The sequence below is a fragment of the Cibotium barometz genome, unplaced genomic scaffold (assembly GCF_041138505.1).
Source record: "Cibotium barometz isolate CiBa-2024 unplaced genomic scaffold, ASM4113850v1 ctg368, whole genome shotgun sequence".
Classification (NCBI taxonomy): domain Eukaryota; kingdom Viridiplantae; phylum Streptophyta; class Polypodiopsida; order Cyatheales; family Cibotiaceae; genus Cibotium; species Cibotium barometz.
In genome coordinates, this window is record NW_028229435.1 from 963435 (window position 1) to 1035523 (window position 72089).

Below are 72089 nucleotides of genomic sequence, written 5' to 3' on the forward strand. Positions count from 1 at the left end.
TGGAGCAGAATGTGAAGTTGTGGGCTGATTTTGGTGGAGTTGGATGATCCATCTATGTATAGAAAGATGGTTGGAAGTCTTATTTACATGACTATCACACGCTTGGATCTCAGTTATGCTGTGGGACTAGTAAGCCAATATATGCAGAGCCCCAGAAAACCTCATTTGGATGCAGTGAGATGCATTATGCGATATGTAAAGACCACTGCACATTATGGTCTTCTTTATGAGCATGGTAAAGGCTTGGATGTACATGGCTACACAGACGCAGATTGGGCAGGTAGCTCGTATGACAGGAGGTCTACTAGTGGTTATGCCTTTACATTTGGAAGTGCAGTGGTGAGTTGGAGTAGCAAGAAGCAACCTACTATTGCTTTATCTAGTACTACAGAGGCTGAATACAGGGGTGCAGCCATTGCTACATGTAAACGAGTATGGTTAAAGAGTCTCTTGGCTGATTTGGGTGAGCCTATTGATGGCAAGGTTTTCATTCATTGTAACAACATGAGCAGCATACAGTTGGCCAAGAATCCAATTTTTCATGCGCGGACCAAACACATAGAGGTCCACTATCACTTTGTCAGAGAGAAAGTGCTGGATGGTACAGTGAATTTACACTATGTGAAGATTGAAGAGCAGGTGGCCGACATCTTTACAAAGCCACTTATAGCAGGGAGAAGTTTGAGTACTTCCATACTATGTTGGGAGTACGTGGGGGATGAGCTTGAGGGGGAGTGTTGAGAGCTTTGATAGCCCAAGCTCATCTACATCTTCATCTATTGGCAGTACATCATGAGCTTGAGAGGGGTTGTTGAGATTCAAGCTCGATGTCAGTGTGTGCCAGCTGTGCTATGTGCTGGCATGTTAGGTAGCAGCATGTGTGAGACATAAATGACCGCATCCAGCTGGTCATAGCGTGTGGACATTAGCTAGGGTTAGCTGAGTGTGGACACAACACAGAGTGTGAGTTGTGTATTATGGATTATGGCTTTATGCAGTGTGTGAGAAGGGAGATGGCTTCTCTCTATGGTTAGGGTTTATAATATACATTAGGGTTTGCTCCTGTGTGTGTGTCTCCTCTCCCTTTACTTGTTTTTCATCATGGTGGACATTGATACCAAGGATGATTTCATCCCCTTGCTTCTTTCTCTAAGTGCTTGGCCATTTGATTATATCTTCTTATGAGGCATGGCATAATTGGGTCTCTTTTTTTGCATTCGAATGCACGGATTGTGCAAATCTTATCTGTGACAACGTATTGTTGATACATGTCATAAACAAGGAAAAGTTTTAGGGTTGTTAACAACACAAGTACACTTTTGGAATAATAAAGGAAATACTAGGGGTTTACAATTGTACCTGTTAAGTCTTGATACCACCAATATTAGCTCCACTTTGCAAACATGTCAAGGAGAGAGGATGCATGGGTGGTGTCCCACATCATGAGAAAAAGTTACAAGAAGTAAACTCTCTTTAAAGCTCGCAAGCTAGCCAAGAATATTATTATATATTTCCAATCTCTTTGAAGGTATACCTCATTTTATCTCCTCAATCTAGGCTCGTACATGGTGGTTGCTATCATACATGTAAAAGACCTTACTACTAAGGTACTCCCATTCTATGTTGAGTATCGCTTGCTCAAATTTCTTATTCTTTTGTACCCATATATCAACCATAAGAGCTTATTTGCACCATTAAGAAATTATAATGCCAAGGAAGATGTGGTCAAGGAGAAAACAAAGCGGCCCTTGTCTCATACATAACCGTGGTTAAAGAACTCCATGCATAGCTTCTTGTATCATTCATTAACCCTTTAAATAGAAGGATTGGAGACAAGGTGACAAAATGGAATAAAGGGAAATGGAGTTACCTGGCTCACCTTTAAATATAACTCAATTTGGTTTTACACATGTCTTTAGAGTTTCTTTACAAAAAATAGATTGGTGTCATATTTTTAACCATGAGTCAATCTAAGACCTTCCATATCACATCCATGTGAAGCTGGTTTGCCATAGTTTATGATAAATACATCTTGTTTATCGGTCTTGTCATTGCTTTCATGGGTAGCCTCATGTGTGGAGTCCTCTTTAACACCTTTCTTCTTTGTTTGGATCTTCCTCTTTCCCCTTCTTCTTTCTTTTTCAATCTCTACCCCATTAATCTTCATCACTTTTTCTTTGAATGATGATATTTCTTATCTTCCTTGGAGCTAGGGGGGTTTGAGGACATCTTCTTTAGTATGGAGGAGCTCTTTTTTTAAGGAGTGGGTAGAACTGCATCTCCCTTTGCCTTTTGACATTTGCCACCCAAACATTTGACAACCAAATTTCAAATATACTAAACATGTATGAAATTGTTGGAATAACCTACCAAACTTGACTTGACATTCTAAATGATTTCAAAATATCTTCAACCATGATGTTCATATTAGCATGTGAAATTGGATGAGATAGAGGAATAGTTTTTAAAAACATGCCTTAGCCGTAGCCCTAGCATGTCCACGCCACACTATGCATGGTTTGGGTGGTGGAAGTCTGCACAACTTTTGCCTCACCAACTTTGTGACTCTCATGAAAGATACACCATTCCCATGTACAAACATACGTACAAGTCTTTATTCACATGATCCCCTCTAGCCCACAACTACCATAATTGAAAGGCATTGTCTTCACCTCTATAGCCCATCGTCTTGCATCTATCCTTGGTGATGACTAGAAGAGATTCACATGATTAACAACTCTTGTTGGGCAGTGTAAAATTTCAACTAAATTAACAAGTTTCCTCCCAAATTAGATAGCACCTCAGTAGAACTGACTTAATTATCCCATGTTGGTGGCGAGTTATGGTGGCCCTTTACCTTCCTTAATAGAAGGTGTGTTCAAGTCAAGAGATTACCTTAGCCTTATCGAATCATGGGTCATTTTTGGATCTTACCTTATAGCCATAATTGTAACTTCCCATGTGGTTATTCTAACTCATCCATTGCATCCTCACTCTGTTGTCACACTAGAATGCTCCTTGCTAAAAAGTTGTGAAGGGAGAGGTCTCAATTCCTAGATAGCGGCGAGAAGAGAGGAACCTTTGCAATGGTTCTCTCACACAAAAAGCAAGGGAAGAAGAAGCCAATCAAAGAGAGAAGCTTACAACAATCAAACCTATTCAAGCATGGATCCTTCAAGCAAGCATGAATTCAAAAGCATACAAGAAAGAAAGAAGAGGGAAAAAGGAGAGCTCACACGTAAACTATTGCAAGGGAATGATTGTGTATTGCTTATTGTCAAAAATGACTTATATACAAGTGACTAATTTTCACGCCAAGTCAAAAAATGGTTCAATCTCTTTTACTCTCTTAAGCAAGTAGGTACACTAAGCCCGTAGACTTTCCCTATTTAACATTAAGCTTAGAGTAAGCCCACTTTATATGTTTCACTGCCATCAATAACATGGCAAAGTGCCTTATGGTAGGTAAGGTAGGCAAAACCATGTTAACCTATGGAGTGGTTAGCATACCCCTCTTCTTAATGGTGACTGCATCCTTGCATCACCCAAGTTAGTGGTGAAGCCACTACCAAGAAGTCGATGGTGTGGATGATGGTATAGGATATGCAATGGAGTTGGTAGTCGAGGTTAAGTGGTGGGTAATTTGAGATCGATCCACAACCAAATGCAGGGCATTGATGGTGGCAGGCAGCTTGTCGAGGTGGCATGAAAAGTGATAGGCGATGTAGAGGTTCTTTATGTCGGGCCTCCATTGGTTGTGGAAGTGGTGTGGACCATTCAACATAAGGTAGTTGGTAAAAGCAATCCACACCCTATGTTTGGTAGAATGAGCACCATGACCCCGTGGAATGATGAGCATGGATAGATGGAGGTCTAAGACATCTTGGCATGATAGGGTATTATGCTTAAATCTCATAACGTGATGCCTAGAGATCGAGTGTTTGCTTGATAAATACATCCGGCTAGGGCGAGGTTGTGGTGGTATGGAATTGGAGATGAAGCAAAGATCATATGTATTGAAGCACTTAGAGGTACCTACTATGCAAGGTCTAGGGTTCTCTAGGCGATGGTTCATACCATGGGCCAAGCTTGTAACCACCATGCTCCCTCGAGGGTTGGCTTTAGTAAGGTTAGTTGCAGATGCATGTGTTTTGTGTGTGCCATGAGATGCCAAGAAGTGAAAAAAATTTATGATGCCCATCATGAAATATATAGGTGAGGTGCATGGGCAATGGGAGAAAGTGATGCCCATGTGGGTGCACTTTTCTACTAACACAAGGAATTCTCTAACATAATTGCTTTCTTTAACTCTTTTTGCTACTTTCTTTGACATTTACTTGACATCCCTTTTCTTGGGGAGTCAAGATCAATAGCTTATCAGAGGCATGGCGGGCAGCAGCAGTTGATTTACACATGGTGGTGCCCATGAAGGAGCTATGCAGTCTCTGTGGCTCGATGGACTTGGCACTATCAAGCATGTGGGTTGGAGGCATGGTGGATTGAATGGGAGGTCTGGTCAAAGACAAGGCACGAAAGGGTATTATTATGATTATAGGAAGGTCTAAGTGATGGGTTATACGATGGGCAGGCTTGCGCTCGCCATGGTCCCCCCACTCGAAAATATACCTGGAGGTCCGAGAAGTAAGAGTGGCTATGTGTCTATTGCATGCAAAGTCCATGGATATATTGCAAGTGGCATGCATGGGCATTAGGCAAAAGGTGGGACCATGCAAAAGCTTTATCCGATGAAAACTCCAACACCTTACTTTCTTCAACTCTTTTTTGTTTGCTTTCTTTGACTCTTACACATGGTTTGAGATAGGAAATTGATAGTTGATCTGTAAAACAATGTTGACTGATAAGGTGGGTGTGGCTGAGGTTGTAGTGTCCATGAGAATGGAAGAATTGAGAATGTCTAGTCTAGTAGGGATAGTGGTAAGCTATGAACAATGGGTGTTTTTCACCTTTGGTTGACTTGTGGTGGGTAAAAGATTTATTGTCCAATGAGTAATAGCAAGCTTTCTTTTGAACCTTTAAATTTCCTTATGATTTGTAAATGAAAAAACACCTTCTTTTGAATTTCAAAGGTTCTTTGTCTTATGGTTTTTTGCTGCCTTCAAACTTTGCAATCAATGCACATGCCACAAGATTGGGTCCAATTTACGCCCACACAAGATTGATTCCACACTTCCTCTTGGTGTATTTAAATCATATTACTTGAAATAACTTGTGGGGCTTAAAATAGTGTCCACTTTTACAAATATATCAATTTCTTTAGAAATAGCTTGCTCTATATTGGATGTGCAACCCGGTCTATTTAAAAATAGGTGTGAACCTTGAACCTTATAAATGTGTACATCTCTTGTAAAATAAAATATGCACAAGGGAGCTTTCACATGTCCCAATAAATATGGACGACGCCCAAAATAAAATAATGGTGTGCATTCTATTGACACAATCGAGTGTCTCAAAATCTTCCGGACCACCACCAGCTTGCCTCCACTAATATCAAGATGGTGTAACCAATACTCTCACGCATGTACAAAATCACCCGTATACGCGTAAAGTAAGCTACGATCACCCGTATTTAGAAAGGCATCCCAATCTAAACCTATCTAGGAGAATTCATAAATAATAGAAAATGTGGGAATATAAAATTCCATGAATTAACTCCTCATAACAAGCTTAGTCTCCACCTTTTTCTCCTTAATAATCAAGCTTCACACTCTTAAAGAATGTTATAACATTTTCATTAGTTTGATTGTCTTCATCGTCATTAGGGTACACCACATGGATCATGTTAAACAAGAAAAACTGGTCAGCTGGTTGGCTTAATGTTAATTTTATAGTTTTTAGAAAGGTAGTACAAACCCCCTTAGATAGTGATTTGTACTTTGAATAGTTATAGATGTTTATGAGTTACTTGGGCATTCTTCCATTCTTCTTCTTGGAATCACTTGAAGCTTTCTTCTTTATGCTGGTTTGGGCAGCATCAGGTCCTCATGGCACTCTAGCTTGATTTTATACTCTTTGGAAAGGTAGTACAACCCCCCTTGGATAGTGATTAGTACTTTGGTTAGCTATAGATGTCTATGTACTGCTTGTGCACTCTTCCATCCTTCTTCTTGGAACCACTTGAAGCTTTCTTCTTTAGTAGCTAGTTTGGGCATTAGGTCCTCATGGCACTCTAGCTTGATCATGGTTTCCTCCTCATCATTTAGGATTGTAGCATACTAGAGGATTTAACACCAAGATTGGAAATTGTCTTTAGGTTTCATCAGGGTTACAACTTCATGGAAAAATGGTAGCATCTTGGAGGATTCAACACCAAGATTGGAAATTATCTTTAGGTTTCGTCAGGGTTATTCCTTCATGGAAAAATATTGATTATGGTCTAGAGGATGTGTATTTTTGGTAGTGTGATCTTTGATGCATTGGTAGTGAGTGGTTTTGTGTAGCCAATATGATGTTACAAAAAAGAGAGGGTTAGTTAAATAAGCAAGAGTATAAGATTAATGAGGAGGAGTCCTTAGATAGGATACCGATTTTTATAGCTTGGGTGAGTGCTCTAGTCTTTTCTCGATCTCCCTTGCCTTGGATGGCACCTTGCCTGGAGTTGTAGTGCATGTTTATTCCTCGAGTCCCTAGTCTTATCCTTAAGTGTAAATTGGGTTGCTTCATCTCTTTGAGAACATTCCTTAAGGTAGATGGCATCTTGCTCTTTCTACTATTGTAGATTCTTTGCACTCTTGGCAGCAATTACTTTAACTTATCTACTTCTTGGTGATGTTGACCAACTCCCTTTCCTTCTCAATCAGCTTTTGTAGAGATGCATTTTTTGATTCATTTCTACTTTACTTCTTAGATCACTTCAACTTTACACTTTATTATGTTCTTCCAACATCTTCAACAATTTTGCTTCCAAACAAGCTTCTCTTTATCTAGTTGATGTGTGAGCATCTTCTCCTGTTGCTTTGAGAGTATCCTTCCAATTTGTAGCTCTAGAGTGATCATGAGTGACTGGTGTTGTAGCATCTGCCCTTAAAGTAATCTTTCGTACTTTCTAGATATTCTCTGGGATATCAACTTTATAAGTTCTTACATGTTATGCATGTGTGTTCATTGGTACGTAAACTTTTGCAAAGGATTCACCTGGTAACTTCATGATCCCTTCTTCTCATGTCGGCCTTGTCACTCCCTTTACTCCCTTGGCTCCATAATAACTCCCTTCACACCATGGTAACTTCTTGCATCCCTTCTTTGTTGGTACGTTAATTTTTGCAAAGGATTCACATGGTAACTTCATGACCCCTTCTTCTCATGTCGGCCTTGTCACTCCCTTGGCTCCATAATAACTTACTCAACACCATGGTAACTTCTTGCATCCCTTCTTTGTTGATATCCACAAGATCTATAGCTCAAGCTATGGAGGGTAGAAGATTTCCATAATGTGTGTAGGAGAGATGAGGGTTAAAGGAGAGAGAGGAAGCTTAATCCATTACAATGGTGAAGAGAGAGAGAGAGAGAGAGAGAGAGAGAGAGAGAGAGAGAGAGAGAGAGAGAAAGAGAGAGAGATGTTATAGATCACAAGAAAGAGATATCACACAACTAATTGATATTCTTATTGTTGTAATAAGAATCTCCCAAATACATGCTTTTATAGGCATCAAGCCTCATCTTTTGACCTAGACCTTAATAAGGGTTGTTCACACCTCTAGAGGGTGTTCACACCGACTAACTCCAAAATCCCATTACCCCCTTTGGAGAGACAAAGGTGATGCTTGGATAGCCTTCAATAGTCTAAATACTCAAACACTATCAAAGAAACAAGATGTGTTCCCCCATGAATGACTCAAAGGCTCATGAGCATGGCTTAGAGGAATAAAATCATGGCCTAGAGACTTATGTAACATGGCTCAGTGCAAAGGATTGAGAGGTCAAGTTCTACATCGAGAGATAATGACAACCTATATCAGCATAGCAACCCCCCCCCCCCCGCGCTCCAAGGAAGGTAAAGAGGGAAAGATGGAGTATTACAAAAACAAACACAAAATATTCAGATTTTGGGGGACTTCTTGGGAAGAGAACCCATGATTACCAAATATTCAGATTTTGGGGGACATCCTAGGTAGAGAACCCTTGACTCATACTTGGAAATAGAATAACTTTTGGAAGTTTAGAAAAGGGTGAAAGCAAGGGATGGTGGTACAAAATTGGTTGTCCTTGACACCACCTAGGCTTGGTAGAACAAGAGTAAAGAAAAAGAGGGCAAAAAGGAAATAAAGGAGAAATATTAAGCTGTGAAATTTCCCTGAGGTGTTATACTTTAGTCTTTTTTTTGAAACGTCCCATAACAGATAGACGTGGGTGGAGACGTGGGTGCAGACGCGGGTGGAATGCAAGGAAGCAGATTTCTCTCTCTCCCTCTCTCTCTCTCTCTCTCTCAGACCTCCCCTCTCTGTCTCTCTCTCTCAGACCTCTCTCTTGCACATCCTCTATCCCCTGCGGAACACCATAGCCCTCTCTCTCTCTCTGTATAAACATGGCAGCTCAGGCCGTCACCATATTTACAGAGACGATGCTGGAGGTTGAGTGTGATTCCTTCACTAACCTTGAGTCAGGGATACCTGCATTTACAGAGGATACTATCAATGAAACCCAAGCTGCTCACAAACCTGTCGGCAACCAAGAATTTCTCCGGGGCTATTGGGCGCAAAAGAAGCATGAGCAACGATGCAAGGAGCGCAACCCTGCTAGGGAAGGTAGCCTTTCAAGAACCAGGTCAAGGAACAATATATGCAAAGCCATGGCTAGATGTTGGCGTCGACAGACCCAAGGACTAACAACAATAGAACAACAGGAAATTCTAGAGCAGCTCATGCATCATCAGCCGTTTTCCAAGTTGAGGAGTTCGGATGTGCAATCGAGTCTTCTTTCCAACGTTCGCAACACATTGACTCAATTGAAAGTACCTCACTCTGCAAGTGAGCTGTTTGTAAAGAGAGCCTCTTTGATGATGATACTGAACAATGGTGATCAGAGAACAATGTCAATGAACCAGTCCAAAATTGCTGCTGTCTTGGGTGTTCATCGACGGAATATAGCGGCAGCAAGCAGTCGACTGGAAACGAAAGATGAGAATGAAGTGTTGCCACTTAGTGCTTGTCACAGACAATTGCCTTTGTATACAAGTATCACAAGTGAAACTAGAGATTTGGTGACCGCTTTTTGGAAATCTGAGACGAGAGTTTCACCAAACAAAAAGGATATTTGTAAGCAGAGGATCGAGGCAAAATGTGTCATCAAACATCCAATTCATCTTCTAGATGACTCTCAGGTAATATGTTTTTGCTACAATGCAATCCATGGTGGCCTTGATTTCTGTTGGAATAGTTTAAAATTTGTAGTCTTTGGGTAGCACTGAAAGCTTGGCTGTTCAGTACCAAATTGGTAGTTTTTTACCAGCAATCACTCTAGGCCATAAGTACCAATTTGGTACTGCAATCATTGTAGGTACCAATTCCCATATTCAAGTACTTACCATTGTTTGAATTCCCAGCTCCATAATAGTATCATTGTAGGTACCAATTCCACCTCCATAGGATTAAATTTGGCACTTCTCTGAATTTTGCATTGTACCCAACAGGATTCACGGTACAACTTTTGGTTGCAATGTCCAAGAGTAAGGAAGCACAGTCTCAATTTGGCACTTTTGAGAAGCACTCACACTTGGTAGTGTAATACCAAATTAGGTTTTGGAGACAGATTTGGTGCTTTCAATGTATCTTGCAAAGTACCAAATGGATGCATAGTACCAATTTTGGAGCGTTTTATATCCAAAAAAGTATCCAATTTTGTACTAAGCATCCAATTATGGTACTGTAAAGTATACAGAGAAATAGCCAATTTGGTACTATGGATCAAGTTCGGTACTATGCAGGGTGCTTTAAGTGTGCCTGGTTAGTACCTAAGGTGTTCCACAGCTCCAATTTGGTTCTTTTGGGCACCACTTACACTTGGTAGTATAATACCAAAATAGGTTTTGGAAACAGATTTGGTGCTTTTAGAGGATACTGAAAAGTACCAGACTACCAATTATGGCACTCTTTGTATCCAAAAAAGTATCCAATTTTGTACTAAGCTTCCAATTATGGTACTGTGAAGTATACAGAGCCAATTTGGTACTATGGATCAATTTTGGTACTATGCAGGGTGCTTTAAGTGTGCCAGCATAGTACCTAAGGGGTTCCACAAATCCAATTTGGTGTTTTTGGGCACCACTCACACTTGGTAGTATTATACCAAATTGTGTTTTGGAAACAGATTGGGTGCTTTTAGTGAATACAGAAAAGTACCAAATTGGATGCATAGTTCCAATTTTAAAGCTTTTCTGTATCCAAAAAAGTATCCAATTTGCCACTATGGATCCATTTTGGTAATATGCAGTATGTAAAACAGTACCAAATTGGGTACTATGGTTCCAGCTTGGTACATAGAACTAAATTTGGTGCTTTTTTGTATTCACAAAAGCACCCAATTTGTTACTATGATCCAATTTGGTACCATGCTTAATGTAGAAAAGTATCCAATTGGGTACTACGGTCCGCCTGGTAATAAATAGAGCCTAATATGGTGCTTTTCTGCATCAAATTTGGCACTATAGTCTGTTATCCGGCACTACAGTTCCAAATTTGGTACTTTAGAATGAGTTGGTGGTTTACAGTACCAAATTTTGTACTATAAATAGCTTTGGTGCTTTACTCTTGTTTGATAGTATTCTGAGCTCTAACGTGGTTCATTTTTTGTTTAAAGGTGGAGCTCTACAAAAGATTCAAGAGCATGTATCCTGTGGTGAAGTTGTCACTTAGGTCCTTTGAGACACTCAAGCCTTTTTTTGTCCGAAGATTGAAAGAGCGCTATACTTGCTGCTGTATTTACCATATCCAGATGGTATACTTCAAGGATGCTTTCAATCAAATGCGCCAGAACAAGTTTGGGCATCACGGCAAAGAACATCCATGTACATGCTCCATTTGTGGTACACGTAGTGAGGCAGGCCAATGTTCTGCAAACCAGGCTGTTTTTCAACACATAAGTAACTTGCTGGATTTTATATTGTGCCCTCGCCCTAAGGAGGGTGAATATCATGCAAAGAGATGCTGCGGTGTACGAAAGTTGTCATTCTGCCCAGCCGAGATTGCAACAGATAGCAAGGAGGTGACTGTTAAGATATTCCAGGATGTGGGCACTGGACATGTTAATGGTGATGGAAAAGAGAAGAAGCGAAAGGACTTGGTCGTGGAAAGGATGAAAAGTGCAACTTTCATTCATCTCTTTTCAGATCATCTAAAAAGCTTCGTTAAGCACAACTTTATGTTTAGGTGGCAGGCCCAACAATTCAAAGACTGCTTGCTTAAGTTTCCCAGAGATGTTGTGGTATCTGTTGTTGATTTTGCAGAGAATTACAGCTTTAAAGTGCAAAATGAGATCCAGTCCATGCATTGGTGGTCAACACAGGTAACAATACTGGTACACATCTCTTATATCAGAAATTCAGTAGGAGCTATTGAGAAGACTGTGCATTTTTACATATCAGATGATAAGCTCCACGACACGCTCTTTGTTCAGCATTGTTTTATGCTGCATGACAATTGGATGAAACAGTAAGGACACTGTTTGCGTTATCATTGGGTATGGTCAGATGGTGCCGCTTCACAGTTCAAGGCACGAAGACCACACTATTTCGTAGCCAGGTATTATCAGTTGACAGGATTGCTTATGATGCATAACTTCTTTGCTTTAGGGCATGGAAAAGGAGAGCATGATGGTGTAGGTGCTATTATCAAGAGAACCCTGACGCACGAAGAGCTAAAACCCGATGGCTGGCCCATTAAGTGTGCGGCTGATGTGGTCAATTTTTTAAATGCGAGGTTTCAGCCGACAAAACGGAAGGTGGAAGTGCCAGCACAAGGAGGGTGTTCTAGTTGGTTTCACCGAATGATGTGCTATGTTTTCCATTGTGGGACTGTAAACCAATTGTAGGCTCTCGCTCATTCCATTGTGTTGACGGCTACTCAACGCACAATCCATGTGATGTGCGTTTTCGTACGCTGTCATGCTTCTGTGATCCATGTGTGAATGGGCAGTGGAGGAGATGCAATAATAAACAACACATTGAAGAATGGAAATATGTCTTCATTGAGCCATTGACAGAGTCAGTACAACCTACAAATAGTGATGAGGACGACGATGATGAGGAGAACTACAATGATTTGTTTTCCTCCCATGTGAGTGAGGATTTAAGCATGCCTATGTATGAAGGAGACCCTGAGGTGTTGAGCCAATTATTGTCCATTTTGGGGATAACTTTGCAGTGAACGCAGCCGAGGAGAAGGAGGACTTCTACCTTCTTAAGTGCACAAAAACCGTTTATGTAGCACCAAGAGTACTGAAGGACCTTTGGCATAACAAGATCGTAAGAGGTGGATTGCTAGTTGAGGGCTTGTACTATGCCCAGGTTGAGCGCAAAGTTGATACCTATACCCTATTAGATAAGACACCACCGGTGATGATCTACTCGCATCTTGTTAGAGCCATACGGTTCCCCGACGGAAGTGACCAGGACGGGAGCCATACAGTGTTTACCCCAACTACAATTCTAACCACTGGCAATAGTTGTAATTCTCTTGAATAGAATCTTGCTTGTGATCAGTACTGTCTAATTCTCTTGATTAAAATCTTACTTGTGATCAGTACTGTCTAATGCTATTACTGTGTTATCAATTTGGTACTGTGCTTTATTGTTTTTAGCTCTGCTGTGTTTTTGCAGTACCAAATTTTGGTACTGTTCCTTTTTGTTTTCACCAAATAGTAACAGAAAAGTACAAAGCAGTAGCCAAAAAAAGTACATGTACAAAAAGATAATTATCATTAAATGCCAAAGGCAATGTACAAGCATACAGAATCTTTTACACATCAGGGGGTCAAAGCGGTACGAATACCCCTCCATAGATACAAAGTAGTTGACAACGAATGAGGAAATGTCATCCTCAACATCAAACAAGGGATTTCGGTGGCTGTAAAGCAGTGGGGAACTTATCAGCTAGCCACCCAGAGATCCATGGGAAAATGACATCCATAAGATACTTCGGCTTGTCGGGGTCATAATACTTAGGCTCATATGACCGGATGCAGCAGCACGAGTCGTAATCATTCTTCAAGGACTTGTATCTCGTGTCGTCCACAAGGAGGGTGTTCGTTTCATTGAATTGCGGATACTTGCGCCACACTTTTCTTAGGAGCTTCAGAAAAATAGGCTTGTTACCGAACTCCTTCGCAAGGACTGGCACATCTCTGAGTTTGGTAGCCCACCTCTCTCACAATGAGACTGGTCAAAAATATCTGTAAAACAGGTAAACCAAGCAATTAGAATAGCAGCACAAATAAGAGTACCAAAGCTAACAAACAGTACATAACAGTGAAAAGGTACCAAACTTGGTACAACACAGTACCAAAGTACCAAATACCCAAAGTACCAAACATTATAAAATTGTGTACACCAGGTCTGATGACACAATATTTGTATTGAGACACTTGCACACCTCGGGGCCTAACTCCATCTGGGAACGGGAGCTGCCACAAATCCTTGGGTGCTTCAACATAATCCTTTAGTAACACTCCATTGACATCCAAAACAACAAGGCGCCTATTGCTTGCCATTACATGTATCGGCATTGATGTATCCGGTGGTTGTTCATGTAGCCACCAATGGTCCCCTGTTGTAGTACCACTAAACTATATGAGTAGAAGAACACAGCCTTTTTGCAAAAGCAAAGTTAGACATTGGGCACCAATAAAAGGTTACAAAACAGTGACAGTAGGACATGACAGTTTACAAACACATTGACACCTTTCAAGAGTAGAGCGGCATGACACAAAACGCATCGACAAAAGCAAAATGGGCTGGTATTTCAAATTAGTCCAGAAGCAAGTACAAAATGCTGTAACATCAGCTAATTTTTGCAGCCTTGCGGCTTGAGACCACCACCAACGGGGCGCTTTCTACATTTCATAGCGAAGAGCTCGAAGAGGGTTGCTATCACCTGTTTCTAAGGGCGTTGCTTCAAGTGTCTCCTCTGCAGCTCTATCCTTCCCCACACCTTTTGTATCCTCCGTGCCTTTAGGCAACTCTACACCTTCACCCTCCTCTGCACCTTTAACCTGCTCTGCACTTTCAGTAGCTTCCCCCGCCTCTTTGGCCTCCGCGCTTTTAGCCTCCTCTACACCTTCATCCCCCTCTGCACCTTTAGCCTCCTCAGCACTTTCAGTAGCTTCCCCCGCCGCTCTGGCCTCCTCATTGCTTTTAGCCTCCTCAGTGTCTTTGGGCTCCTCTGCACCTGCAGCCTCCTGTGCACTTTGAGTAGCTTCCGCTGCCCTATTTCCATTCTTCCTCCTCTTTCTACCTGCCTTGTCCTTTGCAGATGTTGATGCCATAGCCAAAACCTCTGCCTCTGAGAGAACTTCAACTGTCACCTCCTCAACAGCAGCCGGCATCTCTTCATTGTTCTTCTCGCCTTGGTCAGTCTCTTGCTCAGCACCCTCCTCAATCAGATCACTTCCCCCCTATTCTTTCTCCTCCGGTCCCTTTTCGTCTTTGTCTCTCTCTCCGCTTTTAGTCGATCTTCCCCCATGGTTGAGTCTACAGCAGCAGGCTCAGCCCCTTTCCCTTCCCTTGTGTTGGCATCAAGGTCTTGCAGTATTTTCTGCACTGACTTGTAAGGATCTTCTTTAAACATGTAAGTGGCATCTGACTTACTGTGACCAGGGAGATCCTTCCTATCCTTTGGGGTGGTGTCATGGGTGTCCGCACCGAAAGATTCTCTACCTATATATGCACAAAGATGAAAGACAAGATTAGATCATCAGTTCAAACAATATAAACATACAGTGTCCAACACAAACACCCCACTTACTCTTCAATAATGACCTCCCTGACACCCAGGCCTTTGCCTCCGCCGAAGGGATTGCGGTGTTGCAACGTGCCTTCACGCACATATCTCTTGTTCAAACAAAGATGAAAGACAAGATTAGATCATGAGTTCAAACAATATAAACATACAGTGTCCAACACAAACACCCCACTTACTCTTCAATAATGACCTCCCTGACACCCAGGCCTTTGCCTCCGAAGGGATTGCGGTGTTGCAACGTGCCTTCACGCACATATCTCTTGTTCTCAACATAGCTGCAAAACACAATGGATGGTACTGATGCCTGCAGGGAAGCATGAAGGTACCAACCACGTAAGAAGCCTCCAAAGCCTCCCCACAGGCAACACAAGTACCAAACACATGAATTGTGTTGGCAGGGTCCACAACATGAGGCCTTGGAGTCAATGTATATTTCATCCCCCTCTTCACATCAGCACACAACTTATGTACAAATTCTTGATGGTCTTGGGTCTCCAAGCATTCATTGTGGAGCTTCACATACTCCATCTGCAAAACAGACATACTCTATCTACTTATCCACCAAAACAAACAATTAGCAAGGAAGTACACAAGCAGTACAAAAACTGAACCAGAATAGGTACCAAAATAGGTAAACTGTACCATAACAGTTCTAAACAGCACTAAATGGGTACAATGAAGTTTCAACAACTCCCAAGCCAAACCCAAGCAGAATAAAAACAGTACTAAAAAGGGTCGGATTGTACCAAAATAGTTTTAAACAACACTAAATTGGTACATGAAGTACCGAAAACTACCAGAACAGTACTAAAAAAGGTTGAATTGTACCAAAATAGTTTTAAACAACACAAAATTGGTACATGAAGTACCAAAAACTACCAAAACAATACCAAAAATGTAGCAAAGCAGTACCAAAATAATATCAAATAGTAGGAGAATAGTACCAAATAGTACTAAAATAGTACCAAATAGGTTACAGACAGTGCTCAAAAGGTAGCAAATCAGTACCAAAATAGTAACGAACAGTAGCAAAATAGCACCAAATAGGAAACAAAACAGTACCAAAACAAAACCAAAAAGTAGCAAAATAGTACCAAAATAGGTAACAAAACAGTACCAAGACAAACCAATGACAAACCAAAACAGTACCAAAAGGTTAACAAATCAGTATCAAAAAAGTATCAAAAGGTAACTAAACAGTACCAAAACATGTAAATTATGCCAAAACAGTTGCAAACAGCAATAATTTGGTACAATTAAGTACCAAAAACACACGACTCCCAAAAATACCCAAAAGACCCAAAAACTTGTCACAGTGAAATTCCAAACTAGTACCAAAATAGTGCAAAAAGTACCAAACGAATCAAAGAAAACAAAAAATACCAAAGATAATACCTAGATAGCACCCAAGACATATTTAGCACTACCATATAAGACCAAATAAAAGCTCAACTTCAGTACCAAAACACTTCAAAAGAGTACCACATGAAGCAAAGAAGCACAAAAAGTACCAAAGTTAGTGCCAACATTGAACCCAAGATGTAACTGCAATACCTTAAAGACTCTAAAACTTGTAGCTAGAAAGTACCAAACCAGTATCATAATAGGTCAGAAGAGTTTCAAATGAATAGCAAAGCACCAAAAGTACCAGTCATGGGTGCAACCAATTATCCAAGACAACCAAAGGTGCCCTATTAGACTAAACTCAGTAACTTGAAAGTACCAAAACAGCACAAAAATAGTTCAATAGAGTACCAAATGAAATAAAGAAGCACCATTAAGTACCAAGAAAGGCAGCAGCACAACACCGAGTGTTATAAAAAATACCAAAACAAGTAAAGAAAGTACCAAAATAGTTCAAGAAGTTCTAAAACCACAAAAAATGGCAGCAGATAAACCAATCAAGAAGTGAAACATGCCAAATTGCCAAACCATGTGCAAATTAAACACTATCAACAGTCAAACACAATACAATAGGCCAGAAATACAATACCTCCTGCTATTCAACCTCCGCTTGGAGCTTTTGGATATTTTCGAAAACCCCGTGTCGTCGCGCAATAAGCACCGACTTACTCCCAGCTCAGCCTCCACCTCTCTGATCTCTTCATCCGGAACAGGGATTTGTTTTGCTGAAGCTGAACAATGCGTGCTTCCAGGGTATCGATGTCTTCCATCAAACTCTTCGCCACGTCCTTTCTACCTTCATATACCAGTAGCTGGTCCTTGTTTGCTTGAATAGAGGCCTTCAGGCTTCTGAGGTTTGACCATCCTGGATGTGACACTGGGTCTGCCAGTCTTTGCAGCAATGCCTCTAAATCAGGTAGGTAGTCAGCAATTACCCCTCTGCCAGCATTCTCTGGTTCTGTGCAGATATTACTACCACTTTGAGTCATCCGGGTCTTCTTATCTGAATGCAGAGGACACTGCCATGAGAGGAAGCATTTTGCCTCCTCCATGCCTCAATTTTACGCTCAAGCCCGCCACTCCTAGATGATATCATCTGCAACACTCCTTCCCCAAACCGATCCCATGCTACTTTATGCCCTGCTGGGTCTTTTTTCGCTGCATGGCATTTCTCAAAAGTGTAGCACGTAGCAAATTTGTTGGTCAATTCACCACATGAAGGGGGCCCCTGATAAACTTTGGAGAATAGAAGTCTGCAGTCTTCCACCAGTTGTGGTTGCAAATGGTTTAAATAGATCTTGCTGTTCTTTTGGTACTTGAACTTGAAAAAAGTTAACCATTGGTCAGGTGGCATGTCCTCATCAGTCAAGTCCTTGAAGAGTTTGCCCTCAAGACTGAGACCGTACTCTTCATGCAGGTCCTGTGCCCTGTAATAACAGAACCTGGTTTGTTGAGGGTACTCCTCCATTTTGTTCTTACCGAAAATGTGTTCAAAACAAATCAGAGAATTGCTGACTCCTATAGATTAAATGTGGTGCCCGACATTGTGTCTAATGTGAGGTGATGCCCTACAGAACCAATTGTGGTACTCAAAGAGTATCAAATTTGCTACTGCAAAGTACCAAATATAGTACTGTTCATTTAACTTCAAATGTCAGTGCAGGGAGTGAACATGCACCATTTACTTAGCACATGCATATGCCAATGAATAGCATACCACGTCTTGACTTGCTGGTAGATTTTGATTCGTCGTCGTCGAAGAGGAGTGAGGTCCGTTCGGAGTCGACCTTGCACTGTTTTGCACTTGCCCTTGTGTTGGGACTGGCTATGTGCTCCGGCTTTGTTTGTTGGGGGGGTGTGGTGGAAGCACCCTTCTTGTTGCTGCTGCCAGGAGGCACCATGCCCTCCTTTGCCTTCGCTTTCGGTTTGCATGTTGAAGGTGATGCTCCCAAATATAGTACTGTTCATTTAACTTCAAATGTCAGTGCAGGGAGTTAACATGCACCATTTACTTAGCACATGCATATGCCAATGAATAGCGTACCACGTCTTGACTTGCTGGTAGATTTTGATTCATCGTCGTCGAAGAGGAGTGAGGTCCGTTCGGAGTCGACCTTGCACTGTTTTGCACTTGCCCTTGTGTTGGGACCGGCTATTTGCTCCGGCTTTGTTTGTTGGGGGGGTGTGGTGGAAGCACCCTTCTTGTTGCTGCTGCCAGGAGGCACCATGCCCTCCTTTGCCTTCGCTTTCGGTTTGCATGTTGAAGGTGACGCTCTGCTTAGCAGCAGCTCCCTTGGCCTTTGGGGTCCTCATGGCTAGACGACTGCTCTAGAGCAGAGCAGCTCTTCTACAATCGAATGCGGGGAGAGAGAGAGAGAGAGAGAGAGAGAGAGAGAGAGAGAGATGGTGCGACCAGACGACGCCTGCTTAGTTCAAACAGAAATGAGCAAAAACAATAAAAAATTGAAACCATAAAAAATTGAAACCACTACCACCACTAATGACACCACTACTCTCACGGGGTGGTACTGCACAAAAGATTCTCAAAGATCTTAAAAATAGTTCCTAAATACAAACCTTTTACCCTCAAATCCCCCCCCCCCCAAAGTACCAAAAAGGTGGAAAAAAAATTGGCCCTTTTCTTGTACCACCAACCCTTGCTTTCACCCAAAAGCTCCCCATGTTGGTGTAAATGTTATGTAGATCTTCTTTTGATGTTGTTGCTAGGCTAATGTCACTTGTGCTAAGTGATGGATTGTCTTTTTAGGCTTGGGAGCCAAGGTAGAGGACCTCAAATGGCACAAGCTAAGAGCTAAAAAGGTAAAACCCCAGATCTTTTTGATATAGTATCCCCAATTTGATGCAAGAAGCTCAAGATTGAAAAAGCCCAAATTTTGGAGGATGTAGGAGCTTCAATTTGATAATTATCTCCAGTATCTTTGATTTGATAACTATCTCCATTTTTAAAAAAAGCCCCAAATTTTTATGAGTATGTGAGCATTAATTAAATGATACTACACCTGATTTTTGAGAAATTTCCAATTTGTTGTTTGATTTGTTGATGGGAACAAATAGCACAAAGGGGAAGCCGTGAGTCAAAGCTCGAAGATGATGATTGTGGGATCAGATATGCTGCACACGACTAGAGCGTCGATGGAGACACACATGGACAAGGAGATAGCACAAGCTAAGAGCTAAAAAGGTAAAACCCTAGATCTTCATTAATGTAGTAGCCCCAATTTGATGCAAGGCACTCCAGATTAAAAAGGCCCCAAATGTTGGAGGATGAAAGAGCTTTAATTTGATAATTGTCTCCATTTTCAAAAAAATCCCCAAATTTTGGAGAATGCAAGAGCTTCGATTTGATAACTATCTCCATTTTCAAAAAAAGCCCCAAATTTTTATGACTAGGAGCATTGATTAAATGATACTTCCCCTTATTTTTGAGAAATCCCCAATTTGATGTTTGCTTTATTGATGGGAACATATGAAACAAGGGGAAGCCATGAGTGGGAGCTCGAAGAGGATGATTGTGGCAACACATGCTGCATAAGAGGTGGCTCACGCTAGAGCATTGGAGACACACATGGACAAGGAGCTGTTACTACATAGAAAGATGTAGGTGCACTTGCAAGTGGCGGGATGAGCACAAGTGGAAGTGTGCCAACATAGATGTATGGGCTGATACAAATACAAATACGCGGCTCCTATCAAAGATGCTCATAGAGTGTTGAACTTCAAGTCATTATATCTCTGTTGCCACCATAAAGGTGAGCTGTTGGAGATGGTGGCTAGTGAGAGGAGAGATGGAACTCAACGAAAAAACAAATAGGTGTAGATGATCAAGTGGCAAGCATGCTTGGACAATCACCAAAGTTTAGAAAAAACATAGCATGAATAGTAACTCCCATATTGTAGCTATGATAGTGAGATCTCAAGTGGGTAGTAGCAACATAGTTTAGAATGCAGCAATAATGATTCATTTCAGAAAACGTAGGCAGATAGGAGCATTCTTACAAATAATGTATCTAGAAAATGCAAGTAGAAGGTGGTCAATTAGTACACACAAGTGGTTGCACATATGGGTAGAAGATGGTTGATCAACATCAAACCCTAAAATGTAAACAAAAATTTCAAAACATAGTAATAATAAAAACAACATGAAGTATATAAACCTACTTTGATACCATGTTGATATCCACTGGATCTGGAGCTCAAGCTATGGAGGGTGGAAGATTTCCATGATGTGAGTGTAGGAGAGAGGAGGGTTCAAGGAGACAGAGGAAGCTCAATCCATGATATTAGGAGAGAGAGAGAGAGAGAGAGAGAGAGAGAGAGAGAGAGAGAGAGAGAGAGAGAGAGAGAGAGAGTTCTGATAGATCACAAGAGAGAGAGATGTTGTACAACTCAAATGATATTCTTATTGTAATAAGAATCTCCCAAGTATATGCTTTTATAGGCATCAAGCCTCATCTTTTGACCTAGACCCTAATAAATGTTGTTTACACCTCTAGAGGGTGTTCACACTAAGTAACTCTAAAATCTTAATGTTCTTCTCATGTCAGCGCATTACTTCCTTAACTCCATGATTACTTTATTGACTCCATGTGATGGGATGTTTCAATGAGCCTCCTTTGAACTTTAGGAACTTGATAAGGCTACTCCTTGAGATGATCGGCCTTCAAAGCTAAGTGTGTTCTAATCCTTTTCCACACTCTTGTTAGCTTCTTCTTCTTCTTCACTTAGAAAAATCACTCAATTTTTGTCATTGGCTAGCCCAGGGCATGTTAGAGAACCTTGGTGGTAAGTATTTGCAAGTTTTGTATTTTGTTTTGGTGTGCCTTACATGTTGTATGGATTGGTAAGTATTTACAGGTTTTATATCTTTGTTTTGGTGTGTCTTACATGCTTTCCAATCTACTATATTTGAATATGGTAAACTGTTGCAAAACTCTTGTCGAGGCCAATAAATAAGGTAGCATGAGCATCATATTCAAACTCGTATTGCTTTCGCGCTTGAGATTTGCATAAGGCAATAGCTTATCCCTCTTTAAATTTTTAGGCATTATGGTTTAAGGTAACTGCAAGGCATTATGGTTTAAGGTAACTGCAAGGCATTTTGGATCTTTAGTTGTGTCCCATTAATTGTGGCAGGGTTACAGGTTGGAGCATATTCAATACACCTTTATAGAGGTTAGTATCTTAGTGCATGGTCTAAATCTCGTGGTTGAGCCCTATTCTTATCATAGTTTCTTCCACGTTCGGTTGTTAAAGATGTTAAAGAACTACGAAGTATGGTGTGCCACCATAAATGATCTCCTTTCCCCTATTAGGATGAAGGTCTTGACAAGCATGCCCTTGAGCTCTTCCAATAGCTTGTTTCTTTAGGAATGAACCCATTCCCTCTTTCAGGATTTGTTACCTTTTTGAAGGGTTGAGTAGGGATCCATCTTCTTTATTGCTCTCCATTTCTTGCTCACAACTATTGGAATTAGGGTTATGGTCGCAACAATGAACACACACAAGATATAGAAGCTTGAGAGCACACAAACTCACTAGATTAGAATGAACAAATATGTGCCAGATACCAAAGATAAGTACACACCCCAAAATGAGTAGATAAGAGGGTGTACACACGCACGGGGGAAAAAACCTTCTAGTGAGGGAAAAAGTACCCCGGCGGTCTTAAGTGTGTTCACACACATCACTACCATATAATGCTACAAATCCCCCCCTGGAGTGATGATGTGAACATGTACAGGGTATGGCCGATCAATCCTGAAAAGGCAATAAGCCCAAAGCTTTACGAAAAGCTTTAAACTTTTCACGAGGAAGAGCCTTTGTGAATAAATCTGGTATGTTGTCATGTGTAGGCACATAGACCAAGCTGATCTCTCCTGAGAGTCTTTCCATGACATAGTGGTAATGCACCTCAATGTGCTTAGTGCGAGCATGAAACACTAGGGCCCTTGCATTACTATTTGGGGATTCAGTTTATGCAGCGCAATGATGGCATTGTTATGCTACAGTCTAAATATATACAAAAGCTCTTGAAGAGGTTTAATCTTGAAGACTGTAAACTTATGGATACACCTATGGAGACAGGTAATTGACTTAGTCTTCAAGATGTAGGAGGAAACTCTTTTGATGCTAGTTTGTATCAGCAGTCTATTGGATCCCTTCTTTGTATGTATGCGGTCTCATAGTTGAGCAGATTTATGCATAGCCCAAGTACGAAGCATTGGCAAGCTGTTAAGCGGGTTTTTCGCTATTTACAGGGCACTCAATATTTTGGATTGTTTTATCCAAAGGGGGGTGAGTCACAGCTGCATGCTTTTAGATATTCAAATTGGGCTGGATGTTATGACACACGAGTGTCCACTAGTGGGTTTTGCTTTTACCTTCGTGATTCATGTATATCATGGCTCAACAAGAAGCAGCCTACAGTAGCCACTTCTAACTGAGTACAGGGCATTTTTTACAGCTACAATTGAGTGTGTGTGGCTCAGGCATCTTATGGTGGCTGCACTCATTTATGTAGTGCCTTGGTTTCTTGCAATAGTGATACTTGCCCTCATTTTTAGGCTTATCACCTTCTTTCTCTGCATCTTTACTTGAGGATTTTGATTTTGACTTATAGCCACCATGTGAAGAAGCTTTACCTTTGCCTTTTTGACTGGCAAACAAAAGCTTGGTCCACCAACTCACATAACAGATCAGTTTTGCCTAGACTGCTCTTCTTACAAGAGTACTGAAACCAGGTCATCAAATGTAAGGGCATTTGGATTTCCCTTCATCATGAGTCTAAGGGTAGAGTCAAAACTATGATAAGAATCCGGTAATGCATTGAGAACTGTGGGCACCAATGTACTATCAGGATATATCTCATCCACACTAGCGAGTTGCTCCTTAGAATCTTAGATCTTGGTCAAGAAACTATCCATTGAGTCTCCCTTATTCATGTGCTCAGACTCCAACTGTTTGCACAGATATGCAACATGTGCTTCATTGCACATCTGGTATAATGTAGCAAGTACATCCCATGCCTGTTTTGAAGTCTTACATGACTGAATATGAGGAATAATGCTTCGCTTCACAGAAAGTGCAAGCAATGCATGTGTCTGTGCATCTCTTCCATCCCATCTCGTTTGAGCAGCAGTGGGAGGTACTGGTGGTGCATGTGGAGGAGCCACATCTATATCAGATTCTACTTTAGATGTACCTACAGCTCCTGGTTGCACTAGTAGTGTTGAAGCAAGACGAGTTTCACTACTAGTGACCATATTCCAAAGGTCTTTAGCAACCCTTATCATATAGGACCACAATGGGTAGTTAGTCCAATCAAGTTTGTCGTTAGCAAACAACATGTTGAATACATCACTACTGCCAGCCATGATTGTCTACCAGTTGCAAAATCTTTCAACACACTGCAAGTACTCAATTAAACCTTGATGGCTACCAACTGGCTGAATCACTTGCAAAGTGTATGAAAAATAACACAGAGTAGAGAATAGATGTTACTGGCGAAAGCATGATGGTCGATGTTATGGAAGACACTGTAGATGCTGTTGTACACCAAATCTTTGCCGCTGCACAACCCAAACACTCGAAATCGAGCAAAACCAACCCAAAATGACGCCTCTCTAGAATGTCTGTAAAAACCTTGCGGTGCCCAAAACGTGCTCGAAACACGCTCGATGTGCACCACGGACCCTGGAAAATTTGTATACTTTGTATACGTAGTGTGATGTATACTTTGTATACATCACACTATAGTATATACCTTCTTCTCCTAAGAGGGTATCTCAATCGGAGATAGAAAAACAGGGTCGTGTGGGAGGAGGCAGACTACTAGATCAAGTGTCAAGGAAGGTAGCTCTGATACCAATTGTTGGAATTCGGGGCAACAATTCACATACACAAGATAGAGAAGCTTGAGAGCACACAAACTCACTAAATTAGAATGAACAAATGTGTGCCAAATACCAAAGATAAGTACACACCCCAAAATGAGTAGATAAGAGGGTGTACATACGCATGGGGGAAAAAACCTCTTGGTGAGGAAAAAGTGCCCCGATGGTCTTAAGTGTGTTCACACACATCACTGCCATATAATGCTACAACAACATTGGAATCAAAATATTCTGACATAATTATGGATGAGGAGAACTACTATGAAAAAATAAAGTTTTAGAGTGATTACTAGGCTAAAATTTGTGTAAACAAAGGGTACGAGTTGTTGCAGTGAAAGGTAGCAAAACTCAAAAAAAATAGTGTGGTGTTTAAGGTTTAGTAAAGATTAAGGCTTTTGTTAAATCAAATCACCAAATTAGTGGGAGAGTCTTGATGATGATGATGTATGGGCTGGTTTGGTTACATGGAAAAAATAGAAAAAACTAAAAATTTGCAAGAGTTTTGCTCATGGTGCAAAAAAGATGTTGCAAAAAAAGATAATGCACTAGTGATTTCATAGCCACCTGCAAATGTACGTGTAACGACACATAAAAGAGAAAAGCATGATTTTAAATTCACGAAGTATTCCCATTAGCTTTGTAAACAACATTATTAGCCAATATCATTAGCCATTTTGACAATAAGGTTAGTTCCTCCCGGAGGTCCTACTCCATTTCTCCAAGCATTGCTTGGTAAGTATCGCTACCCCACCATCTAGGATTGATGTGGCTTCCCATCCCTTGCAAATCATTTGGCAGTGTTAATGTCATCTTTTTCATGATAATCTCCCAAATTATAATGTTGGCTAATTTTTATTCTTCAAGTTTTTCAATGACAACATACGATGTCCATTTCTGTACGCATTCAACAACTAAGTTGGTGCACATTGTACAACATATGATGTACATTTCTGTACGCATTCAACAACTAAGTTGGTGCACATTGTACAACATATGATGTACATTTCTGTATGCATTCAACAACTAAGTTGGTGCACATTGTCCAACATACAATATCAACTATGGTGTGATGACCTTCCTTAAAGCAACCAGACTCTAATTAATATAAACTTAGAAGATAAAAAGCATTAGTTTAGCATTATTATCTCAACCTTTTTCTCCATGAATCTAGGTGCCTCCATGCCTCACACCCTCATCAGTCTTTCACCATGGCCCCCTTACCTCATGCCCACTCACCAGCCTTTCACCATGCCCCCCCTTCTTGGGTACTTTACCTCACTCTCTTCTACGCCCCATGCCATCCTATGTGCTAAGATATGAACAAAGACAAAAATCTAGCCTATGAGTGGGCTTAAGAGAGCAAAGAGAGAGAAAGCTTATCTCTGCGTAGAGTAGCAAACATGCAAAAGAGAGAGAGAGGTGGAGAAAAAGGTAAGGTCGAGCAGGAGCTCACAGGTCCTCCCTTCTTTATCCTTTGTGTAGATTAGTAAAGAGATTGAGAGAGAGAGAGAGAGAGAGAGAGAGAGAGAGTTGGGTTGGAAAGAATCCCTATTTTCAACAAGAGACCTACATAAGAAACACTGACAGTAGAGAGATAGGGAGAGGGGTAGAGATAGAGAGAGAGTGGAGGAGAGATGAAAAGGGTCCTTGCCCCATATTGCGCAAGAGAGACAAAAAGAGTCCTTGCCCCATATTGCACAAGAGAGAGATTGGGAGAGGAGAGAAACGTGTTGAGCATGCTAGAAAAAAGAGATATATGTTATAAATGGAAGATTTATAGGCAGTAGTATAAAGGGTTGTTCTACATTTCCTAAACCACTTCATTAATACATTAATTAATGGCTCCCGAAGCAACATTTCGAGTGCCTATTGACCTACCTTGTGAAGTGGTGGTAATGGTTGAAGAGTTGCAAGCAATGTTTCTTAAATCATATTAAAAAAACATGTTAGAAGTTTCTTCCTTTTTACTCTTTTTTCTCCCTCTTTATCTCACTTAACCTCCTCCTCCTCCTCTCTCTCTCTCTCTCTCTCTCTCTCTCTCTCTCTCTCTCTCTCTCTCTCTCTCTCTCTCTCTCTCTCTCTCTCCTCTTCCTTTGCTTTATTGTTTAGCCTATACACACATACACACACACATATATATGTATATATATGTATACATATATAGATATATGTATATATATCTATTATATATTAACCATGGACAACCAAGGCACAAGGAGAGGAGAGAAAAGAGAAATCCTGGAATGTGAAGCAATTGGTTGGCTAACTATTCCAATGAGTCTCCAAAAAAAATTCAAAACGTTTGCTCTTCGAGACGCTCAATGCTCTCTCTTCCCTCTAACTCTCCCAACTTTTAGTATGTATGTATTCGAGTTTCTTGAATGTGAGCGAGGTCCTGTGGTTTTTTGTTAAGGTTTTTTTCTTTTCCCATCATCATCATCTTGTTGAATCGAGGGGTTTCTATTAAATACGCGTTATTTTCATCGTTCTCTTCTCCGGGGAAACTAGGGTCTTCAGTGTAGATCTAGGATTTGTATTCAGTAGAATTAGGGCGAGGGGCTTCAGTGTGAGAGACTCTACCATGTCTTCCAGGGGGTAATGTTCAAGGTTGCATGTCATCATCATCCACGTCAACTACATAGAGGCCATGAGGTCTATTTTTGCAGACCACACATGCAGGAAGGAGAATGCTGATTATGGCTTCTTTGCACACAACGTGGGCACGGAGCTCAAGGGAAACCTAAAGGACCCTAGCCTCTGTGATTGGGTCCTTCCCCACTTTTCCACCACCACCCACAATGACACTATTGTTGGGAGTGTGGCCCTCATGGCAACCATGAAACAATACTTCAGCTACAAGTACTGTTTGCTCTGTGGGATCCCTCAAGTCACCCTTGCAGGATTTGTAGAGGACTAGGAAGAGATCCATCACCATGCTGAAAAGCTATAGAGCTTTGGGGAAATCTGCTCTATGTGGGGTTCCATACTCAAGAAGATCACAACCTAACTGATATAGACTAGTAGAGGAGTCATTGACTTGAAGTTATGGACCAAAATCTACCACTAAACTAGTAATGGGTCTGGCCCTCCCTATCTTAGTGGATGGATTACAACTTTCTGTGTGTTCAGTGGAGAAGGAAAATGGCAGGCAAACAGATTTTATGTTCCTCATCGAGGCCCAAAATTGGAGTTTCTGGTCATAGACACTTCTGACATACCTCCTGGTGGCTACCTCACAGTAGATGTGACAGTTGATGACAATGGAAGAGAATTCAAGACACTTATGTTTTCTGGTTGCATGGGTTATGACGTAGTGCACGCAAGGAAGGGGATTGCTCCCAAGTTGGCATGGGACACTCTTTGGGCTAGACAAATTGTAGTCCTTTTTTTTTGTGGAAAATCTGCAATAATTAGACGCTACAAAGAAACAAGTACCATGTTTGAAAAAAAAACATGGTTCTTTTTGTTTGTTTGAAGATAAGTTAGTATCGTATTTGAAAATAGAAATTATTTGTGTTAGATTTTCAGAGACTTACACAAAGCTAGATATGGGTAGCCTAAGGGGAAAGAGCATGTAGAAAACATAATGATCTAAAGTAGAATTACTATGTTCACATTGCCCTATGAGAGGATAGAATGTGCACACTAGCCCAATTCAAATAAGCATAACACATACATCATGTCCAATTAGGAGTCTCACTACGCACACTAGCTTAATTCACAAGTTAAAAATACACACATAAATCTATTACATAGCCCAATTCAAATAAGCATAACACAGACATCATGTCCAATTAGGAGTCTCACTACGCACACTAGCTTAATTCACAAGTTAAAAATACACACATAAATCTATTACATATTAACCACAAGTCTGCCTACCCCTTTACGTGGAGCAAGGAGAGGGAGAATTTTGAAAAAGAGAAAAGAGAAGAGACAACAATTTTTGGGGTTTCTTTCCACACGTCTAGATGTATTGGGGCTCACAATTAATTGTTACATCAAGTCATTAGCTCATTAAATGAGTTTCTTTTGTATAATAATAATACATTAGAAAACAAATTTCCCACCTCTCCACACACACATATATATCTTCTAATATTATATATTATGTGCATGTGTAAGAGAGAGAGTATACATACCTATACATACATAGATAAATGCATATATACACACACATCTATTACATATTAACCATGGACAACCAAGGCACAAGGAGAAGAGAGAAAAGAAAAATCTTAGGGCGGGTTCACATTGGAGCGGCGGAAAACATACTCTCAAACACACTTTTCCAGGTGGAACTCTTACAAAATGCACACTTCCGCCGTCCAAGTGTTCACATAGGGAGGGGGAAGTAAAAGGGAGCCTGACTTCTTCCGCCGCCCACTGTGAACACTGGGGTGGGCGGCGGAAGAAAGAGTAAACACCATACCAAAAACCATAGAACAAAGCTATATTATGTCCACAAAGCATAGTGTAACTACAAAAATAAAGAAGCCACACTACAAACCACAATAAGCCAGACAAAAGACTTGTATTACAAAGGCTTAATCGGAGTTGGTAGGTGAGTCCAGCTCCTCTAAAGCCGCCCTTCCAAAAACTTGTAGGACATTCATCCTTGCTTGCTCTCTATACATTGTTCCGGCAAGACTATCTTGCCGCTCCGAGCCAACTCCAAGGTCACTCGCACCCCCTTCATTGCCTCCTTGAGCGCGCTCCATTGCATCCTCTATGTCAACTTCACGTATTGCTTGAAGCTCCCTCATGGAGGTAGCTATTGCTCTTCGATCCTCTTCTACACGTCCAGAGCATGCTGACAATTCTGCTTCCGCCTCACGTACCCACTCCATATCAAAAGACTCTCCATGTTGGATACAAATGTTGTGTAGCACAAGACAAGCCGCAAGAAGATCTGGGACATGACGTAGATTCATGTCACATCTTTTTAGCAAGATGCGAAACCTTGCCTTGAGCATACCAAACGCTCTCTCAACTGGCATCCTTGTGCTCGATTGAATGAAATTCCAATGGTACTTTAGACGTGTCAACCCTTCCTTTTGTCCTTTGAAAGGCACTAACATGTATGGCCGTGCGGGGTAAGCACAGTCGCCAACCAAACAATAGTTACCCAGCTCGCCCCTTGCACATGCTTGCCCTATATCACTTCTGGAGAAGTTCAAGGAGTCATGCGCTGATCCGGCCCAACCGACATCATAATTCCATACTGAGCAATTGGCGGCTACTGTTAGTTGTAGCAAAATAGAGTGGAACCCTTTCCGATTGAAGTAGTCAACATGGTTGTCACGGGGTGCAATGATGGGGATGTGAGAACCATCTATCGCACCAACGACGTAGGGAATTCCCCTAAGTGCCTCAAACTCTCGTGCTAAAGTTGCTAGCCGAGATCTTGAAGGCCATCTTATGTACATATTCCGGAGACCCGATTTCACAATTGCCTTGGAAAATGCAAGGATTATTTCACAACATGTGCTCTTAGCGCAACCATAGGTGTCACCAAGGCCCAGTAGTCCATCTGTAGCAAGTCTGCTTAGAGCAATGGCTACCCTATCTTGAATAGACACAGGCACACGGAAGTTTGTGGTTTTCTTTTGCATGAATGGTGCTAGACTCCCACAAAGGTAATGAAAGGTTTCTTTGCTAACCCTAAGACGCCGCTTGAACATGGTAGCACTATAAGCACTTAGGAGATAGCATTTTACAAAGCCTTGAGGCCGTGGATATGCCCACGCTTGTCTGTGTTCATGACCCCTCCTACGGTTCGCAATCTTCCTCAACCTCACAGATCGTGCCATGCATTCGGTAACATGCAACCAAGTCTGCACTATGCACTCATCATTGTGCATGCTTGGTTCTTTAAGCAATTCATAGATCGCTATAGAACACAACCACGCACAATAGAGTGCAATGTCTTTGGACATGCCCATTGTCACCTGCAAATCCAAAACAAGTTGATACATATTAAATTCTCAGCTTATATGGCTTCTTAGGAGCTTAGAAACATTCATAAATCCATACAACGCATAGGAACAAAGCAATGTCGAGATCCCAAACTTTATAAACTCATACAATAATAATAACAAGAATTTCCTCCGCCAAGGCTACTTGTTGCCCCCCCTTCCTTCCTTAAGGAATTCACTCATTGTGGCATGCAATCCTGCCAATATCTTCAGCCGCTCCCTCTCCAAGGCAACATTTTGGCTAGAGGTCTCCTTGAGATGGTCCAATAGATGTTTCCCAGTATCGGCCATTGTGGCCAAAGATTCCTCATACTTGGGAGTCACTCGACGACTTGAGGACATGGGTGCTTGTGGCTTCTCGTCATCTAGTGCTATAGTCACTTCATCCTTGTCACCGCCGGGGAAAGTAGCATCATCCATTGTTGATGAAGAAGCGTGGCTAAGAGGAGTGACCGTGGCTCTATCGTGGTAATACTCATCCACCACATCGAACCATCTACATGTGTGCCTCCTGTCATTGCCAGATACCGAGTTGTGAGCTTTGTCCACTCTATATTTTACTAGCACCGCTTGCCACTTCTTGCGACAACTTTCACTATCCTTATTGAAATCAGGGTAAATGCCGGCTAGCTTTGTGGCCACCTTTGCCCACAAGTTGACCCCTTGTTTCCCAGGATTGTTGAACTCCTCACTCATGCCCCCCCTGACATGAATGAGTTGGTCAACCCAAAAGTCTTGCCACTTGCTTTTCTTATTGTCGTTGTCGTCATCTTCCCCCAAGTCCCCCACCACCTTCTTTTTGGAGTTCCTGGGTTTCTTTGGCGCAGGTTGGGTCTCTAACACAATCTCCTCATCGCTAGGCTCCTTCCTCATGCCACGAACTCGCTTTGGTTGAGAAGATAAAGGGGGGTTATTGAGTGAGTTGGGTGATGGTTGACTTCCCAGGGAATTGGGAATGGAACCCATGTTTGGGATACCTAGGGGGGATGATCGATTAGGAGGTTGCGCTACCATAGGTGAATGGGGGGGGCGAAACATGAAGGGAGAGTTTGGAGAAAAGGAAGGAGAATTGAGCATGGCTTGGAAGCCATGAGGTGGCACATGAAAAGGAGGAGGGGGAAATGAATAGAAATTAGAGTGCGGGAGAGAAGTTTGGGAGAAAATAGGATCATCGTCGCCTCGTTGTTGCGATGAATCAAATTCATGGCTCGTGTTGGAATCCATAGTACCTACATCAAACACGAAGAGAATATTAGCACCACATAAATTAAAAACACATACATAAGTCATGATAATGGAAATGCGGTTTGTGAGGGGTCACCTTATGCGCTCGCTTCACGTTGCCTCCCGCCCTTTTCGCACACCCCTAAAAGAAAAACAAAAGCACACAATGTCAAAGGCATGGCAAGTGTACCATAAAAACATTAAAAGAAAGGTAAATGGGTGGATAAAAAGAAAGCATGATTGAAGTGCATGTAAAAGCACCTTGGAGAATGGAAATTGTGAAGCTCTCTAGAAATTCTAGAGGGTACAAAATCTCACCCTAAACCCTTTAATTTATAGGAAATTGAAGGGTGTTGGGGGGAGGGACGTTGGAAAATGAACGTTCGAAAGTGGCCGTTGGGAAAAACATCCGTTGGGAAATTCGTGGGCTGGAATCCGTTTTTGGAAATTCTGCAGGCTGGAATCCGTTTTTGGAAATGCTGCAGGCTGGAATCCGTTTTGGGCGAGGGGGGGGGGGGTCGGCACAATATCAACCCAACTCTTCCATGACGTGGCAAGGGGGGGTGGATTTCCACCGCCCGCTGTGAACGCAGAGTGCCATGGGGCACTCTGCGATTGCCTGGCAGGAAGGCGGCAGCCAACTGCCGCCTTATCTGAACCCGGCCTTAGATTTCTTAAAAATAAGAGAAAAGAATCCTTTGTATACTTCCATTCCTGGGTTTCGCTTCTTAATGTCTTTCATATGCACGGGTTGAGTAGTAAAATATATGTATGTGCACACGTGCCATGAACCTCGCCCAAACTAGCACATCTCTCTTTGAACGCGAACAAACGAGATCTCATCGCCATCATCATCAAGATGGGTGGCGCCATTGTCTTTCTCATCACAACGTTGGCCTTTGCAGCTCTTGGCTTCCTCGGCTCTCTGGGCGTCCGCGTCACCTACAACAAAGGTCCGGCTACCAATCGGTGTGTTTCTTTGTCCGCAAAAAATACATGTCTTAGGTGCATCATCTGAATGTGTTTGGGTAATTTCTTTGTGCTAAATCCTATCACAGTATTTATTTGGATCCATCAATCCTCTTTGAGGTTTTGGTTGCTTTTTGTGTGTACATGTGTGTGTGTGTGAGAGAGAGAGAGAGAGAGAAGGGGATGCTTTATTTTACTGCAGAGATCATAATAGAACATACCCTCTTTGCTTTATCTAATCATAACGAAAAAGAATCCTTTGAAGCATTAAAATTTTATGCTAGCAAAGGACTGGTGTTGATTATTCCAGACTTATCAAACCCTTTTATGGTAGAATGTGATGCCTTAGGAGATTGCATTGGAGCACCTAGAATACCGAACATAAACGCACCACATTCCTCCACGATATTGAAATAGTATTTTATGGGGTATTTTCCTCCTACCGGGCTGCAGATCTACCCGATTTGTTATCCTGGCCAGTCCAGACCCTAAACCTACAACGAATAGTGTGGCATTTGAGATCTGAGCGAGTGTGGTGGGCTGCAGATCTGCCCAATTTGTTATGCTGGCCAGTCCAGACCCTAAACCTATGGCAGCACTAGGGCCATAAACAATCAATCTCAACACACCTCCACGTTATTGAAAGAGTATTTTATGGGGTATTTCTCCTCCTACCTGAGTGAGTGTAGTGGGCTGCAGATCTGCCTGATTTGTTATGCTGGCCAGTCCAGACCCTAAACCTATGGAATCTCAACAAGGAGTAGTGTGGCATTTGCATGTTGTGTTGATTTGCATACTCAAAGAATTGACTCCCTTATATGCAAATCACATAGCCACATTCACGATGATTTCGCTAACAGCCTTCCGACTTACAGCAAATAAGCTTATAGCTAAACCCTACGAACGTTGATGATGTGGCATATTGATCCATTGAATTGTGGAGTTTTTGTATTCATACATCAGGAGCCATATTGAATATATATTGCACTGTTTGGAAAACTATGCGGAGGGCCCACCCTTTTGCGGCTTGTGACACATCTGCTTGCAAGTGGGTGCCTGAATTTAGTCCTCATAGAGTCTACAGATGCCAAATCATGCAAGTGGCAGCAATGGAGGCACCAGTTGGTGTGAGATAGACTGAAAGATTAGCAAAAGAAGCTACCAATTTACATAGTCAATCATGATAAAAACAGTCATAAATGTGGAAATAGGTTTTCATGGATTACTATGTCGAGGGCTGATCCTTTTGTTGCTTGTGACAAATCTGCTTGTTGCAAGTGGGTACCTGTATCAAGAGGTCATAGAATCTATGGAGGCCAAGTAGTGCAAGCTGCAGAAATTGGGGGACTGATTGGTGCAAGAGAGACTGTCAGCGAGAAACCATCAATTTACACAGTTAATCACGATAAAAACAGTCTTGAAAGTTATCTTGGAAAAAAATCAGTCTTGATGGAAATGGGCTTTCACATTTGGGCCAATAGATGGAGCTTTAAAAATGATACGAGGGAGTTTTACTGTTACATGCACTATGGAAGAATTGTTGATTAAGGTTGCAACACACTTAATGAAGAGAAAGTAAACGAGTTGATAACGCACTTGATTGGATCATAATTTGCAACGCACATAAAGAAGAGAGAGTAGAGGAAAGAGAGAGAAGATAGTGCACTTGATTAGGTTGCAATCCTACCCACTTAAGGGCAAGCGGTGTATTTGCTTCAATCACTGAATTATGCAGATGGATTGTGCCAAAGTATGGATCTGCTGGAGCGACCTGGTCCCTTTGAAGATGCGTTGAGTTGATCACCCCAAGAGTGACCACGTGCATCGCTGCTGACTGGGCTACTGGCTATTGTGTGCAATCCCACTTGGCTTGTACACGCACACAGAGGGCCTCTACTGTGCACAGGCTGAGGCCCAGGTTTTGGCTGCCTCTTGGGTAAGCCTTCTGGTCGCTCTAAAGCTGGCCTGGCCTGGCTACTACAAGGTTCACGCTCTGTCTGCCCTCCTTGATGCTGGCCTGTGCGCACCCTTCTGCCTGCCGGCCTAAAGCACATTTGTGTGCGGCCTGTCAGCGCCTAGGCTGATCACCTATGGCCTGGCCCAGCCGTCATAATCGGACTGGCCTAAGGCCCACTGTCTGCTGTGGGCTACCTTAGGCTGGTCAGTCCAAGCCTACCATGGCTGGGCTGCGTATGGCCTTGAGCCCTTATGCAGAAGGCAGAGTTTCTGCCCCTCATGCCATGAGTAGTACACTTCCTTGCAGATGTGAACCGACCAGCCAAGAAGTAGGGCAAAAACTTTCTTTCTTCCCACGTGCTTTTCTTGCACACCTGCATGAGAGTACAGTCCGGTACTTTCCCCATGCGTTGGTTCATGGTGTCCATGGATAATCTAACATAGAACCATTGTTGATCAAGGTAGAGGACATACCATCTTTTTAGCTGCCTCCAAGGCTCAACAGGCGAGCAGCCTGATGCATAGTTGCCAGCAGTCAGCCTTGCCAGATTGGACAGCAGCACCGCCAGCAAGATCTGGGCAGTGCGTATTGACTGCACACAACAGCAGCAAGTCTGGCCACAATCCATACAAGACAGTATGGATGGTGCAAGGAGGCAGCAAGCAAGGGCGCCCATGCGCACATCTGGGCAGAAGCCGGTAAGGTTGGTGGGAGAAGAACGTCGGGAGGAGAGAAAAGGCGATGAACAACTTGTTCACCATGCACGTAAAAAAAAAAAAGACTGCTTAAGCTATGATAAACAAGAGGGAAAAGAACAGAGAAAATCTTGAGACAGCTCCTGAAATATTTGAGTTTGCTGGAAAGGACTGCTGATATGCAGGTAGAGAAAGGGCGAATTTAAAAAAAGCAAGCAAGTTGATTGTTGTTTTTAGATAAATTAAGAGGCCGCGTTAAAAAAAAGAAAGAAAGAAAGCAAAGTATTTTTTAATAAAAAAGCTGAGTATAATGCCTTGTAAAAAGGACTAAGCTTTTCATAAAAAAGCTAAGGGCCATGGTTTATAAAGCAAGTAGTGGTTTTCTAGAGATAGAAAGAAGAGTGCAGCAGAATCACGCATACAGCACACACAAGGGTCCTGCTTTGTATTACGTACAAGAAGTAGTACAATTGAAATTCAGGTGCTAGATGTGGTTGAGAATGAAGACGTCAAATCACAGCCCCGTGACCTACTGTTCACTCTCAACGGCGAGCACTTCGCCTACAGTGAAACGCTCTGTGAAGTACAACGCGGAGGAAAGTAGATGAATATGACGATTTGGCTACCCATGTATATATATATATATATGCACTAATGCTCCTAGCTGGCCAACAATAGTGCTGTCGGCCAGTTGTACCCTATTGCCACGTGTCCTTTGTGCGGTTCAACTGGTTGCTATCTTATGTTTGGGTGTCTCGTAGGTGTGTCACATTCTCCCCTACTTGCATTGCAACTGTCCTAAGCTACTAGAGCTACTTACGGTGAGAACCTCGCTTGCATTGGTGCAAAACAACGTGCTCCAGTACTAAGAGTTCTTGTAATCCTCCATCATCCATCAACTTGGGTTCATCCTCATTCGGCGGAGCGCTCAGCTCTGGCCCATGATACTCTATAAGGTTGCTTGAATGAGACACCAGTAGCATCCTTCAATGGTCTGGTAACTCTAGCTTGAAGGCTAAATCACTGAGCTTCTTGATAATCTTGAATGGGCCTTTCTCCTTAGGAGCTAGTTTGGAAGCAACTTCCCTGAATTCTTTGAGCCTCTGCATCATGATCTTCAAATAAGCCCTATCTCCTTCTCCGAATGTACTGTCCTGAAGATGTGTCAACCTCGTGGACTTGCTTTGTTTGTGCCTTTCCTATTTCTTTCCGAACTTATTTGCGTTTTGCATCTATGTGTTCTTGGAAAGGTGTTTAGGGCTGAAAGAAGACACAGATAACTTCTCTGCATGTTATAGTGGTATCAAAGCTTTGCCTTTTGGTAAAGAGATTCAGCCAAGAAAAAGAAGAATATTTTTTTTTCCGCTTGTGTGGTTGGTTTTCAGACACCAGTTGCACGTCCATTCCGGTGTGACTTCTGTCCCTTGAAGGATGGTTGGTTTATAGCCTCCAGAAGCAACTGGGAACATCTCCCACACACATAGTGGATGGTATTATTGTAGTCCGGGAAAATCCTGACCACTCCCACTATGGTGAATTTCGAGGATGAGAGAGCACCAAATTTTGGCAAAAATTGTTTCCTCCACAACGACTACTTCCAGTAGCCAGGTCATCATTGATGACACGAATGCCATGTTTTGAGAATTTATGTGTATCATTGTGCGACAAGGGGAACAAATGGAGAAATGCACGGCTTCTATACATGCCTTGGAGAAATGGACACCTCTTCAAGAAGCCTCGACACCCATTTTTCCCCCCCTCTCCTCCACCAATCATCACCAAGCACCCTCCCTAGATCCTTCCTAGATCCATGCTTCGGCTATCTCCCTTGAGAAGTTAACACGGCATTCCCAGATCCATGCTTCGGCTATCTCCCTTGAGAAGTTAACACGACATTCCCACGCGTTATATGAAATGTAGGTACGGAAGGTAGAGCTTCGAACAAGATAGCCCGCGTTGTTGCACTCGACGACCAAAGACGACACGTGGAGCACGAGCGATATCTTGCACTTCTTGACACAATGTCAGTACCTGCGACTTCCTTGACTCATCTTCACGAGAAGGTGAACTTCAATAAGTAAAAGTATAATGGTAAACTTGATCCCACAACTCTTCACTCTTGGATTCATCTATTTGAAGCCTACTTTGCTGTTGGTAGGAAGTCAAATATAGAGAAGGTGGCGTTAGCTAGCTGCTACATTGAAGGGGAAGCCATCTCATGGTGGAGTCATTGAGCCCAAGTCAATTTCAACTATGGAGTTGCTGACTGCAACTGGGGCTAGTTTGTCAGCGACCTCAAGAAGCGGTTTTTATGGTCTCATTATCTTGAGCGACTCGAGAATGAGTTTTGGGGTTTGCACCAAAATGTGCTACATGTCCTACAATTTGCAAACAAAGTCACTAACCTAGCTTTACAGTTGTAGAAGTCGGACGCAGACAAAAGAGGACAATTTCTCTAGGTTAGGACACGTAGATCTAGTGGAGTGTGGGAACTTTTGATCGGGCACTTTCGCTTAAACAGGGTGCCGAGATGACAACAAGAAACCAAAGACCTCCTAGCTCGGAGTAGCCAAGGTAGCCACTGCCTCTGGCAAGAGCGAGAACCAAACCCAGTCAGGGTCTACCGCGGGAGTCTCTGGCTTCAAGGACTCGAACAACGGATCTCTCCTTACTCCAGACCAGAAGACTTTGGCCAACAAGATGACGAAGAGCGTGCACAATACAAGGAGGAGGGGCGATGCTTCTTTTGTCATACAAAAGGACACTATTAGGGATTGCTGTAAGAAGACCCCTGCTCAGACCACCACCCTGACCTCGACAGTTGCCGTGGTAAGCAAGCACTCGCTAGGTTGTCGTTGATCCTCCAACTCCCACACCTTTGGTTGGTGGCCTTGTCAATCTGGGAGCTTAAAGATAGGTAGAAGAGAAACCACGACTCGGAGTATGAGCATAACAGGCCGCTCATCAACGAGCCCGATTTTTGTTGACCTCGGTAGGCAAGAAAGTGGACGGATTCAGCAGGGGCATGACAATGAACATCAAGTTTGAAGCTCACGGGCTAAATTCGTCATATAGGGCATAGAATTTGTGTGGGATTTCATGGTTATCCCTCTTGTAGGAGTAGACATAATCTTTGGGATCAAGTGGTTTCACAAGTTTACTGTAGACATTGTTTAGGACTAGTACATGTTCTGAATTACCCAAAATGTGTCAAAAGCATAGTCACAAGAAACGTTTTTAGCTTTTGAAAGTTTCGAGGTTTTGAAGGTTTTTTTTTTCGAAAGGTTTTGTCCATCACTAAAAAAACCGGAGGTTTTTTTTGGGATTTTCATTAAAATTATATATATGTATATATATATATATGCACGTTCCTAAAAGGTGAATTTGGGCATGTTCTTGGATTCATCTAGGTATATAATTCAGCCGTATCAGCGGCCATGCAGATTTCACATTGTGAAGTTTTCGTCCGAGTTGCGGCTAGTTGATATTGCGCTTATTCTTTCTATCTCTAGTGGTGCATTTGCCCTATCAACTACTTATTTGCTGAACTAATTCTTTCTATTTGCTACTTCCCTTAGTGCTAGGTTGCATTATGGTCGAGTCTCCCCTGCATCTCCGGAGGTTTGACAGAAACTTAGTATGAAGGGCTTTGTGTGAATATATGCTCTTGTGTGTGTGTGTGTGTGTGTGTGTGTGTGTGGAGTGCATGTGCGAGAGCATATCTTGAGACAGAGTTCTGCACCCACTATTCGGCACTGATGACGTTAGTGGGGATCTAGTCCATACTATGCATAATGGAGTTGACAGTTGTACAGTCTTGTGGGTTGACTACCATGAGTATATAACATGCACGTTCCTAAAAGGTGAATTTGGGCATGTTCTTGGATTCATCTATATACATATATATATATATATATATATATATATATAGAGAGAGAGAGAGAGAGAGAGAGAGAGAGAGAGAGAGATGTGTATTGTGAATCGTGATGAAAGGGAGGTGGTAGAAGGAGAAGAAGAGGGTAAAGGAGAGGAAGTGAAAGCTTCAAGTAGAAGAAGATGGCAAAGGGGAGTAAGTGGGAGGAGGAAGGAAGGAGAAGAAAAGGGGGAGGAAGGAAAGGAGAAGAGGAGGAGATGGTGTTGCATGCGCGGAAGCCTTGTTGTATTGATCCACAGAAGCCTGATTAAGAACAAGATGCTGATAAACACATGATGAAGACAGAAGAGAGAGAGGAAGGTGTCTGGGTTTTTCTGTATTAATATGGTACAAAAAGGTGGCTAAATTTATGTACATGATCCAGGCCCTTGGTCAGCCCCAAAGGGTGACCTCTGGCCTCTTTCTACATGACTTCTACTTATTGTGAATGATGGACTGATGAAGAATGACTTGATTCATTGCTGAATTATGATTGAGGGCACTTTGCTGCCCATGCTGCTGACCAACTCCTGATGTTAGTCGACTGGCTGCACAAGTCCCTATGCTGGCTGCTGCTGCTGCCGACAGGTTCCCATGCTTCTTCCCATGCTGGTTATGATGATAATGATGATGCTACTGATGCTAATGCTGATGGTACTTATGCTACTGATGCTACTGCTGTCCGAACTGATACTTAACCAAGGATTAAGACTTCATTGCAAAGATTAGCTATGGCATGGGCGTGCATGTGACAAATGGTATGAGAAGAAGGGAGGTGGTGACACAAGTAGAAGAGGGGGAAAGGAGAGGAAGTGGAAGAAAAAGAGGAAGGGAGTTAAGGGGAGGAAGTGAAAGAAAAGAGGAAGGAATAGAGGTCAAGAATAGACGAGGAGGAATAGAGGAGATGGAAGGTGAAGTGTTTATGACCGGGAACTCCTTGGGGTGATATAGGCCTTGAAGCATTGGAAACATTTCCTTTATGGGCACAACTTTTGAGGTTCACACAGATCACCAGGCTTTGCGTTGGCTTCAAACAATACCAAGTGATCGTTGGAGTCATATTTTCCAGCAGTTTGGTGGTATGATCGAGTATCTTCTTGGCAAGGCCAACCCAATGGCCGATGTCTTGATGAGGAAAGGAACTGTGTCCCACATCCAGTCCACTCAACTGGAATTCGCTCCACCAATGGCAAGAACTCCTCCCAAAGAGTTTGATGCTCCTGACAATAACACCACAACATCGTGATCATAGTCTTGCTCATGCTCTCAGTCTGGGAATGAAAGGCGATACTGAATTGTAACTTAGAACAAGGCCCTCCAAAAACCTCTAGTGAGTTTTGGATCATTGTTTGAGACAACCCTCTTTGGAAGCCCATGTAAGTAGATGTGATATGCAGCGGAAGTCTTTGTATTGGTTGATCCTGTCACACAATATGCTCACACCGTCTTCTGTATCCTGAGTTTCGTGAGTTTAGCAATCCATTTCATTTACTCCAAGCTTTAAAGAGATGAGAGAGAGATATGAACACTGTACACCAGATTGGGTCCCGAATTACCCACTGAAGGGCCCCCTATCCCGATAACGAGATAGTATTTGCTTTATTACTTTAGAGAGAATGACTTTGGACTGTAGATAAGCCAAATGCAAGATCTCGGAGGATCGGAGTAGGGCTGATCTGTACACTGCTGTAGAAACACCTCAATGACTTGATCTCGAGCCTATGCACTCCTCCCAAGGGCATGAGGAAGGGCTGCACACCTGAGGCTCAAAGAAGAAGAAGGTGGACTGTTCTACACACTGTTAGAATGCTGAAAACACATATGAATGCTGTGTTACCTTCACCAGATGACTGCTGAATGTGTTGATGATGCACAGAATGCTGGACTCTGATGCAAACAACTGTTTCAGGGCTGGAAACTGCTGTAGACTGTTGCTTCAGGGCTGGAATCTGCTGTGGACAGAAACGCTGAGCTGTGGGGAGGGCTGTGGACTGAAACGCATGAGCAACAGGGGACTGCAGGGCTGCTGTACGGCTGGAACAGAAACGCAGCACTGCTGCTGTACTGCTGTGCAAAAACGCAGGTGAATACAGGCTGCAAACTGGCGTTGAACTGAAGGTGAAGGGTATGCTGAATCTGGGCCTGAACTGAGTGCTGAATTCAGGGCTGAATGCAAGCACCTAGGGCTGAATGAAGCTAGGGTTTCTCAAGGGCTGGAGAAGAAAGCTTATGGGCTCTAGGGCTGGATTAGTCTTGGGCTGAAAGCAAGAGAGAGAGGAGAGCTCTTAGCACAATGAAGACTGAATGAGCAAAAGAGGCTCTAGGCAAGCCTATTTATACTAACTGGGGGTTGGTCATTTAATAAACTTAATATTTATAAATGCCCAATAATGTAAATAATGATAAATAAATACTAATAAATATGGGAAAAATACCAGATAAATCCCAGTAAATTCCCTAAGGCTTTGGGGATGTTCTAAATGATGCACAGGCATATGTATGCATGTTATGCAAGATGCAGAGTGCTTTCTGATGCAAACCCTAAGGCTTCTACTGACTCTACATGCATGAATGATTCTCTCCAAGTGGGTTAAGGGACTTGACTGACTGACTGACCCGCTATGGCTGAGGAATGACCTACGTAGCTCGTGCCTGACTTATCCTGGACTGAGGATGTACAATGGGGTCACGGCGTACGACAAATATCATCCTACTGGGTTCTAAAACTGTACAAATGCTGCACTTCTGATGATGAGCCATCTTGTCACCATGCACTTAGTGCAGAGTGCATGTGACATTCCCTCCTGATTAGCTTGGCGGCAGGTTCATGGCTTCCAAGTAGTCCGCCAATAACTGGGGGTACTCCTGGAAGAACTCCTCGTCGAGCCATACGGCTTCGTGGGTGCCTCGATCTCGAAATTTCGTATAGAACTGACGAATCCGTCGACCGGAACCATGCTTCCATCGATGAAGAAGGATCTGCTCAGGCTCAATAACTTCTGCCTCGTCTACCACGTCTGGCTGCTGTTCATCTGAAACATCAAACACTTCTGGACCAACATATGGTTTTAGCCAAGAAACATGGAAAACATCATGCATTGTCCAACTGGCAGGCAACTTTAACTTCATTGAGACATCACTTATCTTCTTAACTATTGGAAAAGGGCCAAAACTACGGAATGAAAGCTTGGGACAACGTTTGCCCACTTGTTTCAATCTCTGCTTCATGATACGCAAATAGACCCAATCCCCTTCCTTGAAGTGGACATCTCGTCTAGATTTATTTGCCTGTCTGCTATATGCTTCCTGAGCTTTGGTCAAGCGGTCTTTAACTGACTCAATGATCTTGGAAAATGCTTCCGTGGTTTTATTAGCCTCTAAAGATGGAGACACCATTCTCGTCAAAAGAGAAGAAAAACGGCGACCAAAGGCTGCTTCATATGGAGTCCGTCCGACACTGGATGAATGCGTGTCGTTCAAGATAGCTTGGACCAACGGAAGATAGTGCTCCCATTTGGACTGCTGGTTATGACAGTATGACTTGAGGACATCAAAGGCCAATTGATTATAGATTTCTGTCTGGCCATCTGTCTGGGGATGGAATGCACTAGACAACTGCAACTTATTTCCAAAGTTTTCAAATAATGCCCTCCAAAAATGGGAGGTAAACTTGGAATCTCTGTCTGATGTTATGGTGCTAGGCAAACCACAAATTGGATACCAATGCTTGAGAAACAGACGGGCTACGTCCTCGGCTGTGGCCGTATGCTTGCATGGGATGAGCATGCAGAACTTACTGAAGCGATCCACAATGGTAAAACACTGAGTGTTACGGGATCCAGTGGATGCTGGTAGAGGCCCTACAAAGTCCATAGATATGTCGATAAAAGGTCCGTCGGGGATAGGCAAAGGTTGAAGTAAACCTGCCTTCTTTGTATGGGGAACCTTAACTTTTTGACAAATCTTACGGGCTTGTACATGTGCATAGACATCACGCCTCATCTTTGGCCAATAAAAGGACCGTTCTAATTTCTCGAGGGTACTGTTGATACCCCTATGTCCTCCAACTAAGGAGTCATGGGCATCATGGAGAAGAGCAGAACGCTTTTCTCGAGTTACACAGAGACGGTTCTTGTAGAATAACCAACCGTTCTGTACTGAATAGTGGCCAGGCTCAGAAGTGAGGGCCAAACTATACTGAGTACCAAACTCAGGGGAGTTGACATATTGGTCTTTCATACTATCCAAGTCCTTCCCCGTGATGTCGAGAATGGTAGCTTCTTGGACTGCCTGGATGCTGGACTTTCGACTGAGAGCATCTGCTACTGGGTTATGCTTACCAGGGATGTATTCAATCATACCTCCAAACTGTTGGAAGATTTGACTCCACCTGGCCTGTCGATCACTCCACTGGGCACTTGGCATAGTCTGAAGCCACTTAAGTGCTTGGTGGTCTGTTTTCACTGTGAAACCCTGTCCATAAAGAAAAGGCTTCCAATGTTTGAGCGCTGTGATCACACCCAAAAGCTCTTTGTCATATATCGAATAATTCTTTTCGGCGACATCCAACTTTCTGCTGTAATAAGCCACGGGTCTATTGTCCTGCTGGAGGACTGCACCTATGGCTACATTGCTGGCATCGGTGATGACCTCGAAAGGTTCGTCCCATGATGCTAACTTTAATACAGGTGCTTCTGAGGCAGCTTTCTGGAGTGCACGGAATGCATCAAGTGCCTTACCTGTAACTGAGACTTTCTGCTTGCGAGTCTTCACCCCCTTGAGCAAGTCCGTAAGAGGTGCTGCAAGGTTGGAAAACTGATGGACGTGTGCTATAGGCCTGACAAAGACCTACGAATGAACGGATTTCTTGGGCGGTCTTAGGAATATCCCAATCTAAGATCTCTTGAACCTTTGATGGGTCCAGTCTAATCCCATCGGAACCGATGATGTAGCCCAAATACTGAACTTCCTTAACACCAAAGATAGACTTTTTGGCGTTTATGTAGAGCTGATTATCTCGCAAAAGTTGCAAGACTTTCTCCACATCTTTCTCATGCTGCTCCGCAGTGGCTGAGAAGACTAGTATGTCATCAAGGAATATGAAAACACACTTCCCAATGTGGACTACGAAAATCCTAGACATCATCTTATTGAACGTTGCGGGTGCATTTGTAAGCCCAAAAGGCATGACTACGAACTCGTAGTGACCACGCTCTGTCCTGAAAGCTGTTTTTGGAATGTCAGCTTCAAAAATGCGGACCTGATGGTAACCACTCTTGAGGTCGATCTTAGTGAAAAATTTAGCACCGTCTAAACGCTCCAAAATGTACTCTATCCTGGGCATAGGAAACTTGTTCTTGATAGTGAGTTTGTTTAATGCCCTGTAGTCTACACAAAGGCGTGCAGACTTGTCCTTCTTTTGGACAAATAGGATAGGTGCAGCAAATGGGGAGGAAGAAGGCCGAATGAATCCGACTCGGAGAAGCTCAGATAACTGCTTTTCCAACTGGCCCTCTAAAGTCTTGGAAAGACGATAGGGAAACCTGCTAGGAGGATCTGATCCAGGGACCAAATCAATGTGATGGTCCTCAAGGCGAGAGGGTGGGAGACTGGGTGGGAGATCGTCCCTAAGCATAATGTCCTGGTGTCTGGATAGGAGGTCTGCTAACTGAGGGACTGAAGATGTAATGGATGCTACTAATGAGGGAGGGTGTGCTTGAGCACGAATATAAAGGAGTGCTCCTTCTGCTCCCTTGCGGATAGCTCATCGGGCCTGGAGATGCAAAATAAATGGGATGCCAAGAATGCTTCTATCCCCACGAATCATGACAGGCTCAGGAAAACCTTTACAAATAGTAAAAGTGTCCTGCCCCCAATCGGGAATAGGCTCATACTGACGGAACCACTGAATTCCTAAGATCATGTCACACCCTAACAGAGGGGAGACGATGAAATCTCGTTGAAATGAGGCCTTCTGAACTTCAAAGGCAAACTGCTGTGCCTTCTGGGAAATGTGGGTGCGAAGACCAGGTGTAAACCCGTCCACATCCAGATGATATGGGACTAAAGTGCAGTTCAATTTATTAGCCAACTGGGGAGAGATGGCGTCTTCAGAACTACCCATATCGAAAAGGACTACAAACTGTCGGCCCTGGGCAGAGCCATAAGCTCGGATAAGGCTCTTCTGAGCAGCATCGCTCTCACCCTCCTGCTTAGCATCAAATACCACGGATGGTATAGGATGCATGGAAGGTAAAAGTTGAACTGCATTTGAGGTAGTAGGCGGGGCTGGAGGAGCTGGGGAAGCTGTGGCAACTGTGGCAGAAGGAGCTTTGGCAGCTTGTGCCGCTTGCCATTTGTGGCAATCCTTCTTACCATGCCCTATAATATGACAGAAAAAACATCTATTTTCTGACTGGTACTTCTTTTGCTCCTCTGGAGGAAGATAACCTCCAGTAATGCTTGCTTTAGCCTTTTCATCAGGGGTTTTCTTAGGTTCTTTATCCTTTTTACCCCCTGAACTGGAGCTATTACTGCTGTCCTTCTTAGCATCTTTAGAAGATGCGTTACCTTTCCCTGTCTGTGCAGCTGATTGCTGCTGCTGGGGTTTGGTACTGGACTGAGATGTCTGCTTGGGCTTGCCCCCGTTGAGCTTCATTTCTTCATTCTGAGCGAGAGTCAGAGCCCGGTCATATGTACTTGGTTCAAAGTTACGAACTGTGAACCGAATGTTGGAGTCCAATCCACGAATGAATTGCTCCATCTTGGCCTGCTCAGATAACCCTAACTGCTGTGCTAAAGTAATAACCTTACCGGAAACTGAAGCACTGGGGAACCGTTCTGTCTGAGTCCATAGAACTCGTCTTTCAGACCGGTCATGTATTGGGGCGGGAGAAATCTGGTCTTCAGGTCATGGACAAAGATGTCCCAGTCAAAGGCTGTGACACCTGTGGCCTGGTCAGTATGAATACTAGACCAATGCTGCCACCAAGTGACTGCCTCACCAGTGAGATGGGGAGCCGCTAAGTGGACTTTGTCTTGTGGGTCTGTGATCCTAGCTAATGGAAAATGTGCATTAAACTGATGAACAAATTGATTAACTGAAGAATGATCACACTTACCATCATACTTGCTGAAATTCGGTTGACTGTGAATGATGGTGGTTGAAGCTGCTGCGGGATGCTGGCTGGTGACACCTATGACTGGGGAGACTGAGGAGAGCTGCTGATACCTCAAGTGTATGGCCTCCTTTTCCCGTTGGTGTTCGAGTAACATACGTTCTCGATCAAGCTCACGTTGGTGTTCCCGAGCGGTGAGTTCAGCCTGACGCCGGTCTTCGTCGATCCTGCGTTGGGCTTCCTTATAGTCCTGTCTTTCTTCTTTTTCTATTCTCCCTCGGGCCTCGTCCTCTCTCCTTTGTTGTTCCATCTGAAAGAAGAGGGAGATGTAGTCGGGTGCTGCCGGAGGTGTAGAAGGACGTGCTGCTGCTGCCTCCAAGAGTTGGAGACGCTCCATGAGTAGCTGGTTCTGAGCTCTTAGAAGAGCTATGGTGTCTGCTGTAGGCGGAAGAGCAAGGTCTCCTTCGGGGGAGACGTCTTCCGGCTGATGAGTACTCTCTCCTGTAGACATGATGCTGAAGTCGGTGGTCGTGCCGGAACGCAATCTAACCATCCGAGGATGCCCCCACGCTAGGATACGGTGTGTGTGGACTATCTGAATCTGATACCAATGTGATATGCAGCGGAAGTCTTTGTATTGGTTGATCCTGTCACACAATATGCTCACACCGTCTTCTGTATCCTGAGTTTCGTGAGTTTAGCAATCCATTTCATTTACTTCAAACTTTAAAGAGATGAGAGAGAGATATGAACACTGTACACCAGATTGGGTCCCGAATTACCCACTGAAGGGCCCCCTATCCCGATAACGAGATAGTATTTGCTTTATTACTTTAGAGAGAATGACTTTGGACTGTAGATAAGCCAAACGCAAGATCTCGGAGGATCGGAGTAGGGCTGATCTGTACACTGCTGTAGAAACACCTCAATGACTTGATCTCGAGCCTATGCACTCCTCCCAAGGGCATGAGGAAGGGCTGCACACCTGAGGCTCAAAGAAGAAGAAGGTGGACTGTTCTACACACTGTTAGAATGCTGAAAACACATATGAATGCTGTGTTACCTTCACCAGATGACTGCTGAATGTGTTGATGATGCACAGAATGCTGGACACTGATGCAAACAACTGTTTCAGGGCTGGAAACTGCTGTAGACTGTTGCTTCAGGGCTGGAATCTGCTGTGGACAGAAACGCTGAGCTGTGGGGAGGGCTGTGGACTGAAACGCATGAGCAACAGGGGACTGCAGGGCTGCTGTACGGCTGGAACAGAAACGCAGCACTGCTGCTGTACTGCTGTGCAAAAACGCAGGTGAATACAGGCTGCAAACTGGCGTTGAACTGAAGGTGAAGGGTATGCTGAATCTGGGCCTGAACTGAGTGCTGAATTCAGGGCTGAATGCAAGCACCTAGGGCTGAATGAAGCTAGGGTTTCTCAAGGGCTGGAGAAGAAAGCTTATGGGCTCTAGGGCTGGATTAGTCTTGGGCTGAAAGCAAGAGAGAGAGGAGAGCTCTTAGCACAATGAAGACTGAATGAGCAAAAGAGGCTCTAGGCAAGCCTATTTATACTAACTGGGGGTTGGTCATTTAATAAACTTAATATTTATAAATGCCCAATAATGTAAATAATGATAAATAAATACTAATAAATATGGGAAAAATACCAGATAAATCCCAGTAAATTCCCTAAGGCTTTGGGGATGTTCTAAATGATGCACAGGCATATGTATGCATGTTATGCAAGATGCAGAGTGCTTTCTGATGCAAACCCTAAGGCTTCTACTGACTCTACATGCATGAATGATTCTCTCCAAGTGGGTTAAGGGACTTGACTGACTGACTGACCCGCTATGGCTGAGGAATGACCTACGTAGCTCGTGCCTGACTTATCCTGGACTGAGGATGTACAATGGGGTCACGGCGTACGACAAATATCATCCTACTGGGTTCTAAAACTGTACAAATGCTGCACTTCTGATGATGAGCCATCTTGTCACCATGCACTTAGTGCAGAGTGCATGTGACAGTAGAACACCTCCTAGATGAAAAGCCTAGCCACCTCTTGAGCATTTGCATTTGACTTCCAAGGAAGGTGGGTTTGCTTACTCAACCGATCTACAACTATGAGAATACAATCATTCTAGAGCCTTCAGCACTTAGGCAATCCAACCACAATCCATAGAAATGTCTTCCTAGGGCAACTCTGGAAGTGGTAATGGGTGAAGCTCTCCAGCAGCTTTCCTATTGTTTGGCTTTGACTTGTGATAGATGTGGTAGAACCGTACATGCTGATGAACATCTTCATACGAGGCCAAAAGAAAAGACGGGATAACTTCTCCAACGTGGGCCCTCGCCATGGTGTCCTGAAATGGGAACATCGTGTGCCTCATGTAGAAGCACTTGGCAGAAATCACCGCCCTTGACGACACAAAGTTGATCCTTGTAGTACAACCACCCATCCCGAATAGTGTATTTTGAAGCAATGCTTTGTATGCATTTGCTCCAAGGTTCCTTGAAATTTGGGTCCTCAGCATAGAACGCCTTCATTGGCATGAAATAAGCACTATGGCAACTCTCCACGGTGTGCACCGGATATGGCCTTCGACCAAACGCGTTGGCTACCAAATTCTCATCACCTGGCAAATAATCAATCTGAAAGGTAAATTGAGATAGAAAATGCCATCACCGTAACTGGCGGTGAGACAAGTCCTGTTGTGACCATGTCAACAATATCCAAGAGACTGGTGATCCGTATAGATCTGGAACTCCGAACCAATCAAATAGTGACACCACTTCCGAAGGGTGTGCACCATTGCAAGCAACTCTTGGTCATATGTGGAATACACAACTTAGCTTTCGCCAAAGAAGACTATGACTTGCTGATCTTCTATGTGAAAGCATCACGTGAGTAGTTTTGGTGACTCATCTTTCCAAATGGAACTCCCCTCTTGGTTATCTTCAAACTTCCTAGTGGAGTTCCCCTCTTACTTAGCTTCAAGTTCCGTAGGGGGTTCCTTCTCCTATGTAGCTTCTAGCTTCCCACTGTTTTTTATATCTACGTATTTTGAGGGGGCCATGGAGGATCAATTGGGGACGGCTGAGCCATACACATCGCTGCGGAACAAGTGGGACTAGTGGTTGAGGTTTGTGATAAAACTTTTTTGTATTCCACATTGTGGCAGAAGTAACACCGATGTTTCTAATGGTATTGCACCCCCTTGCCACTCCTTTCGGTGCCTTCTGGTTTGGGATCATAGTTGTCTTGGTTATTGCGGTTGGAGCTAGAAGCTCCCTATGAAGACCCTTGAGATTGTGCCTTGAAGCCTTCGAATTGGGGCACATTGGTTATTGCGGTTGGAGCTAGAAGCTCCCTATAATAACCTAATTGTAAATATTTGAATACATAACATACTTCTCTCTTCTATAGGGAATGACGTGAGTTTTTCCCTCTCTTTTCTTTCTATTATCTTTTTTCTCTCCCCACCATCTCTTGCTTTCTCTTTGGATCATTTTTATTGCTATGGCGACTCCAAGAGTTGATCCACACTTAAATAAAAGACACCATATCAACTTAGTACTCGATAAATAATATTGCACCTGGAGAAGTATTCATCACAAAGCTCTACATGATGAGGCTGAAGCTCAAAGGCTATGTGCAAAAGGAAAGAAGCATGTAGATTTGTGGGTTCAAGGAGGTCTATACCTGCTTGACCCATCAACTAGTAAGTCTCCATCATTTAGCACTTTGCATGATCTTGTTCAATTCATTGGGGATGGTAGAGAAGGTTTATTTGGATATTTCTCGAGATTGAATAATGAACCTACTATTTTCAAGCAAACTATGCTTGGTGTGTACAAGCAATCTATTAAAGGACTAGAAGATATCATGATCTCACAAACTCAATGTGTAAATGAGTTGGAAAGGCTACTTCAATCATCTCAGGAAGAGGTAACAAAGCTTAGACAAACTAACCAAAAATTGGAGGAACATGCACTCCAAAAAACCCAACTAAAAAGCACTCCTTTTGGGTTAAGAGTGAGATCTAGATAGCTTAAAAGTGTTACATGCCTAGCCGCACATGGGGGTTCTAAGAAGAAACGGCGGATGAGGCCTGCTCGAATCTACATGAAAAGTGTGGGAGGTTTCTGCTTAGATAATCCTCTCAATTGATGCAACTAGGAATGCAAAGTGTTGGGATTAAGTTTATCATGATACTTGCCAAGCTTGATCTTCTCCTATAAATGGTCGACTTGAGTTGTGGTCTGTGGAGGGTGCCCAAAGAGTTTGTTTAAGTATGGCAAAAAATTCTCATTGGTGTCGGTTGTCTTAAGCGTGTTGACAATCCTACTTGGGGTCACATTGCCATTGCTCATGATCCACCTCAAATGCCAACCACAACTATTGTAATTCCATGCTGATACTTTATGATGGTTTCATGTTTACAGCCAACATCCACCTCCATAGGATCATCTTTGGGGCTCTTTGGAAAAGGGGTGCTGATAGAGGACTTTGAAGTCTCCTTATGCATCATGCTATCTTCATGGTTACTCATGGTGGGCAGGTCAACAGTTTTACGGAGTAAGAAACCATCCACAAGGGTTGGGTGGCTCTATGGTTTTTCCCTGGAGCGCAATAAACCATCCACAACTAGAAAAGGATTAGTTGCACTTCTCACAAGATAAGCTTTGATACCAATGTTACATCCACTACAAAAGAACTGCTGGTTAAGGAGAGATTAAGGTTGCACAACACACTTAATGAAGAGAGACTTGAGGAGAGAAGAATAGTGCACCAACCCACTCAAGACTCATCATTGGTAAATAGTGTATTAGGTTGATCGCTGTAATGCGCAACAAAGCCTTCTTTATACCCGTGAATGTATGCAATTCCACTTTGAGGAAGAGAAAGCAGAAAGTAGTCGACATAGTATTGGGTCCCAATTTACCCACTAAAAGCAGTGCACACACAGGTAGGTCAGGTGAGAGAAAGACCAGTGTGATCCCTCTTTGTGAAAGGAACAAGGTCTTGGAGTGTAAGTGAGATAAGGGTTTTCACATATTTAGAGTAGGATGCATGTGTCAGCAATGGCCTATGAGAATGAACAGGCTAGGAATATTGGAGCAGCAGATGGTGAAAGGAAAAAATTAGCAGAAAGTCCGAGTGGAGCAGAGTTGGAAGTGTTTGGGCAGCCAGAGGCAGGAAACAGCCCTTGCCAGGTGCTCAGGGTCTGGCCATGTGTTAGGGGGTGATTTCCGGGCCCTTAACTGGAGGCCGACCAGCAGCTAAGAGAGGGGGGGTTCCTATAAATAGCTCCCCCCTCCCCTCCCCTCCCAAAAAATGAAGCAATTGCCTGTGTATTGATGGAAACAGAAGTATGGCTTTTTTTGTTACTTGCTTGTATGTTTTTCCACAGCTTATTTTACTACATGTGCTGGCATGTGATGACTTCTATTTTTATATCTTTTAATTATTCCTTGTGACTTACCAAAATTTTGAAGCTCGCATGATATTTTCTGTCTAGAAGGGAGTTATTTGTAGACCCAACTGAGCATTGATCGTCGGTGGTGGTGGTGGTGGTGGCTGCTTGCAGGTTGCATTTGTTGTTAGTGATTACGGCAGTGGTCTGCGCTTGGATGATGTAAGTTGTGTGTACTTGTGTGTTGTCTGGCCTAATTTGTTTGTGCTACCAACATTTTTTAAATGCTTGAAACAGGTGGGCAATCGTCTACTTGTCGCAGTGGAAACCCCTTGTGAACCCTATACTCAGTGAATCTTAAGACTTTTCATCAGTGCACTCTTTTATTCCCTTATCGTGGAGTTGTATTTTGACTTCATGAAAAACAGGACTAATTTATAAAATTGTGAGGCTCGTTGTGGGATAGTTTTGGAGATCATGTTGTTTATTCAATGGGTTCTTATTTTTAGTTTTTGCAGCCTTCAAATGTTACTCAGGTCTCCAAAGGTCTAGAAGCATCTTGTAAGCACTTGAAATTAAATAAAGTGCATAATTGCTAATCATCCTCTTGCACAGTTTTGTGAAATTTTGAAGTCTTTTTATTAACTAGAAGCTAGGTGTAAGTATGCTTCAGTATAGAAGCATACTAGCTTATGGTTCAAGAAGCATTTTTCCCTTTCAGGAAACAATTGGAGAAAAAGGCACATGTTCAAACTGTTACCTTGTCATGTATTTTTGTTTGTTTTCTCTAATAGTCTGGATAATACTTCTTTCTATGATAAATATAACCATTGAAGCTTAGGCTAACTTTACACCCTCAAAAATCATGGTGTATACACAACGGTGCATCCTAATGGGTTGTATTTTTCGACATCGACATGATATTTACAACTATAAGGCAATATTGAAGTTGTCAAAAGCAATTCAGGAAGGGCCTTTTGGAAAATGATTTTCTCTCTCTAATACTATGAACCTTGAAGACAATTTGAACTTTGCCTATCAAAGCTGTTGTGTATACACCATGATTTTTGAGGGTGTAAGTATAGCCTAAGCTTCAATAGTTATATATAGCATAGAAAGAAATATTATCTAGACTTCCCTACACGAAAGAAATATTATCTAGACTTCCTACACGGTGCATCCTAATGGGTTGGATGAAAGAAAATAACTACTAGAGGCAAAGAGCATATAGTTGTGATCGTATAGTACAAGTTGTCCTCAAGGTTCCTAATAGAAAATCATTTTATAAAAGGTCCATTCTAAATTGGGTCGAATTGTACAAGAAGTCTTCAAGTTCATAGTTTTAGAGAGAATGATTTTCCAAAAGGCCCTTTCTAAAATTGGGTTCACAAAACTTTGACAACTTTATTATTGTCTTATAGATGTAAATATCGTGTGAATGTTGAAAATGACTCCTTTTTATATAAGAACCATTCTTTAATTCTCTTAACGCGTAAAATGGTTGTAATCGGTTTTGGTGTTGGGATAAAGGAAGCCTTCTTTTCATAAACAAAGGAGTGATTCAAATCCCACCTCCCACCTCCCACCCCTTGCCCCTTCCCCCCTCTCCTCTCCTCCTCTTCTTCCTCCCCTCTCTCTCAAAACAATGCATGTGTCTTTAGAAAGATGCGATGGGTGAGGGAATGGGCATTGTGGGGAGGGCCTTTTGGAAAATGGGCCAACCCTTGTCATGTGATGATGAGTGGGGAATTGACATGGGAGGTGGAAACCTTTGTCTTCTCTTGGTGTGTAGAAAGTGTGGACTCCTTCCGTGTGTGGAAGGTATGGAAAGGCATCTAGACATTAGAGCAATGCAGACATTAGAGCAATGCACTTATTCCTTTGATAAAATGGGGAGGCACACAAGGGCGAGGGAGAGGATAGTGGGTGTAGTTTTCAATGTGCTGTTACACAGAATCTCTCTCTTCTTCTCTTCTCAAATTGAAAGAGATAGACGAACTTCGTTTGTCCAAAGTGAGCTTGCTCCAAAATAGACGCATGGATCCGTCCCAAAAACCTCAGACCGCTTCCCAATCTCCAAAGCCAAAGAGAGCAAGGCTACAGCTTGGAATGCCCTAGTTTGAGCCGAGCACTAGCAATTGGCATTCCGTTGGGTCCTAACCAAGCTGCTAGAAGTGCAAGGCTTTTATGAAGGGAACCCCTACATTCGGGTTTTTGAAGTCAAGAAAACTCGCACCATAAGCCTCTACAACCACACGAGTCTCTATAGCCACACTAGACCAAAGATGGTGTGCAGACTAAAAGCCATGCCTCTAATGCCAACCCTAAAGCTTAAGTAGGAATAGAGAGAAGTGGGTTTCGCCTCAACTCATGTGCCAACACCACCTTCAAAGAAATCAAAGGAGTCCGTGTGGATGCAAAGCAGCAAAAGGTAATCTTGCCCATGTGCAATGGTTTTACCCATCCATTTTCCTGTCAGAGAGAAGAGCCACCCTTGGTACCAAACCCTAAAGAGTGCCATGGCCACACTTTTGTGGCATTATCGAGTAACCCCAAGGCTCAAAAAAATCACCATGACCCCACAATATCCACTCAGTAGCTTTGGAACTGGAGAGACAAGTCTCTATAACCACGAGCCTCTGCAACCACACGAGACCAAAGATGGAGTGGAGACTAAAAGTAATGACTTCGACATGCCAACCTTGACTCATGTGCCAATATCACCTTCAAAGGATTCGGAGGATTCTGTGGACAAACGTGCAGTCGGGCAGTAATCCCTTTTCCCATCAAAGAAGATACATGCCAATGCAAATGTGTAAATGGGTGCACAATGTGTAAATGTGCGCAAATGAGAATGTGGGGTGTAGTTGTGAAAAGAGGAGCACGTACATGTGTGAATGCACGTGTGGTATGAGCGGGTGCAAAGGTGTAAAATGTTGAAATATATGATGTACAAGTAGTAAAGGGCGAGAGAAAGAGGTAATGTAGGTGTGAACACTCCAAATAAAGTGGACATGTGGGTGGAAAAGGGATCTAGGGTTGGCCCTACTCTAGCCCTTGGTGAACCCTATATAAAGGGCAGGAGGCCTCACTTTTTGTAACACAAGTAACACAACACTTCAAGGTGAAGGTCAAGCCAACTTTGGAGTGGCTGAAATAGAAGGTAATATAGAAGCTTTCCATACATCTTGCGTTCTTTCTCTCTCTCATATATGTTGCTCTATCTAGTCATCTTCCATTGTGCATACTTCCCATAATTTTGGCATAGTATCAAAGCCTTACAAAGGCTAAATTCTCCTTCAATCCCCTTTTCTTTCTTTGTCACTATCATAAGCCATTCATATCCTCATCAAGGACGGTGGTAGAAGAAGGTGAGAAGCAAAAAGGCATCAAGGAGGGTAACAAAAGAGCTTCATCAAAGAGGAGATTCCATCAACATCACAACAAGTTCTTGAAGCTTGGAAGAAAAAGAAGAAGACAACCCTCATCAACAACAAGAAGAAGAGGAAAAAGAAGAAGAAAACACAAATTTCCGTCGGTGTTTTCCATTGTGCATACTTTCCATAATTCTGACATAAAAGGGTGTGGCACATGTGTGTGCATGTGTGCACGATTATTATGGCTCACCCAAACCCCCTTGAAATACATACAACAAGAGATTACCTAGTAAACCGTAACTGTCATCGTGGGGATCTTTCCAATGGCCGAGCTCGTAACCCTTGAGGTCTCAAGCTCTACAACTCCTTGAGAAGCAATTCCACCATGCCTCCCACGAGCGTTGTCACACCGCTGTGTTGCACTACGTGTGCTCGTCCCTCCTATCATCTCACTTTACTCACACACACTCACTAGCATGCATTAGAGAGAGATTAGCAAGAGGATTAGTAAGAGCAAGACTCTATTGCATAATGGGAGAGTCCTTTGTATTATGATAGATATTCACTTATATGCATAGCCACAAGTATTCACACACTCAAACTGTGGTCGACCAGGCACTTTAGGCTCATAAGAGGCCTAATGCTATTACAATGACTACTCTCATAATATATCCATGAAGTACATCACTTGGAACTTCATCCTAACTTACTACCTCATGCACTTAAAGTGAAAATTGCATAAGTATTCCATTGGACCATTACGGCGCCCGTCCAAGTTATAGATTTGGACACCATTGCTTCATATCTTGAATGTATGACCTTTTGGTGTATCTATCTTGACTCCTTGATATAAGATAATGGTAGTAGCTCTTGTTAACCCTAGAAATGGATTAACAATCTCCCCTTCCTGATGCCGATTACGTCCTCGTGATTGTGTTGAAGACCTTCGTGTGTGGGAAGAATTGAGAAGCTTTGCCGTCGCGATAGCTTTTGATGTTGAGTGACGGATGGTCCTTGTTACTCCGGAAGGAATAAGAAAGTCTAGTTAGTAAATGAAAATGTTAGAGATTAACGAGAATTCCTAAACGAGTGAGGGTGGTGGGGGTTTTTTGCCAGTGATTGCATTTTTATATTTTTGTGAGTATGTTTTTATGTGGGTTATATTTTTTGCTCACTTTGTTTTTGGCAATCTAAGCAGAGTTACATGTGGTTTGTGTTGGTTAGGAAACTAAGAGGTGTTAATGATTGGGGAGACAGAGAAGGAAGGAACTAGAGGAATGTAACAAAATCATCAGAACGAGATTGTTATTATGAGTTTCTCATCTGATTCATTGAAACGACATTCACCACTTGAAGAATTTGGCCTTCGATGATGTCTCTTTTCGTGGCATGATTCTTGTGAAATGTTGTTGAGTAGGATCTGTTCTTGCATGCTTCAATACATGAAGTACATGAACTGAGTTAAATAGACTCTTATTGAGCTACTGCTTGTTGAAGTAGCCATTGGTTGGTGAGGCATGAAAGAATTACGTCGACTTGTGAGGCTAATATTTGTATCTTCTCACTAAGGGTTGAATGTGTTGTGAAGATTTAAGTTGTCGTTTGGAGAGGTTTGCAATTTGAAGGAAAATTTCAGGTGATGGATTGTACCATTGACTAGGCTATCGCCCACCATCCTCCATCCAGAGATGTACATGGAAAGTTGTCGTCTATGATGAGGCTTTAGTGTGCAAATGTTCTCCAGTACATGATTATGGATATGTACTCATGGAGCAACTGCTACATTAATTTATAGCCAAAAGAATAGTAAGCTACAAGCTTAACAAAAATATATTAGCTAGTGAAGAGAGTTTCTTGTGATCATCTACCATTTTGTAGGCAGGTCATATTGTAAATCCCTTTTGTTTTTGTCCTTTTTTTGGTGATGGGAAGAGTCTTAGTAAAGTGAGTAATAACAACACGGGAGTGATGTGGGGAATTAGTAGAGTAATTAGTTTGTGCCATGAAGTAGCAGAGTATAGGTCACCGCATGAAAGCTTAAGGTGTGAAGGGCTTAAAGCATGAAGTGTTAGGGCATGAGATGTTAATTCGTGAAGTGTTAAGGCATGAAGGGATTAAGCCATGAAAGGCTTAACTTGTGAAGGGCTTAACCCGTGAAGGGCTTAAAGCGTGAAGTATTAGGACGTGAAGGCTTAAAGCGTGAAGTGTTAGGGCATGAGATATTGATTCGTGAAGTGTTTAGGCGTAAAGGGCTTAAGCCGTGAAAGGCTCAACCCGTGAAGGGCTTAACCCATGAAGGGCTTAAAGCATGAAGTGTTAGGGCGTGAAATGTTAATTCGTGAAGTTTTTTTATTATTATTATTTGGTTACCACCTTGCGAGCAATAGGTTCTTGTGTCTACTCTCTTTATTGAGAGAATAGGTTCTTATGTCTGCTGCGTAGCTTTTGTACTTATGCTTCTCATCCAGAGGGGTGAAAAGAGCATTGTTAGTTTGTCCTTGATGTGCTCATAAGTCTCCATTTTTGCAGACGTGGAAATTGATTCTTGAATTTGTGATTGAAGTGTCTTCGAGAGGCGGTAGGTACAACTTTTGGTTTGTTACCACCATTGGGGATGATTGAACAAGCAAGCTCTTGTGTATGTGTTATATGCTCGAGAGGGGTTGAGTGGCTTGCTTGGTGTTGCTTGGGCCTCCATTCTTGTCGAACTTTAGATGAAGCTGCTAGGGTTGAACGAGTTGGTTGAGGCATTTTCCCCTGTGTTCCATCTTGGCACCATATGATGGGATTACCATCATAATACCCTTGTTCTTGAAGCACGTGCATAGGCACCTATCTTTGATGAACATTATGAATTGGTTGACTGATGCTTTTGGTGTTGAGGTTTCTTTCTTTGTGCAGGCTTGGGTGACTTCTTGATGCGCTTGGGAATCCAAGCTTTGGTATTACCTTGGTAATACCCTTGTGCTTGCAGAGTAATCTTTTTGGTATCCACACTTGTTGAGTTGCCGGAGTTCTTTGAGGAACTCGCTTAGTCTTTTGTGGACAATGTTGTGGAGTACTTTTATTCTTCCTTGGCATCTGAGTTTTGCGTTGAGGAAGAGGCTTTGATTATCAAGGCACCCAAATTGAATTGGCGCCTTCGTAGTAGCCTTGAGCTACAAGAAGTTACTTTTCCACCCACATTTGGATACCATTGAGATATCTTGATCTTGGCTGTCTTGGTGGAGTTTTCTTTTTGGATGAAGCGGATGGTTTTGGGCCCTCCTTCACATTGGTTGGCGTTGAGGTTGCGGGTTTGAAACTCATGGGAGCTATTGTCGATGAGGCTTGAGTCTCATGTGGAGTGGCTTACGATGTTGAGGCTTTTGAGCATGCAACCGTCTCCTTTGGTGAGGTTAGTTGTTGAAGATGCATTGGCTCAATGGCTTTTCCCTTGAGTTTCTTTTTAGAGATAGATGGTTCTGCTTGGGGAACTTCTTCGGGAACAATTGTTGATTGCGAGGTTTTGGCATTGGACTTTGTTGGTGAGAATGGAGTTGAAGGGGTAGATGCTTTACTGGAGTCGGTCATTGATGCAGATGGTAGGTCATGTAGAGGGGCTTCCGAGGAAGAGGCTTATAGTTTCTTACGTTCAGCATCATAGAAATCCATTAGGGTTGGATCCTCTTCCGTGCAGTATGGTATTGTTAACTTGTGTCGTTGACCATCATGATGACCTTATCGCTAGCAAAGCACAATGGTGCTTGGGCAGCAATAGTCCATTTATGTCCCAAGATCAAATCTACTTCCAACACATACTCAACCACAAAAAACTTGCAAGTAAGGGGGTTAGTTTTAATATACATTGTATGTTCAAAGTACCCCAAACTTGGCATGTTCAAGTCTTGTGTGTGAATGGAATTTTATCAGGATGAGCCATGAGTGTTGGTTGACCTAACAAATCGCATAACTCGAGGGTCATGAGATTGTGCTCTCGTTGTGGATAAAGCTGTGCTTGGATTGTGGTAATTTTATTGGAAAGTTCTAATCTAATCATAATTCTTGGGATATTCTGAGTAAGATATGTTGGAAGTTTCAGCTCCTCCAAGGTCTCTCCCTCCCGTAATAGCAATTTCACAATGCCGACACAAGAGTGTTCAAGGTGACTGTTTGCATGGATTCATCAATTGAATACAACTAGTCATGTACCCAAGTTCCACCAAGGATGACATCATACTCAAGAGAATCTGGGATAACATGGAATCTAAATTCCACATTTCCACCGATTGTTTGAGTAGCATAGCTAAAGCAACCTCGAACTTTAATGTTTTGTCCATTGACACCTCTTGCAACAAGAACATCGTCTTTAGGGATGATTTTAGGTTGTCCCAATGACACCCAAGTGTCCCAATGGCACCTCTTGCAAGAACATTGTCTTTAGGGATGATTTTAGATTGTCCCAATGACACCCAAGTGTCTATTGTCATGATGTTATGACTAGCTCAAGGGCTAATCATTACATGTTTGCACTTAACATCATTGCACGTAGGGAAATCTAACCATACCATGATAGAATCTTCAAGTGGAACCATGGATGTTTCAGTTTTTGTTTCATCTTCAGATCTCATGTCGGTTTCATATTCCCATTCACTTTCATCCTCTTTTTGGATCTCAGCTTTTTCAAGAGTACCCAATGTGTACAACGGCACACTCGGTCCTTTGACAAGTTTAAGTGAGGTCTGTTTGGAAACTTGCGAATCCTCCTAGTCCTATTCTATGTAGCCCTTGATGTGTTGGTATAACGCATGTTTAGCCTTTAAAGGTGCAAGGGTTGAAGCTATGATGGCTTCACCACCACGAGAGAAGAGCACTCCTCAAAATGAGGATTTGAGATTGCTTAAGTTTTGTAAGGGATTCATCAACGTTTTCACGTGCTTTTTCAACCGCATCATTCGTGCAATCTGTCCCTAATGACTCTTCTGTAGAGAGTACGTCTTCCTCTTGAAAGGGGAAGCGATACTCCTCTGGTTTTTGTATTTTGGTCGCTTTTTTAGGTTTGACATTATTAGGTTCAATCATAACCGGTGATCATATATGACACTTAACAATGCTAAGCATGCTCTCCTGAGCTTGCTTTTTGCATTGCGCATATGTCATACGATCATGATTTTCAGTTTGGGGTGGGTGGATAGATTCTAGTTTCTTGATTGGTCTATGAGGTGCACATGGTGACAAATGAGGTGCACATGGTGACAAATTAAAACTTGTTTCATTCTCACTAAGTGACGTACTAGAGCTTGCTTCATCTTTTGACTTTCCTTGGATTGTTAGGTTTTCATTATGTTTGTCCATGCGACGAGAACGAACTTTCTTTCTTTTTTTTCCCTTTTTTTTTAAATTCTCTGTCTTACCCGTGGGTTTCGTGGTTTGAGTGGTAGCCTTTGAGGTGGATGCTTTTGCATCATGTGTAGATTTTGGCTCTTTTGGGGTTAGGTCCTCCACAGGCTTCTTTCCCCTACCCTTTATTTCAACTTTGGTGTCAATGGTTTGTTGCCCCTTGTTTTTCTTGGGCTTAGAAGGTTTTGTTTCTTCTTTTGGTTTCAGTTTTAAAACATGCTTTTCTACCCATTTTGAAGTGTTTTCTCTTGCATTCTTTTTTATTATTTCTCATGCCTTGGTTTAAGCGTGTAAGCATATTCAAGGGTACCATGGACAATTGCCCGTTTTGCGCACTCAAGATGTTAAGAGGTATATTCAATGAGACATGTTGTAGTGAAGCAACTTGTTTTGGGCAATCTTGGAATATATGATCGATGCCACATCATTCTCATATGGGTTGCAAGGTGTTAGTGACTGTGAGCATGGAAGCATTCCAAACTGTGCATTCTGTCACCTTGTGTGGTCCACGACAATAGAAACACTGCAGTATTTGCTTAACTACCTCCTGTGCAGTTTCTACCCTTTGGATTGTTTTTGCTTTGGGACATGGGAGATTAAGGTTTTGAGGTAACTGTAGGTAAATTAAGACATTGTGGTTTGTTATGACCAAAGGTTTTGCAATATACGTAGTATAGAAAAATAGGCGTATTGTACACACATTGGGGATTGGGATGGACGTAGCAATGGCAATGAACACAAGGCATTTCGCCCATCACTTTGAGAGGCATTAAGGATGTTTGGTTTTATGGAAGCTCATCCTCTTTTGAAGATTCTGGTTCAAAGCTTTTAAGCAAGGCTGTATAGAATTCAGGGAATGACAATTTTGAGATTAATTTTTCTTTAGCCATTACTTCACTTGGTTTAGATGAGGAGCATCTCGTATCGTGATCATCCTCCATCATGTTGTCATCTAAACGTATTTCTTCTTTACACCACTAATCGAATGTTTCCACATTGGATACAATGATCAAGTTGTGTAAGCTGTTTTGCTTTATGCCCATCATGAAACATCTTCAATTGAGCATCGTTTAGTTTCTCAAATGGCTCACATCGTGAGTCTAAGATTTTTATCCGAATGATAAAATCTCTAATGGTTTCGTTTTGTTTACGCTCAATTGAATAGAGCTCTTTTGTTGCACTCCACCGATCACCTTGTCTTGAAAAGCCGTGGGATAAAGGTTGTTTTCAAGGTTCTGAAGTTTGTTTTGATCGCTGGCATCAATGTGATGAACCATCAACTGGCCTTTCCCACTAAGCATAGGTTCAACGCATGTACCTCGCTGGGACAATTTGGATTTTCAAAGGTTTCACATCTTTGTTCAAACATTTGTATGAATTGAATAGGATTAATCGTTTCATCGTATTTGCCCATGATTTTGGAAATTTGTGCGGCTGTTATTTTGTATGAGTCACCTAAGCCGTGTGTGGGTGCTAATGTGGGTAGGGACTCACTTAGTCCTTGGGCAACCCTCCTTCCTAGATTAGTCAATATATCCAATGTGTGGGCATCTAGGGGTTGCAAAGGGTTGGTATCTAGCACTTCTAAAGGTTAAGGTCTTGTGGTAGTGCTAGACAAGGAGCCAAATCCCGAAGGGATTGATGTGACAAGGTGTGTAAAACTCGATGACACGCTTGTTGTCGACATGACAAAAGGATTTGGGGGATGCATTTGGGACATGAATCTCAATGGCTTGAAGGTATCAGCCATTGGGTTCAGTCTAGGTGTAAGCCCTGGTAATCCCTTATTGTTGTCATATCTTGAGGTTAGGTTGTCAATTGATCCTTAATGATAAAGCACACTTGTTTTGTTTTTTTTTGGCATTTTGGATTTTCTTATAGCCCGTTACAACATCAAGAGGCTTGGTGCACCCTTTGTTGGGTCGTTTGTCCTAATTAGCTTAGCTGCTACATGAATGTGGACGACGAGATATTTTTTCAAAAAAAGTGCATGCCAGTAGTATCTTAGATGGAAGAGGAGGTCTCAAAACCTATTTTCCATAATTATCTCAAGATTAAAAATTTTCTATAAAGATTTTTCATGTTTTGTAGCCCATTTTTGAATGTGTTCCAAAAGGATTTTGAAAAAACTCCGTATGAGAGAGTTGTAGTATTTTTAGAGTATTTTTAGTGTTTGAGTTTGTGGAGATGTTCTTGAGTGGGTGAGTTTGATATCCGTGGATGTGACTCTGAGTCAGTTATGGCTGTCAAAATTTGTTGAGTGGGTACAGTCTCAGCTGAAAGGCAATTGGGCTTCTATATAGTCAAGTGATGGTGTAGATTACTTGCTCTGGCATGTTTGAGATCGAGGAAAGTGTTTGTGGGACACAGCTGACAATTAAAGTAGTCAGCTAAGAGCAGTCAGATGGGACAGCAGGATAAGAGTTGATCTAGAGTTAACTAGGTGTAGCTTGTGTCAGCAGAGTGGTTATAAGGCCAGATCCTAGCTTGGTTTGAATGTTTGGTGGATCTAGAGGTGTCAGTTGACCCAAAAGAGAATCTGCCTCAAATGAGTCAGTTTAGTGTGTTTTGAGAAGACAATTGGTTTGGAGGCAGCTGTAGTAAACAGAAAACCTGTGAAGTGATATCCTTGCTTAGTGAGGGCAGTCTCAAGGCAAGGGAGAGTCTGCGGACACAAAGGACAAGATTCTCTTTCTCTAAAAGATTCTGAGTCAAAATTCTACGTCAAATTTTGGAGGCAGAATTCTACTAAGTTCAGTCAAAAAGGAGTCAGAAGGGAGTTCAATTGGTTAGCTGGTGGTCAGTTATGGTCAGGAGGGGCTCTGAGGAGAATAACCAGAAGTGTTGGAGGTTAGGGTTGACCTGGGAGGATATTTGGAGGAGGCAGTTGCACGAGAAAGGGAGATTAGGTGGGTGTAGAAGTGTCCCTTAGTGTCACCTGCAGGGGCTGGGGACAGTTACAGGTCTGGTTGGTGCCCTTGGAGCTGGGATTTCAACATCCCCCAATTATGATCCCATTACTTTTCTTTCTTGTGTGCCTACTAGTGGTGTATAGAGGCCATCAGCCAGCCACCACACATTGTTTTGGTGCCCCCACTGAGGACCAGAGAGCTCTTGTTAAGGGTTTGGATCAGCTACTTGCTGATCCACTCAGAGCCTATAGTTGGTTTTGATTATGATGTGTTTAGAGGATAGAAAAATGAGGATGTTTCTCAATTTCATAGGAGTATTGAATTTCATAGAGAAAATAATGCCTATAAGCTGAGGATGGCAGATTTGATGTTTGAAGATGACGCCAAGGAATGGTTTGAATATGATGCCACTGATGCTGACAGGGTAAGCTAGGATAGTTTGAAGGGAGCCTTGAAAAGAAAGTATGGGAAACCTGACAGTCCAGAAGAGTTATGAAGAGAGCTTAGAAGGCTGAAACATGGAGAGGATGAAGGCATGTTAGATTTGGTTGGCAAGTTTGAAACTATTGGAGAAAGCTTCTAAAAGCTTTGGAAGAGAATCAGGTGCAACCTATTTTTATGAAAAAGGATAGGTTCATTGGTGTGTTGCATGAAAGCATCAGGATGAGAGTGGAGTTAACATATGCTAGGGTAGTAAGATAGCAATTGAGCAGTGGAGGAAGAGGATGAGGAAACAAGAGCTGACAAGGAGAGAAACGGCAGCAAGCTGGTAGTTCCAATGGATATGCGTCTGGAGAGGAGAACATGTATGGAGATTCCAAGGGTTATAGAATCAAGTAAAGGGCACAGTTGATTGCAGCATCAAGAGGTACATAGGTTGACTGAGCAAGTTGGGGTTTTGAACGACACTGTGCTGAAGATCCTAGAAGTTGATTGGGATCAAGAGCAACCCCCAAATTAGTTTGATTATGTGAGTATGGCTGGAGCTATTATGGGGGTGGCAGAGTCTTCCAATGAACTAGATGAGGTAGACTTGGATTAGAGTTGGCTAGAGGCAGCAGTGGAAGATACATGTGTTGATTCGCTTGGGGTAACTGTTGATATGCCTTTAGAGGAGGCATGTACAAGTTTGAAGGAGGCCGACTCTCAGATTTTAGAAAGGGAATCGGAGCAAGATGATGCTGTGAAGAAGGAATCTAAATGTATTTTAGAAGTGGCAAAGGTTTTCGAGGATGTTATAAATGCTGAATGCAAGAGAGTTGAGCTGCAAGAAGCTTCTCTGTGTTTGCAGATACTTTTTTGGATGTTATAGACATTACCTATTTTGAAGTGGATGAAGAGGGAATTGTTGCAGATGTGGTTGAGCATGTGGAGGCGGGATATATGGATTTGCAGACAAGTAACTATGCTGTTGTGTTTGAAGGAAGCTGCTACCTATAGTGGAGAGTGAGCAGGGTGATGGAGTCAATGCAGCTACTGTTTCACAGGGAAAACAGTGATGAAGGCTTGTGACTTCATGTTGGGAGATGATCACGCTGTTCATGTGAATGTTATCGGAGATGGTTTGCTTGGGAAACCTTGTGATGAGAAGAGTGTGTTTGGAGGAGAGAGCAATGTTGTTCTTGTAAATACAGATGGTTTTGGGAAGTGGAATGAATGCTGGATAGGAGCATATAGGCTGGGAAGAGGATATGGGTTGCATGATGGTACCAGGGTGTCAATGGATGGAGGGACTAAGAGGAGGAGATTGAGCCCTTTGATAAGGACAAAGTACTGAGGAGGTTTGTAAGATGTCTGCAAATTTTTTATCTAAGTGGCTGGCTGCATCAATTCAACTACATGGTTTTGGACACTGCTTTTATATCCCTTTGATCCAGGGGGATGATGAAAGCTGGATGCTGCTGTTGATACTGTAGATAGAGTTGAGTGGAGTGTTTAGTGAAAAAGAGCAGTTTTGAGCAGAAAGGATGCAATGAAACACATGGATGTGTTTCACCTTGGGGGGTGGGCTAAATGTGTGGGGAATCCCTAGCCCCTCCCAAACCCAGTGTCTAGATGGATGTAAAGTATGAAAGGTCATGAATGGTAAATCCAAGTTGGCAAAAGGCGACGTAGCATTCATATGATAGTGCGCTAAACCAGAATAGAAATAGTATGGGCAACACAAGGCGGCATAAGGATCTGGAAGAAGTAAAGGTGGCAACATTTAAGAATTGGGAGGGAGATCTTTTGCAGAGATTCTTCAGGCCAAGGTGGTTCATGTTACTACTAGAGAGGGAGAAGAGTGCTGATTGTTGTGGGGGAAGTCTCTTGCAGTTAAATATTCTTGATTGAGGTTGCAGGTTGGTGATCATGTAGAATATGAAAATGTTAAAGGTCACAGGTAACAATGCAGTGTGAGAAGGCAATTTGAATCAGAGCAGAGGAAGAGTTGTAGTCCAGAGAACTGGCTAGGAGGAGAGTTCCCTGGAGTCTTTGTGTATCTCCTCTATTAGATACTTGGTTCAATCTATGTCTACTCAACTGTAGTGGCTGCCTAACAATTGGATGCTCGTTCATCGAGATTGAAGACGAAGTTTTGAAGAAGTTCTATTAGTGGAGTTGGTGTTTTGCAGGTGACACACACAGGTGTTATGGGGTTGTGAAATGATCTCTCCGGGTCGCAAATGTGGGGCATAGTGGAACACTTGGCACCCTGGCTGTCTTATTAGAAATCGAAACTGTCTAGGATGCAACCATTGTGCATGGAATTGACAGCACGTCCACAATGGTTCTTCCACGTGCTACATTGGCGAGACCAGCATACATATCGGAGGTGTTGTCACTGCTCTCCATTTCTACGTAGACTTTTGGGGTGGTGTCAGTGGAGGCACGACCTTAGATTTGACGTTCGAGGGTGCATTTGCAAGGGTCCGTGGCATGGGTTTCTTTGATTTTGGCACCCAGATGTGGGGGTTTCCTTGGTAGAATCCTTGTGCTTCTAGCTATTTTATTAGGATCCAACGATGCATAGAATTTTGGGGTGGTACTGGATACTGAGACCGTTTCGCCATCTTGCTTGGATCTTTTTGGCTTCTGAGGACGAGGTTTTTGGGACACAAATGAATGGGTTCCCTTCCTAGAAGCTCTTGGCTTCTAGCAGCTTAACGGGGCTCATGGTTTAGGTAGAAATCTGTTGCATGGGGATCCCACTTGGTAAATCTCCACTCACGGTTGGGCTTTGAGCCAAATGGTGCCAAGACCTTGCATAGGCATCGTACTTAAGTTCGTGTTGCTCTTTTGTGGCTGAAAATGCAAGTATGTCATCAAGGAAAGTGAAAACACACTTGCTAATCAAGTCTTGAAACACCAGTTCAATGTTATTCACATTCAGCATAATGGACTATACTAGAGGGGAGCAAAAGTGGGGAATTCAACCTCATAAATCACTCAACCAAGAGAAAAGACCTTGCTATGACTTTCGTCAATTTGGGCAATGCTGCCAATTATGATAAGTGATATGATGTATTAATATAGCACTCTTCAACAAGTATTTGGGCAATCCATCCCGTCTGGAATTTCATCTGACTTTGAAGTACACTAGACCAAGACAATGCATCCTTGAGGCAGCTTACTATAACCGTGAGGGCCCAAGATTAAAGTCCCAAAGCTCTTGCATCTGGGGTCCCAAAAATCAGTTTTCCTTGCCTGCTCTACCCAGGCTTTGTGTGTTGCTACTTGTGCTTCGTTGGTGGCCACATGCTATTCCTTCAAGGCTTGTTCACACTGCATATTCCATGTGTTTTCCTTGCACCTCACCAGAGTTATATTTAATTATCTCAATAAATTTTGAAGGCATTTGTACTTAGCATGTAAGGTTTTAAAATAAAAACCCAGAAGGCTTGATGACATTGAATAACACAGTTTTGATAGGGACCTATCTTCTATAGATCATAAAGCATTTAGACATAGATCCTTTCTTAACATTTCAGAAACTGAAATAATCAAAGATGAAAACATCAACAAGCTATACGCGACTCCCATGAACACGCACTTTGCATACAGCAAGCCCTCTCACAAATGAATCATGACTTTCGAAACCTACAGTAACAAGCTTGATATATAAACACTTCTATTTTACACATGCTTCAATGCTCCAATTGGGTTACAAGTGGCAACGCACTTCAGGACTGACATTTGCTGCTGATAAGGGCAAACTGACCTGTAGATTTCATTTTGTTGCATGTAACACAATGAGGGAAGAGGTGCAACTCATAGTGCAGCCCACAAGTAAGAAGAAACTGGAAGGAAGAGCTGTTAGAAAGTCATTACTGGGCTCCTGTGAAATTTGTGCATAACTGAAAGCTCTGTCAAATTACTTATTCCTGGAAAAACGTAAAACAAGTCAGGGCAGGATTTCCAAGTTCAATCCATGCTCAAAGAGACATAGAAGTTCAGTACCAGTCTGCAGAAAGGATGTAACTATAGAGCAAGCAAGTGCCCACATGAGCATGTGTGTGTGTGTGTGTGTTTGAGTGTGTGTGTGCGTGCGTGAGAGAGAGAGAGAGAGAGAATAGGGCGCACTCTCAAGTAGAGGTATTTGGTTGCTCACTGGGTTGCTCAAGAAACTCGAGAGCTTGCTGTGCCACCTTTCTTTCAGCTAAAGATTCTAGCATAAGGTCCGAACCTCCTCCGATAGGACCTGTCTCACATAAACAGACACACAGCACAATGCTCACACCAGATCATAACCCATTTTAGAGCAAAGTTCTAAGACAGTGATAAGAATACCTGTTCTTGTCGGAAATAGGCCCATGCTCACAGCTGAAATTGGTAGAACAGGAATTTGTTTTCCACTCTGTGAAAATGAGTTTGCTTGCTGTTGTGTATTAACTGGGCCTATGCCTGTGATAGCTTCAGGCTTCTCTACTGCACTAAGATGTCCAGCAAAGCGGGCATACGAAGTAGCTTGACGCTGCAACTCGACTGAGCTTTTACAAGGGCCCTGTGCATATAAGCAGCTATATATTAGTTATCTCTTTGCTTCAAGCATAAGTAAAGAGAACCCCGGTATACTTGGGGACCTATATTGAATTTTAGCAGTTGTTCCTAGCTTCTGTTTTACAGCTCCCACACAGGGCATTTGTCTACATCACTCAACTGGAAATAGCATTGTACATCATGTTTTACTATAAAATCAATTACCGCTAGTATCCTTAACTATTCTAACTTCTAAGGAAAGGTTGCATGCACTGAGCGCTCACACATGCAAGCACAGCAAGAAACACCTTTGGGCGCCTATTAGGCTGTCCAAATTGGACCATATTCTTCCCCTCATCTTGCCTAAGGGGCAGCTGCAAGTAAGATCCATGTTAATGTGGCACTACTCACACATGTGATGCACATGACAAATGTCAACTTCCACTTGCCTAGTATCAGCCCTTATATTTGAATCCCATTGATCTTGAAGGAGATGTCATGACCCTGTGAATTTGTGCAGCATAAGTGTGAGCATGGTGGTCGGTGAGCAAGATATATGTTTAAGGTTCATACTTGGGGACAAAAGGGAACTAAGGTTTATAACCCCATGTGTGGACAACCCCCAGTGTGGAGGGGACAAAAGGGAACAAAGGTTTATAGCCTTTATATTAAAAAAAAAAGGTTTTAAACCTTCCTTTTTTTTGGAGCATCATGGCCCCTAGGCTATTTTGGGGGCCTACGTTTTTTTTTGTGAGAGAGTCAATTCAGCACCCTCTCTCTCTCTCTCTCTCTCTCTCTCTCTCTCGCTTGCTTTTTGGGGAGGGAAGGCTGGCTAGCTGCTGCACTACAGAAAATACAGGCGCCAACTGAATCTCTCACTCTTGCTTTTTGGAAGGAGGGCTGGTGGGCTGCGCTGGACAAGTTTTTGGACTGATTTGCAAGAGTTTGTGGACTGTTTCATGGCTGAGTTTGTCGCTAAGTGCATGGGCTAGTTAGATGCATATTCAAGGCCTCATCTTGGCAGATTAGAGGAGATAGCAGTGTGGTGTTTTTGGGACACAAAGCTGTGTGTAACCTCTATGCTAAGAGGTCCAGAGGATTGGCAGATTGGACATGCAAACATGCAAGCCATGAATGGCCATGATGTACTCATTTAAACTTTTCCATTGAATTTGAATAAAGAAATACCGAAAGGGGTGCCAAGCTTTGGGGCTAACAGGTGTCGTTCTTCTTTTCGTGTTGGAGCACTCTAGCTCCCATATATTTGTTTTATTTGCTGGACTACAATTGGTTTGGGTGACTGCTAGTCTACCGCACTTTGGTTTCTACTAGAGGCCGGTTTCAGGAGGACCAATGTAGGCCTTTTAGCAGGCTTATTGAAGCAGGCCTTACAAAATAAAAGAGGAATTTAGATGAGAAAAAAAGGACAGATTGTCAATAGAGTATTAGTGACATGGAAAAATAGACCTCAAGGATGTGTGTGTATATACTACTGTGCATTATCGCTCCCATCAAAGTGAGTGTTCCATTGTGGCTACAGTTCCTGTTTTTATGTTGGGTATTTCGGAGTCTCTGTGTGTTTCCACCCGTGTGAACACTCACTTATGTGAGCAAGTGAGTAAGCTCACATAAGTGGTTACAATAATATCTAGATATTATATACATGTTTAACATAAGCTGTGATGTCACTCAGAGGAGCCTCTAAGGTTATAAAAGCATGTACTTGATGTAAGCTAAATCATATCAATCAACATCATTGAGTCGTGAAACACCTCTCTCTCTCTCACTTTTGAATATTCTCTTTCCCTCTATCACCACTCATACAGCATGGCTCTCCACCACCCACCTTAGCAGCTCACCTGTCTAACCCTAAACCATCAAATGGTATCAGAGCAAAGTTCTAGGCTACCAATAGCTCGTCACCCAGCTGGACATCGCTGCTGCCTGCCATCACCATTAGCTGATCACTGCAGCGACCTGGAGCCGGCGATGAGGCATATTGGCGCCGTCAACAGCAACCTAGATCCTAGCGCCACCTGTCAGATCTGTACTCCAGTACTGACCCTGCCTCCTTCCAATTGCTGCTACTGGTGCCTGCACCTTCACCTACAGCTGCCGTTGCCTACAACTGCCACCTGCGTGCTCCTCTGTTTGCGCCTTCTCCAGCCATGTCCCCACCGCCATGAGTAGTGTGCAGTATTGCCAACTTGCCCACTACCACCCGTGTCTCAGCAGCCTGACATATCCATCAATTCTGCTGCCACACCTGCAACGACACACTGTTTCCGCTTCTGCCACCGCCACAGCGTTCGCCTTCTAATGCTATTGCTGCCGCTGTCGTTGATGCAGCATATCACCCAGCTGCCTCATCACTGACTGTTTCCATCTGCTGCAAGCTGTTAAGGTCAGTGCCCCCATCCTGCCTCAGCAATGCCAGCTGCCCTGCATTAAGCTACACCGCTCTCACCATCGCCGCTGTTGAGATCATCATCTCCAGTTCACTGTATCCTTCCTGCATCAGGCAGCATGGAAAACTCGCCAGCCTCGGGGGGGCGGGGGGGGGGGGGGGGGGGGAGAGGCACTTGGATTGCAACTTCCTCCTGCCTCAACACCCCCCTAGCGATCCTCAAGGCAGCCCCTTCTTAGCCGACTATGCATTTAGGTAGCACATCCTACTCTACATCTTCAACACATGCACATTGAAAAATCTGTCTCTCTTCATAGTATCATGTATTAGTACCATAAATCTCCTTGACTTACAAAATATGAAATCTCCTTGACTTACAAAATATGAAAATTTATTGATAGCAATTGCATGCTTCTAAAAGACCATGGCAGTCTCGATAAACTGCTCAAAACATACATTAATGAGGTATTTGCAAACTTCCACTCAAAACAATAGATGATCAATCAGCACCTCCACATGAGGATGCGGCTCTTTGCCTGTAGAATCCGCAAACCGATCTAGGGTACTTTCAATCTTATGCACTAGTGTTGTTGCTGCAAAAGACACATTTCAACAGAAACTAGGTGAGAAATGTATGCCAGTACCTACAACAGGAACCAAAAGTGAAATACACATAGGCACATAAAACAAAAATATGTGGGGTATATCAAAAATATATATAAGGAAAGAAAGCTGCTATTGCACGAGGATGAACACACTCCGAGCAACCGAAACCAAGTATGAAACATCTCCGAGTGAGTGCAGAAAATCTAGTATCGGATTTTCCAATGATAATATTAAAACATACGTTTTCTGTGTTAAGATCAAGAAGCCATCGGAGCACAACTTTCTCAACAAGCAAGACCTTGGAGTGGTGTGGTGATCTCTCTAATTTATTGGAGGTTGAGCTTCCTCTTTCCAAACCAAAACCACTTGCACGAAGACCTTCAATCTCAACATTGGTGAGACTTGTCCCCGTGCAACCAGGCACACGCCTAGAGTAGGATCCGGTGGCCCCAGGACCTGGGACGTATCCACAGCCCATGAGTGTGTATTAGCACAGTTGCAAAACCATATAAAACTCTCCATTGTACCACTGGGGTAACGACGACGAACCTCATCTGCCAACTTCCCCGCAGGGTTCATCAATTTCCCACACATCATGTTGCTTTCTAGCAATAATCCAAAACATGTGACCATGCTATACGGTCCCATTCTCCAAATAGCCCACAAGGTCTTGTTGACATCTGCCTCCACAACATCCATACTGAATTGTCTTTCTTGCATATGTGGGTCCACTCCTGATTCACTGTTTATGGTCACACATCACCTAACAACATTTCCATAATAATGTTATGGACCACAGTAACTCCTAATTGTTTAGGAGTAGCAAAGGATTAAATTGTGCATGCATTGTAATCTTCTCCTCCACACATTATTATTTTTTGCTTTGATGAACCCT

At 42.7% G+C, this 72089-nt stretch overlaps 2 protein-coding genes and 1 pseudogene across 2 annotated transcripts in view; 2 read left to right on the forward strand and 1 right to left on the reverse strand.

Annotated features, from left to right (window-relative positions):
- Positions 1 to 27113: 27113 nt before the first annotated feature.
- On the forward strand, positions 27114 to 27772 carry LOC147602620 (uncharacterized; annotated as a pseudogene).
- Positions 27773 to 32219: 4447 nt separating this feature from the next.
- Positions 32220 to 52065, forward strand: LOC147602621 (V-type proton ATPase subunit e2-like). The gene is made up of 3 exons (XM_086797817.1): positions 32220 to 32457; positions 51729 to 51776; positions 51852 to 52065. Exons 1-3 carry the CDS (start codon positions 32348 to 32350, stop codon positions 51913 to 51915), a joined length of 222 nt encoding a protein of 73 aa, XP_086653943.1. The 5' UTR covers positions 32220 to 32347; the 3' UTR covers positions 51916 to 52065.
- Positions 52066 to 66784: 14719 nt separating this feature from the next.
- LOC147602622 (uncharacterized) overlaps positions 66785 to 72089 on the reverse strand; it is a 7451-nt gene continuing 2146 nt past the window's right edge. The window contains exons 2-5 of the mRNA XM_086797813.1: positions 71099 to 71181; positions 67993 to 68206; positions 67786 to 67903; positions 66785 to 67586 (exon numbers count right to left, since the gene is read on the reverse strand). Of these exons, the coding sequence (XP_086653939.1) occupies positions 67788 to 67903; positions 67993 to 68206; positions 71099 to 71181 (413 nt within the window). The 3' untranslated portion in view covers positions 66785 to 67586; positions 67786 to 67787. The remainder of the gene's footprint in view (positions 67587 to 67785; positions 67904 to 67992; positions 68207 to 71098; positions 71182 to 72089) is intronic.

Excerpts from the sequence above, each read along its gene's own strand:
- LOC147602621 (XM_086797817.1), top strand. The coding sequence starts at position 32,348 with ATGGGTGGCGCCATTGTCTTTCTCATCACAACGTTGGCCTTTGCAGCT. Across the intron at positions 32,458-51,728 it reads AAAGGTCCGGCTACCAATCG|GTTGCATTTGTTGTTAGTGA; the intron begins GTGTGTTTCTTT and ends GGCTGCTTGCAG. Across the intron at positions 51,777-51,851 it reads GTGGTCTGCGCTTGGATGAT|GTGGGCAATCGTCTACTTGT; the intron begins GTAAGTTGTGTG and ends TGCTTGAAACAG.